Genomic DNA, 72,089 nt, shown 5'->3' on the forward strand with positions numbered 1-72,089 from the left:
TGTTTTTAATGAATAAAAATCTCCTGGAATGTTGCAAGTCTTTGGCTAGTTACCAGAGTTCTTAAAAAGTTGATTCTGACCACTTTTGCCTGTTTTCTCTTAGCTTTTATGGAGAAGAGAATATTCTGATATCTTTATCCCACCATTTTCATTTATGTTCTATGTATTCCTCTGTCAGTTCTAAAGCATAATAAAATAAATACTCATTAGTCTATTATGTAACTTAGAAACTATAAAATAACCAATTTTTTGAAGCTACTTTTGTTTCCCCTCCCAATTCTGTTTTCTTACCCTTCCTTAAAATCTTATATTTTATTTTTCCTTTCCTTCTGTTTAAAAAATTCATGTGTATGTCGGAGAACAACTAGCAATTTTATTCTCCCAAAGACATTTGACATTTTTTTTTAAGATTTATTTTTTATTTATTTCTCTCCCCTTCCCCAACCCCCTCCCCCAGTTGTCTGCTTTCTATGTCCATTCGCTGTGTGTTCTTCTGTGCCCGCTTGTATTCCTGTCAGCAGCACATGGAACCTTTGTCTCATTTTGTTGCGTCATCTTGCTGCATTAACTCTCCGTGTGTGCGGCACCATTCCTGGGCAGGCTGCAATTTTTTCGTGCTGGGGGCTCTCCTTATAGGACGCACTCCTTGCGCATGGGGCTCCCCTACGCAGGGACACCCCTGCGTGGCACGGCACTCCTTATGCACATCAGCACTGCACATTGGCCGGCTCATCACATGGGTCAGGAGGCCCTGGGTTTGAACCTTGGACCTCCCATGTGGTAGGCAGACGCCCTATCTGCTGGGCCAAATCTACTTCCCTTGACATTGTTTTTGATCATCATAACTGGAAAGGGGTATACTATTATCATCTATGGGTAGAGAAACAGGAGGCAGCTAAACACCCTACAATGCATGAATAGCACTCTACAACAAAGAATCTTTCAGTCTAAAGCATCAATGTTGTGTTTGAGAAACTGCTCTAAATTTATTAATTTTACTTGTTTGAAATGGGGAAAAAAAGTATGTTGTGATCTTGCAACTGTCTTCACTCAACATTTTTTCCACAATTTAAAGCTGTTGGGTGTATTCATTTTCACTTCTGAATAATCCATTATGTGATACTTATCTAATTTATGCAATAATTCCCATTTGGATTGACAGTTTGTTGCTATTACCGAGTAATGAGATTTTCAACCTTGTTTTACCTGTCCAGTATCATGTAGAGGAATTTCTAAAGTACTTACTGCAACTTTTGGTTGATAGTATATGAGACAATTGAACTTAGAAGATAATGCCAAAAACTTGTAAAGTGTGGCTGTGTCAATTTATACTTGGAATAGCATCATAAAGGAGTTCTTTTAGATCTTTGTCTTCACAACACTTGGCATTATCACATCTTGATTTTTAGCAGTTCAAAAGGGTATAAAATACATTTTAAAAAATTTTCTTAGAGAAATTGTAAGACTACAAAACAGTCATGCATAATATGCAGAATTCCCATACACCAACCCACCGCCAATACCTTGCAGTATTGTGGATCATTTGATATAAATTATGAAAGAACATCATCAAAATATTACTGCTGGTTTCGGGAAGATGGTGTCAGAGCAGGCAGGCAGGGCCCCACTGTCTCACAAAATCAATGGAGAAAAGGCTAAAATCTGACCAAAGGACCTGCTTAGGGAGTCATTAGATCAAGACAGTGCTACGCAACACCCAAGAGGATGAGGGACAGAGAGACAAAGAACCTGAAATAACAAATGTGAATTATCAAAACCCCATGCTGCTGGGAAGTGCTTCCATCCACTATGCCAAGACATTAAGCTGGGATAAAACTTTTGGCTTGCTGCAACCCACTAAGAGGGGAACAGACATCTTCTTCCCTGTCAGCTATTACAAGAAAAAGGGAGGGTGAGTCTGGGGCATTCCCTTCAGTGAATTCCCTTTGAACCTTAGCTCTGGTCAGACCAAAACACAGGAAGTAGAGATTGAGAGAAATGCCTTGGTGGAAAGGTGTGCAGACGAGCACCATCTGCTGGCTGGTCTGGAAATTGCATGGAGAAATATTGCTTTTGGTTCTCTCTGTACCCTAACTCCTGGGAGAAAATCTGTACCCTAATAGTGAGCCCCTGGCCCAATTTTGATAACTTAAGCTGGGAAATTTTAAAGACTTAGAATAAGTTGAACCAAATATCAAAAAAGAGATATGGGGAAAACAAAACAAAACAAAACAATAGGCCAGAGAGAGAAATTGGCCATAAGAGTTAATTCACCAAGATATTCAAATGCCTAGACATCAGCAAAAAATTGCAGGCCCTACTGGCCTACTAAGACACAGGACTAGATATCCCAGCCAATGGAACAAACCAAATATCCTGAAGAGATACAGGATTTAAGACAATCAATGATAATCATACAACTCACCCAAATCAATTCAAAGAATTGAAAGATAATATGACCAAAGAGATATAGGATATTAAGAAGACAGTGGGTGAGCATAAAGAACAATTTGAAAGCCTGCAAAGAAAAGTAGTAGATCTTATGTGAATTAAAGGCATGATGAATGACATGAAAAATACATTAGATACACATGCCTCTTCTGTCAATTTTACTGAACCTGTGGCTGGCACTGGGGTTGATCTATACCCAGGAGACTTGAATCTCTGGACTGACCATGTGCATACCGGGCCCTGAGCCTCAGCAGAGTTGCAACTCCTACAATCTGGTTCATTGGACTTACCCAGGTCAGCTAACAGGGAGGTAAAGATGGTCAACCACCACACCAGGGAACCAAGAGTACCTACAACTCCAAGAAGAATTGCATCCATCAACTATGTGGGTCTAAGTCCCCTCTTGACATAGAGGTGGAGTGGACATGACTATCCCAGGGTCCATAGGATGGAGGAATAAAATATGGATTAGAATGGACTTACTTTTATTCTTCTATAGAAATTTTGTGACTAGTAATGGAAGAAATTGTAGCATTGATCTGGAGAAAGTCACCCTGGTAGTTGCTGAGAGCAGGGAGAGGGAAGAAGAGATGTGATATGGGGCATTTTTGGGACTCGGAGTTGTCCTAAATGATATTGCAGGGACAGATGTTGGATACTATATATCCTGCCATAACCCACTGAATGTACTGGAGGAGAGTATAAACTACAATGTAAACTATAATCCACACAGCACAGCAGTGCTCCAAAATGTATTCACCAAATGCAATAAATGTGCTACAATGATGAAAGAGGTTCTTGATATGACACAAGTGGGTGACGTGGGGTGTGGGGTATGTGGGAACCTTTTATATTTTTTAATGTAACATTTTTTGTGATCTATGTATCTTCAAAAATACAATAAAAATAAATGCTAAAAAAATACATTAGAGGCATGTAAGAGCAGATTTGAACTGCTCAAGACAGAATTAGTGATTTCAAAGACAGAACATCTGAACAGGAAAAGGCAGGAGAACAGAAAAAGGAAAAGAGAAAAATGGAACAGGGTCTCAGGGAATTGAATGACAATGCAAAATGCATAAACATACTCATTATCAGTGTCCCAGAGTGAAAAAGAGAATGGAAAAGGGGCAGAAAGAACATGTGAGGAAATAATGACCAAAATCTTTGCATCCCTTATGAGAGACATCAATATCCAAGGACAACGCACCCCAAACAGAATAAATCCAAACAGATTTACCCTGAGACACTTACTATTCAAGATGAAAACTATCAGAGATAAAGAGGGGATTTTAAGAGCAGCAAGAGAAAAGCAAAGCATCACATACAAGGGAGCCTAGATAAGATTAAGTGTTGATCTCTCATCAGAAACCATGGAGGAGAGAATAAAGTGGTATGATATATTTAAGGTACTGAAAGAGAAAAATTGCCAACCAAGAATTCTGTATCTATAAAGCTGTTCTTCAAAAATGAGGGTGAGTTCAAATTCTTCACAAACAAAAACTGATAGAATATGTTGCCAAAATACAGAATTACAAGAGATACCAAAGGGAGTGCTGCAGTCTGAAAGGTGAAACAAGGGTGAGAGACTTGGAGAAGAGTATAGAAATGAAGATTATTAGGAAGTGTTATTTAAGGGTAAAAGACAACCTTCTGTTGGTATGACAACAGAAAGCCAAAGGACAAAATAGATGAAGTAAGTAATGCCTTTACACTAATAATATTGAATGTTAATGGCTTGAACTCCCCAATCAAAACATATGGACTAATAGAATGCATTAAAAAAATAAGAGCCATCTATATGTTGTCTACAAGAGACTCACCTCAAATGTATGGACAAAACCAGGTTAAAGTGAAAAGTTGGAAAAAGATATTCCATACAAATAATAACCAAAAAAGAGTTGGAGTAGCAATACTAATTTTGGACAAAAGAGATTTTAAATGCAAAAAAGCAGTGTGATGCAATAGGCCATTAGATATTAATAAAAGGGGAAATGGTGAAAGCACATCACAGTGTTTGTAACTTGCAGAGCAATTATATGGGTATAACAATGGTTAAAAGGGTAAGTCTAAGGTCATGTATCTTACTAAAAGGAAAGCTAAAACTGTAACATGGGACTGCATAACATAGTGAAATCTCATGTAAAATATGAATATGGATGATATTGCATATATGAGTGTTTTTACAAAATATAAATACAAATATACTAAAAAGAAGGAAAAATAGCAGCTTTGTATGGCAGGGGAAGCATAGAGAGATTGAGAAGTGGTGAGTTTTTGTTTGTTTTTTTTATTATTACTATTGGGATAATTAAAATGCTCTAAAATGATTGAAGTGATGAATGCACAACTATGTGATTATACCAAGTACCATTAAGTGTATACTTTGGATGGATTTATTCTTTATTAATATATATCAATAAAATTGATTTGTTTTATATAAAGCCAGAAATAGCCTGTGATTGTTGACAACTAATTCAACTTTTTTAAAAAACCTCCAGGCAGATCAAACAAAACATACCTGCAGAACTCCAAATTGCAGCCTCTTATCTGGTTTGATATGGGATGGAGTTATTTATCTTTTTGGAATCTCTATTTCTCTATCCATGAAATAGGGATAATACTAATAATATCTTTCTCATAGGATTGTTTGGGAGGTTAAATGTTTTAAACATGGTAAGCATTTGGATATCTGGCACATAGTATGCACTATTATGAGTATTCAAAATTATAGTCTTTACACCTTTGCCTAGTTCCATCTGAATGCAACATGATTGTAACAAAATATGTAGTACATAAGTCATAATGTTTGATTATACAATTTCAATAAAGAACCTAACCAGTCTTGCAAGAAAAAAAAATTACTGCTGACTGTGGTCCAAAACTTACATTTGGTATATTTTTTCCATAAACCACCCTATTATTAACACCATGTATTAGTATTGTACACTTCTCATAGTTCATGGGAGAATGCTCTCATATTTGTACTGTTAACCATAGTAGTCCATCATGTACCACATGGTTCACTGTGGTATATACAGTTCCATGCCTTGTATTCTCCATCCAAAGTGTAATATTCAGTGACTCTCAGTTTCCCCACAGAGTTGTGCTGTCAATGCCTGAGTCAATTTTAGAACATTTTCCCTACTCCAATAGAAAAAAATCTCATAGTCCTCTATTATTGACCCTTAGCATTGATATAGTACCTTCTTTGACTGATGCAAGACTATAATATTGCTATTAACTATAACCCATATGTTACATTAATTATATTTTCCCATGTATCACCATATTCTTAACACCTTATAATAGTAACATATTTGTTCTAGTTCATAGAACATTCTTGTATTTGTATTAACTAAAATCCTTATCCAACACTGAGTTCACTATGCTTTACAGTCCCTAGATTATTCTCTAGCTTTTTTCAGTTGACATTTATATCCCTAGATTGTCCCTTTCAGCCACAATCACATTTATAAATCAGAAGTGTTGGTTATACTCACTATAATATATTATCATCAACGCTATCCATTTCCACACATTTACAGTCAACCTAATTAAAAATTCTACATGTCTTGAGCATATTTTACTATGATCCTAATATTCATTTTCTTGATTAGTGGGTTAAGTGTCTTTTTTACATTTATTTGCCATTTATATTTATTTTTTTAATTATATTATCCTTCTGACTTTTTTATTTGTAGGGGATTGTAATATTCTAGATATGAAACCTTTTTTAATGTCAATACCTAATTCTTTGCATCTTGTCTTTCTACTTGTTCTGTGGTGTCTTTTGAGTACAAATATGTGAAGCACACTTCCCTTTTATTCTAGTTTTGTAAATTGTTTTGGTTTCTTCAGATCTTCCATATACTAAAGTCATGAATAAAGATTATGTTATATCTCCTTCTAAATGTTTTAAAGTTTTGCCTTTCACATTTATGTATCTTATTCCACCTAGAATTAATTAGGGTTGCATTTTAATTTGTTCTACATGGAAAATCAATTTCCCTCACATTTTTTTTTTAATTGCTCATGCTTTTCCCCAGTAATCTGCAACCTAACCATATTATACATAGGTGTTGGTCTATCTGGATGTTTCTGAAAATCTTTTGATTATGAAAATTTCAATTTTATAGTAAAGATGGAAGAATAGTACAATGAGTATCTGTAAACATACCATCTAGATTCAGCAGCTGTTGTTTTCTCTGCTTGCTTTATCTATCTAAATGCAGTATTTTTTGCTAAACCACTTGGAGGTAAATTGTAGACATCATGGCACTTGACTACCTCAGCATCCATCTCCGAAGAAAAGGGGTGTCTTTCAAATTTTTTTTCTCTTTAAAATTATCACATGGGCATTTTAGATCATTCTCAACAGAGTCTGTCAACATGGAATCATGTAAACGGGTATAGAGAAGGAATGGCTCCTTCACCAGTATGTCATTCTATATCTTCCAAATAAACCTCAGTTCTTTGGTTGGATTTGGTATGCATTATGAAGATAGCCGAGGTTATAGAAAGAAGAAGTGTTTGCTCTACATAATACAAGGTGATTTTTATTTGCTATTTTAGCTTTCAGTGTACAAGACAGCTAAAAGTTTGTGGTACAAGGCTGTCTCAACTCTTACATATGAATTTTTAAATGTAAAAAAGCTAGTGTAGCAGTTTGATATTATTATTTAAAAATAGATATTGGATTATGTTTGTAAACTGGTCTGTTCCTCTGGGTGTATTAGATTGTATTGACTTCAGAGGTTTCACTTTTACTTGATTAAATTATCATTAGGGCTTTGCCTGGAAAATGTCAGTAGGACGTTGAATCCCTGCCCCCTTGGTGGGTAGGGGATCACAGAGAAAACTACATGGCAGAGGAGGGAGTTGGAGTTTTGGATGCTGGAGCCCTGGGAAGTAAACACACAGGAGAAGAGCACAGAGGAATAGAGACTGCTCCTTAGACACGGAGGAGGCCCTAGGAAGAGAGAGAGCCTGATATTCGACAGCTGACTTTGTGGAGAAAAGAGAGCAGCTGAGCCTGGAAAGGAACAAGCCCCAGCAAAGAGACAAGACTTATCCCAGCCTACAGCTGATAATGGAAGAAAGTGAGACCATGGAGCCTTTAGAGGAAGAGGGAGGCTCAACCCTTGCAGCCATCTTGCTCCAACATATGACAACAGACTTTGGTGAGGAAGAAACTTATGCTTTATGGTCTGGTAACTAAGCTCTACCCCAAATAAATACCCTTTATAAAGGCCAACAGATTTCTGGTATTTTGCATCAGCACCCTTTTGGCTGACTCATACAGCTAGCAAAGTCAGTTCCTTTCAGAATTCAAAGCTGAAATCTGGCTATAAATCATAAAATTGACATGCATCTTAAAATATGAATTTTAGAATTGCTTTACTGAGGTTTAATCTAGCTTTGTTTAAAAATAAAATATCTCAACATATACTTTTAATATAAAACTATCTTTAAATGTGTCTCTATATATGCTGCCTTAAAGAACTATAAACATTTTGTTTATTTCCTTTAAAGCATTTGGCCCAAAATCTGTGTTGGGTACTAAGATGATAGAAGAATCAAGTCAAATTTAAATTATTGACTATAATCTCATTCCTATTTGTCTGCTCTTTCTCTTAACGTGAGAAATTTGGCTCCAATAGGTGACTCAGTAAAATTAATTCTAGATTCTTTCAGCTGTTCTGTTACACCTCCATCCCAAAGTTCTTAATCCCTGCTGTACTAAATTCAGTTTAAATGGCTTGTCAAATTGCTTTCATCTACATATAACAGAAAACCCTGACCAACAATACTTAAAAACAAAAAAACTGTGATAGGTCTAGAAATAAATGGTTCCAGGGGTTCTCAGTGGTCTGTATAAAGTAATAGAATTTATGGATTTGAATCATTGTCCTTTATATTAGTGGAATTTTGAAATAAAATCCTGCTTGGCTCCTACTCATTTATAAACAAATAATCTTCAAGGGCCAGAAATGTATATTACAGAATCAGAAAACCATTTTGGGAGTTTGCAATTTATACAGCAAAGAAAATTAAACCATATATATTACTCTTTTAATATTCTTTATATATTAAATACAACTTCTCACATCTTTCATGAAGACTGATTTTATCCCCCACCTGTTCACACTGGCTCGATGAACACCTCCACTTTTTGCCCCCTTCTTCATATATTTGATGGAAAGCCATTTGTATACAAAGTATTCTGGGAAATAAGGCTAATTGGACATTTCTCCCTCTACACGTCTTTTAAGGCATGCTCCTATTCACTGTAATTTTCAACATATTAATTTCTTTTCTTGCATTCCCTGGAAATTGTAATGTCTAACTTGGTGAATGTTCTGTGTATAGCTGATTTTCTCATTTACACTTTAGAATTGTGGCTTAATAAGTCATGTCCTTGGTGGATGCCAATATAACATCTCTTGCAATAGTAGTTAGGGCATATTGACAGTTAAAAAAATTAAAGCATAATTTTTATATACTAACAACTGTTAGTATTGATACCAATACTAATAAGACATCACAGATACATAGAGTAATGCATCTGTATAGAGTTCAGAAATATACCCAATTCATTTATGATCAATTGATCTTTGACCAAAGCATCAAGGAAATTCAAGAGGGGAAAGGAGTTCTTTTAAAAATTATTTTTAAATGGTATTAGAAAGATTGATATTTATATGGAATAAAACAAATTTTTAGTCTTGTCTCACTTTTTCTGCAAAAGCAATTTGAGATGGATCATAGAACTAAATGTAAAATCTAGAAACAAAGGAAACCACAGGAAAATATTTTTGTAACCTTGTGGTGGCCAAAGAATTCTTGGACCAAACACAAAGCACCAGTCATAAATGAAAAGCAGGATAAATTGGACCTTTTCAAAACTAAACTTATTGTTCTTCAAAAGACATCATTTAGAGAATAAATAGGCAAGGCATAGACTGGGCAGGATTATTCATAGTCCATATACTCTTAAGTACTCCCAAAGCTAAATAATAGGTTGTATAACTTAAAGTAAATAAATCACACTGTATATAATATAAAAGATTAAAAGGAAATTTATATCTAATAAAATATGTGTAAAATATGTATGTAAGTGTGTAGCTGATTAGGCACATCTATATAAGAAGACAAAATGGATGCTTGCAACCTTATAAAATAAATATTGTCACAGTGAATAGAGACAGCTACAAACGAAGTCCAATATGTGTATTAATTACATTGTTAATTAATCAGTGAATGGCATTGTTTGGTGGTGATAATTTCTGAGTAGAATAACTTGGTAAAGTTCTGAATAAAACAAACCAACAACAACAACAAAAAAAAAAATTAAGAAAAATACCCCTTACCCATTTATAAGACAGTTACAATATATTTAGTATTTTTAGGCAGCATGACCCCATTACCAGTTTCTGTTTAGTTTGCCAAAGGGCTGACAATGCAAAGTACCAGAAATGTATTGGCTTTCATAAAGGGGTAAAAAGCTTACGTTCCAAGGCCATGAAAAGTTCAACTCAAGGCACCATAAGAGGTGCTTTCTCTTTTTCACTCAAGTCAGGTTGCTACATGTTAAAGCAAGATGGCAGGCAATCTCCTTCTGGTCTCAGCCTTCCTCCCTGGGCTGCACCATCTCCCATACCTCATTTGAGGGCAACCAGGTATAGGGCTTATCTTTTATCACCCCTCTTCTCTCAGCCTTGGCTGCTCTGCTTTCCTTGTGATTTCAGCTGCAAGATATCAAATGGTTCATCTCTCCCCAGGGCCTCCACAACTTGAGACTCCCCTTTCTGTTACATGGCAGCATAAAAAATGACAGACTTCTCTTTTCCTATGTGTCTCAGATTGCTCATTGGACATAGTAAGAGGGCAGAGACTCAACCTGAGTCATGTCTCCCTGAGGTAATCCAACTGAGAAAAGGTCTCACACCCACAGGAGTGGACTAGTCCACAAGCATAATTTTTCTCTTTTTGGGATTCATAAAATAAATTTCAAACTGCCACACCTGCTGAGCACATTTTTTAAGATCATTTTTTAAAAAGTTTTGGTATAACTGCATTCTGGTCTTCTTCCTTGGTGATTTCTGGATTTTTATCCTTTTTCTTTGAATAGGCTATCATTTTCTGTTTGTTTGTTTTTCTTGTATTCTTTTGTTGCACACAGTACTTTTAATATTTTAAAAAATTTAACTCTGGAGTTTATTCCCTGAGATGTCTGTTTCTTGATTTTTTTGACCAGGCAATAAGACAGAGATTTTCTTGATCTTTGGCCCTCCTATCAGGATGTCTGCCCAGGTGATTGCAGTGTGCATGGTCCTTCCTGTCTTTTCTGGGGCTGTGTCTTGTCCTTGGCTTATGCTTATTAGTTGTTTTGGAGTTCCACTGTTTACAGGTGTTTGAATGCCCCCTCTATTTCCCAGAAGACAGACTTCCCTTTCCTGAGTGTTTAAAACAAGCAAGCCTTTGGCCCCAATTGTCTACCTCTATAGTTTCTTATACTCCTTTCATTGTCTCAAGCAGCTTTCACCTGAAGGGTGAAATACTGGGAGGGGCATGCTAGGAATTCTCCTGGTCAGTCTTTCCCAGCCAAAACAGGACCAGGGATCCACAAAGCGGGTGAAGACCAGCTCCAAATTGCCCTGGGGAGGGGTTCAGGAAGGGCACCAGGAGCTTCTTCCATGGCTCCACAAAGTTGATCTTTCTTGACCTGCCCAGTGAAGGTAGCCCTTCAACTAACTGTCCCCCACAGCCCCATGGGAGCACAGCACCTTTAAGTCTTCTCCACTGCCACCTTTGTCTTTGAAGGGTTGGAAAATGGCTGTCCTCAGAGCCAGGCCCCTAGTGATCTGAAGTCACTAATCAAAAGCCAAGACTAGCGGCTGGCTATGCCCACCCCTGGTCTTGGTGAAGAGGAATTTTATGTCCCTTTCTATCACCAGTGAACTAGCCAGGGACTGGATCCCATGGCATCCTGCTGTGAGATTGGCAGAGAGGGCAATTTACTGGTCATTACTGTAATTTACCAGCCTCCTCCTCCCACTCTTCTCTGGATGCTGTACCATGTCCTATTGGCCTCCAGTGTTTCAAAATAGTTTTTTCAGACTGTTGCTGCCTGTTCAATAGTTGTTCTGGTGAGAAGACTGAATTCTGGAGTCTACTATACCGCCATCTTTCCACAATCCCTCCGATTTTGAGCTATTTTCTACATATGGTATGTTGTAGGGGTCCAATTTCATTCTTTTGCATGTGGTTATCCAGCTGACACACTGGTCAAAAATCAGTTGGTTGTGAATGTGAAGACATTCAATTCTTGGACTCTTCATTCTATTCCATTGCTCTATATGTCTGTTTTTATGCTTGTTTGGTTATTTTCACTTTATAGTAAGTTTTAAAATTGGGAAGTATGAAACCTCTGACTTTGTTCTTCTATAAAATTGTTTTGGCCATTCATGGTCACTTGACTTTCCATAGGGATTCTAGGATAGGCTTGTCAATTTCTGCAAAAATGAAAGCTGGAATTTTGATAGGGTTAGCACTGAATCTGTAAAAAAAATTGTAATTATTTCCATCTTAACAATAAGTCATCTTCTGATCTTTGAACAGAGAGTGTCTTTCTCTTTATTTAGGTTTTCTTTAATTTCTTTCAACAATGTTACATAGTTTTCAGAGAATAATGTGTGCATCCTTATTCTATTGATGCATTGTATTTTCAAATTTTTATCCAACCTTGCATTTCTGTGATAAAGCCCACTTCGTCATAATGTATAATCCTATAATCCTTTTTATATATTGCTATATTCAGTTTACTAGTAATTTACAGAGTTCTTATATCTATATTCATAAGGGATATTGCTCTGTAGTTTTATTGTAATAATTTTGTCTGGATAAGATATAAGAATACTAGAACAATGCTAGCCTTATAGAATGAGTTGGTTATTTTGGGTGAGGATTTTTGAAAGATTGGTGTTAATTCTTCTTTAAATATTTGGTAGAATTAACCAGTTGAAGCCTGGTGAATTTCCCAAGCTTTTCTTTGTGGTATTTTTAAAAAATTATTAATTCAATCATTTTTCTTGCTATAGGTTTATTCTGATTTTAATTTCTTCCTTAGTCAATTTCAGTTGTTTGTTTTCTAGGAGCTTTTTTATTTTATCTAAAGTTCTAATTGATGATAATACAGTTTAGTTTTTCATAGCATCCCCTAACATTTTCTGTTGTCGCTAAGGTCAGTAGTAATGCTCCCTCTTTCATTCTTGACTTTATTATATGAGTCTTTTTTCTTTTTTTCTTGGTCAGTCTAGCTAACAGTTTGCCAATTTTATTGATCTTTTCAGAGAACCAACTTTTGGTTAATTGATCTTTTCTGTAGTTTTTCAATTCTCTATTTTACTACTTTCTGTCCTAGTTTTATTATTTCATTCCTTCTGCTTGGTTTTGATTTTAGTTTCTTCGTCTATTTCCGATGCCTTGAAATGGAAGATTGCTATATATAGATTTAAGATTTTCCTCCTTTTTAAATTTAGGTCTTCACAGCTATAAATTTCCTTCAAGAACTTCTTTTATTATGTGCTTAAAAGCTCGGGTATATTTTGTCTTCATTCATTTCAAATTCTTTTCAAATTTCCCTTGTAATTTCTTCTTTGACCCATCAGTTATTTAGGAGTGTGTTATTTAATTTCCACATACTTGGGACTTTCCTAAATTTATTCCTGTTATTGAATTCTAATTTTAACACATCGTGTGATTTAACACATTGTATGATTTTAATGCTATTAAATTATGGCTTGTTTTATGACCTACCATATATTCTAACATGGAAGATGTGCCATAAAGATAAATTCCTTGTCTTTAATATATATAATTATATTATTTTATGACCCTGTAGTATTTGGTGACAATTTTCTCTAAAACACCTTAGGTAAATTAGCAAAAACTTTAACCTGGATTGATTGCTGGTTCAGTTTAAGTTTGTCTAACTTCTGAGTTCTCAAACTTTATAGGAATAGAAGCAAGTTAGGCTAACTCACAAGATTTAAAAAGGACAATTAAATTAGTTTCCTCCTAAATTTCCTTCCTAAATTCAGAATAGGGGAAGACAAATTAGAATGATGGAGGGGTGGATGTAGGAAACAAGGCAGTTATCAGCACTGTGTTTTTTTTTCAGTTTACTAAATACACATCCTTAATCTGTATGTTCCAACTTGATGACAATCTTCCCATTTTAAAAGATCATCTATCTATAACCAATATTTCCACAAATCATTTTATTTCCTAAAAGGACTTTAACAAGCAAAGATAAACCTAATTTAAAATTTGGGCATTATTTCCTTGTTTTACAAGTTTTTTTTTAACTATTTTATTAAACAGCTTATTCTTTATAAGATCACAATGTCAATATTTTGAGATTTTAGTGTGGGAGGATGTAGACACTGAGCTATTAATTGATGTGTACTTCCTCACTTTTTACTCTCACTTTCCAGCTTTCTACCAAACTCTTCCCTTAAGTCAGAAAACTCATTACTGCCCTCAGGGAAGGGTTTTTACCTCAGAACTGCAGAGAAGACCTGAGTCAATTTTCAGCTTCTAGGGTTTAAAAGAGAAGGCTGAATCCAATCCCCTGGGCCTTGAATAGTGCTTGGCTCATAGTAAATTCTCAAAAATATTTGTTAATTGATGGAATGAGATACAAAACCTTGGGGTCTTTGAAATTAAGAGTTTGGGTCTTGGCATAGATGACAAGCATAGAACGTTATAAATTGCATATGAACAGTTATAATGATCTTCCCATTACCTGCCAGACTAGGAACTGGAGGAAGAGTTAAAGTTAGTGAAGAAATTAAACACTAATGTGTCTCAGAAAAGGCGCTCTTACTCTTCATTTGGGTAGGGTTTGGATTGTATGTAGACAACTGAAACCCAGATCAATTTAGGGATCATAACAGAAACTAGAGGGAATGTGTTCAGCAGTACATCTCATTTTCCTGTGGGAAGTCAGACACTTAATGCTTGCCCAAGCAGAAGTAGTGTGACAGGAAGAAAATGTGCATCTCAACTAAGCCACATGAATAGATGTCAACAATGAAGGACCAACTGCCTCCATCTCCACCATTCCCTTTGTCATATTTCTTATGACAAGGAAATAAAAGTCTAAATTGGTTGAGTTTAAATCTGAAATAACTTCCATGGTCATTTGCAGATAGGAGCAAAGATGGAAAATTTGTTCACTCTGCAGTGACTTTAGATAGTTTTTGTTTTTTTGTCACTGTTTGTTTTTTTTTGTTTTTGTTTTTTTTTTTTGCAGGATAAATACAGTAGCTTGTATGGCCTTACTGGAAGCAGACCTGAATATTTTAGTCTAAATAGCAAATATTGCTATTTTTTCCTGAAATACCTATATTTTGTCTCCTCTATTAAATAATTACATATACAGTTTAATTGGAATTTGAGTTTAAAAATGTACTTGCAAAATCATTTTAAATTTTTGCTGTCCATGGCTTAGACGAGCTGAATGAAAGTTAATGTCAACTTTTTAAAAAAGCCTTTGCATAATTATACCCTATGTGAGTGATCCATTTAGAAAATGTGTTTCAGCACCTATAACAATGTAATAATTAAAATTGGGCCTATATGTTCCAATTAGATACAAGATACTTGGCAATGCCTATATTCCCTGCATTTCCTTTTCCATATCTAAGTAAGATCACTCTGCTAAACTCCACAGGTAGAGTTGCCTTCAGCCTTTCTTTCCTTTTAGTTTTACTCATTTAAAAATGAATTTCAGGATAATGGACTAACATGTTTTCTTGAACTTGAGGCCCAAGCAACAATAATTATTCTTATACTCTTAGAAAACAAATAGGTTATATTTTATATTAACCACCCCTTCTTAGATGCAATATACATATACCAAATATAAGGGAAAATTGAGAAAAGCATCTTTACAGACAATGTCTATTAGGCTGTGCAGGCATTGTACCTAGAACCTTGTAATCCTTCAAGAGCATATGAAAATGTTTGAATCTCTACTCCCACCCCCAAATTGGCTATTTTTTTAAAAAGATTTATTTATTTCTCTCCCCTCCCTCCCCCAGTTGTCTGTTCTTGGCTTCTATTTTTAACTGTTTTTCTCTTAATAAAAAAATATAATATAAACCATTAATAGGCATCTACCCAAAAAAGCTTGTATTTTAGTAAACAAAATATGCCATGTAAGCTAATCTTTATTGGTTGTTTCAATGATAAAAATATCACTGATACTGCAGTAAGGACCTTTGTAGTAATCTTGAGTTAACTTTGAACTGTATACTGCAGGTTTTACAAGCTTTTAGGGTGGCACAGTGATGCAGAGAAAGACTACTAAAGGTTCTAGAACTTCTTAATCCTGCAGAGAAATGTGTCTTGCATGTAAGGTATTTACATATATTTTCCACAGAACTTCCAATTCATCAAATATTTATTGTATGCCAGGTCTGTGTCCTTGGCATTGAGATGAGAACTGGGGTCACTGTTCTGGGTTGAATAGTGTTCCCAAAAAAGGTATGCTTAAGTTCTAACCCTGCACCCTTACCCCTACTCTGCACCTGTGAATGTGAACTTATTTGGAAATTGGGTCATAGTAGATGTGATCAAATGAAGACGAGAAAATACTAAATTAGAGTGGACTCTAATCCAACAGACCTGTATTCTTATAAGATGTACAGAAGAGAGAGAGATGCAGAGAAATGACAATGTGGCAGAGACTGGAGTGATGTGCCTACAGATAAAAGCACACCAAGGATTGTAAGGGAACCAACGAGTGCTGGGAGAGATAAGAATAAGTGAATTCCTCATCTCCACTTCCAGGGGATCAGTTAAGGTTTGTCATAACACTTCTCATCCAGCTGGTACTACACCATTCAAGACTGGCAAAGTTTCTTGTTAGGTGAAGTTAAGTTATAGTCCCCCAAAGGTTGAGAGAACATCAAGCCATTATTTATTTTCTTTTGTTTCATTCAAAAAATATGAGGTCCCCATATACCTCCCACCTCTCCACCTCACTCCTCCTACATCAACAACCTCTTCCATTATTGTGGCACATTCGCTGCACCTGGTGAATACATTTTGGAGCACTGCTGCACCACATTGACAGTGGTCTACATTGTAGTCTATACTCTCCCTCAGTCCACCTAGTGGGCCATGGCAGGACACACAATGTCCAGCATCTGTCCCTGCAGCACTATCCAGGACAACTTCAAATCCTGAGAATGCCCCCACATCATATCTCTTCTTCCTTCTCCCTACCATCAGCAGTTATCATGGCCACTTTCTTCACATCAATACTACAATTTCTTTCCTTACTAATCACAACAATTCATCCAAAAACATTAACTTAAATCCTAATGGGAGAAAAAGAATTTTTCAAAAAGGCACTTTAAGAAATCCAAAGGAACATGACTATGCAATTAAAATTTTTTCATCCTTAGTGCCTTTAACCTGCCAAATGCTTGAGGCCCATTCATTTACCAGAGGTTCATATACAGAAAATATTTTTAAAATTACCTAAATTAAATGTACAGAGGAAGATTATATTTTTGGAGGAAGGTAATATAAACTTAATTTCTATTTGTTTATCCATACCATTACGAGAATAAAAATGTATTAATTTCAGAACTTCGGGGATTTTATTTAACCATTAAAGAAACTTAAATGTCCTCCAGTAGAATGTAGGTTAACAAAAAACAAGAAAAAAAGACTGAATACAAGCTATCTTAAGACATTACTCAACTTTTAATGTATCAATTTATTGCACATCAGTACAGAAAAATAGAAAGTATATTTTAAAAGAAATTTATTGTAAAAAAAACATGTAAATTTTGCTTGCCATGGTTTGCACATAATTTACTATAACATTTAAATTTGAGTTATAAAAATCTATGTTTCAAATAAAATATGGCAAATAATAAAAACATGATTTACATTATGAAGTTGATTATTTTATTCTGAACATACTTGAATATAATGAAAACTTAAATTTGCAGTATATATACTGACAGAAATTGTTATAAATTATGTTAGACAACACACTCATCCCTGTTACATATGTATATATGGCACTTTTTGTAAAAAAGTGTCTTATACATAGTCCTATTTTTAAATCTGTATTTTTAAGATACAAAATATAAATGGAGGTATATTTGCGCCATTTGGCAACAACATGTTGAGTAGTATTACGATGACTGCATTTATTTCACCATATAAATGAATATATTTCTGAATAGCTAAGATGCTGATGTGCATATATGGAAATATCAATAGAGTGCTTTTCATTTTCTACCCTATCAATTTAAAAAATAGATGCCTGTGCTCTGTCATTTCCAATTTTACCTGAGTGATATGAAAATACCTAAATTTAAGTGGATAATCCAAAAGCATTTATGACTAATTTTTCCTTTCACAGTTTTTTTTTTCATGATTGTGAAACAATAGAAAAAAGGGAGAGGACGCAGGTTAGAGGATTTCAGTATCTCAATCATGACAAATGAAAAAGTGACTACTGTTAATTCCTTAAAAGTTTACCTTACTAACTCAATGTCAAGGAAGGAGGGGAACTCACTCATATCAACTATACTTAAGCTGTCAGAGTTTGCAAGATAATTTATATTAAATGTAATATGGCCTTCATTCTTTAATTCCATCAAACAAAACTATTCCCACCTCAGACCAAATCTCACAAATATTTCTCACATTATGACTATATAAGCATAAGATGGTATGAATTCTCAAAAGTATTAAAATATAATTACTCCAGTTCCACAGCTGGAACTTATGTAATTAGCAAGTGTTTAGAGCCTATCATAAAATAAGTTTAAGCTGCTCTGTAACAAGAATTAAAACAGCATTTAATAAAAATATCAATTTACGGGCCAAGTAGTTACAAGAAGGTAGGTATAACATTAACTGCGCCACTGACTGTTAGAAATGCTTTACACACAAACGTTTTGTTTTGCACCAAGTTTCCTTTTCACCCAACTCATTAGTTTATTATTTATTATATCTAAATTTAACTGTGCCATATTTCCCTTTCTTGTTGATTTTATCCTATTAGTTTGCCTTTGCCTGTCACCAATGATTTCTTCCCATATTTTGTAGTACTCTTATTAGGTAACTTACTACTTTGTTTTCAATAATTCCCTTATAAAGAATGAACTTTGGATTTTATTCTAAATGAATTGTATCTTGCTGTATTTACAATCATCTTGTTTTTCAAATTTACAGTATCAATAATTTAAAATTCATTTATAAACGTCTTTGCTCCTGCATAAGTGAATCAGAAATTAATAAGCAAGATGGACACACTTCCACTACTACTAAGAGACAGGTCCAATATGAAGGTCCAATATTCATGTCTTCGTGAATATTCACACTTTGTTAAGACCAGTTGGTTTGGGCCATGAAATTAGAAATGTTTTGAAAACAATGATGCCGTGGCCTTCATGGAACCTGATACTGAGTTTGTTTTTCATCCTCTTCCCAACTAACTAAGGGAACAGTCTTGAATACAGAAACTAATAAAGCTATAATACAACTCAAGACACAACCTCTTTCCTTTGCTGCAGAAATAAAGGTGTATTAGCCTGAGGAAAAAACGGAAGGAAGAGGATGGTACATAAGTATTCTGCAACTTTTAAGTCCTCACATTAAAAAATAACCAGAAAGATGGTTTATAAACCTCGAGTTATCAAAAAAAAAAAAAAAAAAAGGCAGCATGAAAACAAAACACCGATGAAGAAAAAGCTTTTATACTTCATCAGCACATATTTACAACTAATGTGGACAAACTCAACAGTAGAGTAGATTAAATGATCACAGGAAAACAAAGTATTTTGTAAAATTATAAAGAATGACACAAATATAAGATATGCCATGTAAGCTTACATTTAAATATACTACATTTTGTTGTATTTTTCTTTTTAATACATTTCTATTTAAGATAGTCATTTTACATTAACAGTGACTTGACAAGATGAAAAGTAACCTTTAATTGGGGTAAATTTATCATACAAAATACACCTTCCATGATATGCTTTACCAATCTTTTTTTTAAAATATCAAGATTTTGCATAATTAATCATTTATAGAAAAACATTATTCTTTAGAAATCACAGCTACATCTGATTTTTTCTAAACACCGATATGAAGTGAATGGACAGTGTTATTTGGCAAAAGTACTTCTAGCCCTATTTCCATGGAAAGAGTTTTAAATTAAGGTCAAGCTTATTGACTCATTATTTCTCTGCTCTAGCTGCTTGCAGAAAGCCAATAAATATAGCTAAAATATTCAAAATATTATGTTGTAAAGCTGACATGACAATTTACAAAGCTCAATTACATCTAAATTTTGTGGACTGCTTAAAACAACCTAGCACAATTATACTTCATAACTTATTTATTTATTAAGGTAAATCCTGCAAGTTTTAAGGGGCCAATTTGTTTTCAAGTAAGATTTTTTCTTACTCTTCTATATAGCTAAATACTAATTTCCACTTACAGTCATTTAATTGCTAAATGTGGTAATAGATTTTGTGTTGAAAGCTCTAGAATTTATTCCCACATTCCTACATGTAAAATAAATAAATAAGACTTCTTAAAACAATTTGTTTTTGATGTAGGAGTTCTATTTCAAAGTGAGGGAAATATTAAACCAAATAACATTCTTCTTTTTTAAAACCTTTATTTCCAGTAAGATTAATAAATTATATATTGGCTTTGGTAGGTTAGATATACCTAGACAGAAATTAAAAATCAAATGTGGGAATTTTTGGAAAAATAGTATGTACAGTTTATAATAAGATTTCCTAATTTAATTATTAAATAAGTTCTAATCTTCATTATGGTAGCTATTAGTGGTTCAACTCTAGAGTTACAAAATTGACATAAGCTAAAATTCTCTTTGCCACCAAAATTACAAATATTAAAAAGTTCAAATATGCACATCAAAGCTGCAGTAAGATTCTAAGTTTCTATTTTTACATGCTATGATCCAGACTGTACCTAACAAAAACACGGTACATTTATATTGGAAAATGGGGTCCCATTTATTTGTAAGAAAAAGCTGGATCTCAGCATTCACCAGAGCAAAATTCAATGGCAACCTGCACATAGGCCTCAATTACATTTCTTGCCAGAAACAAAATAGAATTTACATAAAAATAGATATAACCCAGGTAACCATATACATCAGTATATGACCAGTGCTATTTACATTAAAAATGTTGCATTGCATAATTCAAGGAATAAAATACCATCATGCATTTCATATTAACTTTTAAAGTGAAAAATGCAGTTGCAGAACTCAGTTTGCTTACCATGATTGTCCCAATATTTACTAAAGTAATCATACCCAAAGGCTTCTTGTTTACATATCTCTTTCTATAATCAGCCACTACTCTATGAGTAACACAGATTATACCACTTTAGCAATGAGAAACATTGGGTAGTCTCTATTATACTGGGATATTAAACCTAAAGATATGGATACATAAGTCCATTAAAACCTTTGATGAAAATGCACGAAATAATCTCAAAAATTATAGTTTTTCAAGTATAAAAAACTATTTGGATCATCAAAAAGAAGCATTAAAATCCTTTCAAAATTTAATGTCACTCTTTAGACATGTACAGACATAACACAATTCTAGAAAGGAACATTCGTTATCACTCTGCACAAATTAAAATACAGTGCATTATTCAAAAAAAGAAACCATTATATAATTGTTACATTAGATGAAGTTTTTACCATTTCTTCAGGGGAATGACTCTTTATTACTTCTTTGATGAACTGTTCAAGTGCAGTGAAATAGCCTTGGCACTGCCATGTATCATTATGAGTTCCATCTGGAAAAATGGCTAATCTCTTAGTCCGTGATGGGGAAAATTCATAAAGTTGTTTCATCATTACTGGTGGAATTAATTGGTCAGAAAGTCCAGAGATGAAAAGAGAAGGCATTCTGCACTGAGAAATTTTTCTGTAGGACAAAAATTTATTTTTGTAGCACCACAAAGGAAGGTAACGCATTGGAAAGAATGAAAATAAAGTGCTGGCCATATGTGGTATGCTTAAAAATGTGTTCTCCACCATAATGGCTGAAATCCTATGTGAATTTTCAGAAGCCAAATGAATAGCCACTGCTCCTCCCAAGGAACGGCCAAAAAGAAAAATTTTTGTTTTATCAAGGTCAGGTCTAGTCATCACATAATCTAGCACGGCTTCAGAATCTAAGTAGAGTCCTTCTTCACTTGCTTCTCCTTCGCTTTTTCCATAGCCTCGATAATCGACAAGCAGAAGATTAACTTTGAGGTTAACCAGCATAAGCAATGCATTTGGTAATCTGTGACCTATATTGCCTGCATTCCCATGAAAATAAATTATAGTTGGGGAATAGGGTGAATTGTCTCCAGTATATCTTATCAAAATAAGATTTAGACAAACTCCATCTTTGGTTCTGATGAAAATGTTTTCATGTGGAATACCGGTGGGCATGGGAACATAAAGGCGTGAAGATGATGGCTGCTCTGGAAAATAAAGTAATACATCCTGGAATTTATATAGAATACCTGCTATTGATATAAATATTAACAAAAGTAAGATAATGCCTCCATACAGATGAAAAGTCACTATTAAAGGTAAAAGAGAAATACGGCAGAGAGCCCAAGACCATGAAACTAAGGCTATTAGCCACCTTTCAATAAAGTTCCATAGCATCCATGACTTTTCCATTGTAGCTCTCCGTGAACTATTATTCCATAGGTATCCTAAAAACAGAAAGAGAGGCCATCAATAATTCAACACATATATATTTTTAAAGTAAGACCCATGATATAATAAATTGTTCTCAACAGTCTCCATTCTAGTGCATCCCTTCACTGCCACTTTTATGAAACACAGATACTCAGTGAATTATATTCATTCATTTTATAAAATACTTATTTACTGCCAGGTACTTTCGTGCACATGATCTCATTAATTTGACAGAAAAATAAGTTGATGTATATTCTCAATTTTTTTTATGTAAGAGGAAATGGATTCTCAGGGACACAAATGGATTGATCAAGGTGCCAGTTCTTCAGGTTTAACAGAGCTGAGATAGAAATATACAGGATTCCAAAGTTCACAGTCCATGTATTGCTAAGCTATACATTTCTAGGGCAAGTTTTATTTTAAAAAGTAGTTAACAATAACAAAAAGTAGTTAACAGATTCTAACCTACCAAGAGGAATCCAATATAATTTGCCAGTCTTCCTTTTCATATTATAGAAAATGTTCTCCACCCGGAGGTTTTTACACATAAACTTAAATAATTTAAATTAACCATTAAATTTTAATATTTTTAATTTAATTTTTAATTTTTATTAAAAATTGTAAGGATTTGACTTTCACATCTGATTTTTAAAAATCAGATTTGTTAGTGTCATATAATATTCAATACCTTTTAAATAATCTGTTTTGAAGTTTCATACCATGCGATCAAACACAAATAGCTGTGATGTATTGATAAGGCAATAAATACTTAAAGGATAAAAAAGATTCACACAGAAATTTTATATGAGAATAGACAAATAAAACAAAATGATTTATTGGGAAAAACCTTTTTTAATTACTAAAAAATGTAACTGATATTAAAAAAAACAAAAAAAAGCTATCAAAAGCCAATTTCTTTGTTGTTTATTTTAAAAAATGAATCCTATCAAAAAAATTTGCATGTCTTAAAAAGGCAAGAGCTGAGATGTTACAAGTGTTCTCAAGTAGTATGCAACTACTTCTTAAATTTTTTTAAAAAACTAAGTTTAAATTCTCTTTTGCTCATTAAAAATACAACCGTAAGGAAAAGAAATTCTTATTCGTAGTCAAGATTTAGAAAATAACTGTTGACTGATTTAAAAAATTTTACTGTATGCCATAAGCTAATAAATATGGCATTTTAGTATTTATCAAATCAGATTTAAAAACTGAAAAATATTTATAAAATCAAGTTAAATTGGGTTGGTCTTAAAGACAATGAATTTAATGGGTAAATCTGAGTTTTCACTTTTATAAACATATAAACAGACTTTAGTATTTTAACTATTGTTCAAATGACTCTATTTGAACAAAACCAGCATTTTTTTTTCTTAGTTTCCCAGAAACCAACACTACCAACCAGTAATAGCAAGTTTTATTACAGTGAGCATGATATGTAATTGAAAGAAACTTACATAAGGTAAAAACAAAGATCCAAGTTTAAAAACCTGAACACTGTACATGTTAAGCCTGCCTAAAAATTAGACTATAAAGTGTTATTCAGTCTACTACACTGACATGTTTCAGGTCAATAATCAATGACTTTTATAATTTTGTCAACTTCTTAAATTAGATAAGGCTAATTTATATTCTTTTGTGGTGGATAAATCTCAACAATGTATCTGGTCACTTAAACTTCCTATCTAATAAAGTTTTATTTTAAGCACAAGTGTTATCTGAATTATTTTGGTTTGTAACCTTGAGTTGTACTGGGAAAATTTGAAAAAGACACTAGCATTAACTATATATCAAAATAAAATTATTGCTGTGTGATGATTAGGATTACATAGTTTTGGATTATCTAAAAAAACATTTTATAACCATAGAACTGAAATATTTGGTAAATAACATTTCATTTAAGATCTTTTTAGGGGAAAAATATCAAAATTTTACTGTTCTTGTCATAGTCAAATCACTTATGACAAATAGGGGTTTCAAGGAAATTAATAGCAACACAGAATATACCAAGCATCAAAAAGGAAAAAAACTAGACATTTGATGAGGGCATTCCTATTCGTAGATATCCTATATTTAGATATAGGCAAAGCATAAAGATAATCCAGTGTTAATGGACTCAGCCTTAAAATCAAAGTTCTTATAAAGAATTACTATAACACCAGTAAAAATATAAAGCTGCTAATATATGATGGATAAAGCATATTTTGAAATTCACACCTCATACTTACATCTGTATAAATTAATTCTATATAGCTAAAATTTTCAATTTGAACCTTGAAAAATCTTTTTAGAAGCATCTTAAATTTCTAGTTTCAGCATATAATACTGAATTTAAATCTATAAGGCCAGCAACTGTGTTTCTATTTTTCACTGGAGTACCCCTAGTGGCTGGTATAGCACTTTGCATATACTGAAGACTCAAATATTTTTTGAATGGATAATCCAATAATGTATCTGAATTACTAGATTTCTTAAGAATAAGTGTATTCTGAGTAATGGGCATGCATATTTAGGAGTTAACATCATAGAAATGGCTTGAGTCAATTACCATTTAGAAATAACAATCCATGAAATTTTCCAGAAAAGATATCTGCAATCACCATAAGTTACTCTGTGATAAACAAATGTAGTTACATTTGTAAGACTGTACAAGTCAGAATAAAAACAAATTCATTTCAAAGAATATCAAACAGAAGTTAATTTTAAGAATAGGTTAGGAAAACTGCTCTGGGGTGTACATGCATGTTTATCTTCCTTTTTTAACAAGATCTGGCATATTGGTGGTTTAAAAAGTGTGTTCACCAAGTGCAGTGAAAGTCTCATGATGATGGAGGAGGTTGTTGTTATGGGTGGAGGGGTGGGGTGGGGGGACCTCATGTTTTTTGAATGTAATATTAAAAAAATAAAGACAAAAAAAAAAAAAGAGAGAGAGATCTCATCTCACAGAATTGGGTTATTTTCACCAAACCCAACTTGCCAATTATCTCTGCTTTCTAGTCTGTATCACATCTCCACTGCAAAATTGCTTGTAAAGGAACTGGACAAGTGAACTTATTATTAGAAAGGATTTTTAATTTACTAAACTTGTTGAAACTATGAGCAAAGCACAATTACTATGAACCATTTGCTGAGATGTATATTATAGACCCAGATGTTATGAGTCAATGTAAGTAAACACTGCCTCAAACAAGGCTCACTACACAGATCCTATAGCCAGCATTACACAAGTTTTCCATTTTTTTGCCAATAAAACTCTTTGTTTTTGTGTGTAAAGGGTTAACCAAACCATTTCTTCTTCTCCCAGGAAAAGATGGCCTCTGGCTAAACTTCTAGCACTGCTTCCCTTGAAACCCGAGGAAGATGGTCTATCACCTATGTGTCTAAAAAACATTGTAGTGAAAATGACCCCTCTATTGGTGAATCTAGATTGAGAAGACCATGAGCAGTGCTATATATGCCCAGTAGGGAATAGAAATAGGAGCTTCTATTTATAAGATATGATTTCTAACTAGCATGTCCTAGAAGCTCTGCACATAAAATAAAAGATACTGTTTCTTGTGCAGCATTAAGTATCCAAACCAGGGTGGTTTCCACTTCCACCACTGTGTCATATTTCTATCACACATGATATATACCTGAGATATAACTTGGGGAACAATACACGTGATGTTGACATTAAGTTTTCTAGCCCTTATCTTTCAACAAAGTTGAGAGGTTGGAGCCAGGTATAGTCTATTGAGTTTTTTTTTAAAGGAGATACCAGGGATTAAACCCAGGACCTGACTTATACAAAGCAGGCGTTCAACCACTGATACACCAGCTCCTCTATTGGGTCCTGAGAATGAGAATGTCCAGCTAAACCTAAGACCACTGATGCTGGTCAGGCAGAATAAGCGAGGTAATTAGTTATCCCTTTAAGTACATTCTATGCAGTAAAACATTTTTGAAATGTGTCATCAGAAGATATGTCAGGTTCTTTCACATGCTGGAATGAGTTTACTGATATAATCTTAGCATAAATAATGAAGAGAAATGTTGAGTATAAAAGTTGCAAAACCTTTAATCAATTTCTGATACTAACTGCAAATATTGCAGTAACTCAATCCTTTTCAACCCAGACTCTAACTACAGGAGACTCCCTATGTTACGGGCCTCTACAAGGTTTAGGAACTAGTCACAAATTCGGGGCACCAGGCCACCCGCAATTCTGTCCACCTGGCTACAATTCAGGTGTTCTTATCATCCATCCCCTTGGGTTTGATAATTTGCTAGAATTCACAAAACTCACAGAAAGTGCTATATTTAGACTATATAGCTTTACTATAGTAAAAGAAAAAAGAGAACAACACAGTCTGGGAGGGTCTAAAATGTGAGCTTTTGTGTACTCTCTCCATGGAGTGAACATGAGTCATACTGCTGGCATAGCCATGTTTCTTATCAATCATGAAAGCTCAGCTCAGGCTTCAAGTAACCCAAGTTTATGTGGGGTTTCATTACATTGGAATCAAATGTCCATGTGGCTGAAGTCCACCTCCTCCCCTCCTCCCAGATGTCAGGGAGGTTGGTCTGACATCTCAGCCCCAACCCCCTAAATCAAATTGGTCTTTAAGGTGTGGCCAGACCCCTACCCTAAGATTATGGGTGTGGCTGGCCCACCACCCAGTCATCTAGTTAGCATCAGGTGTGGTCTTGGGGGTCACCAAGAATAAAAAAAGACTCTAGTCATATGAAAGTCTAAGGATGGAGAAGAACTGGGTGCAAAGACCAGCCAATTTTTTATTATGCTACAATGAGTGTAATATACTCAGAAATGAAATAAAAGTTTATAATAATTAGAAGAGCTGCTTGATGGGAAAGAACATTAGACCTGTACAGAAACTTAGTCAACCAATAACCTATCATCTTCTGTCTCCTCTACATTATTATTACATGTGTATTTTTAACCTGATGCTTACATCTTTAAAAAATGAACCCTTGTGTATAATTTCACTATTATAAATTAAATATAATGCACAAACTTCATGGAGTTAATAGCTAGAATATAAGTCACCAGAGAATAAAATGTGCTTAGAGAACGGAAAGCTGAGCTTTAATCTGTGCAGAATTGGTTTAAAAAAAAAACAAAAAACTGTAAATGTTTGGAAACAAAAAGGAATGGTGAAAGCAAATCACAGGATCTGTAATTAGTAGCACTAACACAGGTATGATTGTGGTTTGTTGCTTGATTTTTTTCCTTTTTTCTTTTTTGAGTGATGAAAATGACCTATTAATGATTGATGAATGCACAACTCTGATTAGACCAAATGCCTTTTATTGTACACTTTAAATTGTCTCATTTATGAACAACAAAAAATAATAGGGATGGTTGAAGGAAAAATACACCAAATATAAGATATGGACTATAGTTAGTAATACTTTGAAGATGCTCTTTCCTAATTAGTAACAAATGTTACACAATGCAAGGCACTGATAGTGGGGTGACATATGGAAGCCCTGTATGATGATGTATTTGTTTTGTAAGTTCAAAACTTTTGTTATACAGCTATTGTGTATGTTCATGTATGAATGATATACTTAAATAAACATGTTTTTAATGAAAATTAAAAGAACCCTTGACCTATTCCCACTTCTCAATTCTGTCTCTGCCATGTTATCCATGTATGTACTCACAATCTATGTATACTCTTCATCTCCAATCTTGACCTGCCTATTCTTCCAGTACCCAATGATTCCCTGATATCTCCAACTTATTCAGAACTACACTCATACTCCTCCTACCTAGTTACTGCACGCTTTAAGTTAATTAAATACAAAAGTATTATGGGTAAAATACAATTTTAAAACACAGGTTTGATTCTGGGACTCAACATATAAAATATACACTATAAAAGTTAATTATGTTATAATATAAAAACAGACATGTTATCACAACATGTTTATAGGTTTGCATTTGAATGAAAAAATTAACCTTAGAAATATTTTGTGCTATACTTCTAAATGAAGAAATTGGAAGTTTCATACTGATATTAGTAAGCCTATCTCCAGAAATCCATTGAAATCATTACTGATCTTTATTACAACAAACATACAAATTAGATGTAATTATGGTTAGGTTTTCCCTTTTAAATAATGGTTTTAAAGTTATTAGTGACCTTTTGGTATGCCATATAGGAACATTTCTGATCATATGATCATATGCAACTTTCATACTTGATGATGATTATCCTAAGAATTTTATGGTCTTCATTAATTTTTTTTTTCACTTTCAGTGCTCCTTATACTTCCTGTTTTTAACTATTAATCCATTATCAGTATGCAATAAGCAATTTAAGACTAAGGATGCGAACAACAGAAAATCAAAAGCTATCAGTACCACTGCATTAGCCAGCAATATTAGCTAAGTGATAAGTTAACTCAGTGAGTTACAGGTATGTCCATCTGATCTCCATTAATCATCTCATATGCTAACTCATATATGTACCTGGAAGATCTCAAATGGTCCCATTTTTAAGGAAAAAATAAGTAACTATTTTAAAAAGTGTTTAAAAAATAGAAATCAATATTGATATTCTGGCAGCCTTTAAGAATATGAGTTTCTAGAATACTACCCCTAAATGCTCATGGGTTTCCCAAACCTAGCTTGGCTAATGAAACAGTTCCACAGCTGGTTTCCTAGCCTCTTCCCAAAGATATGGTAGTAAAATTCCGATACATCCAACCATAATATTTAAATATTAAAGACAATGCACAAATAAGTACTGCCAACTGTTAGGGAATCATAGTGCTCAGGCACTGTGGCTATATAAAAAAAAGGAAATCCACAGTTCTTGCTCTCAAGTAGCTCCTGATCTAATCAGTACAGACATGGACATATGTAACTGCACAATTCTAACACTAAGTTCATTTAAGAGGGGAAAAAAAAATTAAAGATCATTAATTGCCAAAAAGAAAAATAAAAAACAAAGCCTTAACTACATGTTCTTCATAACATAATTTTAGTAATCTCTGGATTCATCATGCTTATTACTCACAGAAACCCGGTGGAAATTTATGCAAACTTTTTAAAAAACAGGACAAAGCACAACTCCAGGGTTAATTATTCTCCCTTACTTTCCATCAAAAAAGTATGCCATTTATTTTTATTTTTATTCATTTAGCACAATTATTCACAGGAACTGGACATATTTAAGCCTAAGCTAAATAAATACTTGACAAGGATACTGAAGGGGAAATTACAACAGTTGAAACTGGATGAATTTTAAAGTCTCTATTAAACCTGAGCTTGTTCTATGACAGTGATTCTCAAAATGTAGCCTCAGATTCCAGGGGATTTTTCAAAGGGTCTGTAAAATTAATATTATGGTCATACTAATACTAAGACATGCAAAAACAATTAAAAGTAAAATTATTTGTGCCTTCAGCAAGAATCAAAGCAGTGGTATCAAACCATAGGAGTCATATTCTTTATCGCCTTCAACAAAGGTATTGAAAACAAAAGCCAGTTTAAGAATGTCCCTGAAGCAGTAAAAATTCTTACTTTAATTAAATCTCATTAAACATTAAATACAAATATTTTTAATATTTTGTGTGACAAAATGGGAAGCAGATCTGCAGTGTACTGAAATATGTTTGTGAGCTGAACTAGCCAGTTTTTTCAGGTGACACCATTTTTACTTAAGAGGGGAACTGACAAACTGTATTCAGATTTAGGTGTTTGACAGACATAGTTTTGGAAGATGAATGAAGTGAAGTTACCTCTTCAGATAGTTTCTCAATTCTATAGACTTTTCTGACAACATCATAGGGATGGTGATATTAACTTTTTTGATTTCTGATAATCTATGATATGTATCAACATTTGGAAGAGTCTGTATAATTCACTAAACCTATTATTTTCCAAATGACCAATCAATAATGTCACAAAATCAGGGATGAGTAAAAGATTCATTGAAACTACAAGATAAAACAATGCATTTTAATGTAATCTGATGAAAAGTTCTTTGATATTGGTTTCAGATTCCACAACGTAACTAACCTTTAAGAAACTACCACCCGTCAAGTGTTGGGGTACTATCAAAGAACATCCACAATCATCTGAAAACAACAAAATACTACTCTCTTTCAAGCTACAAATTTGTGTGAGGACTGATTTTCTTCATATATAAAATATATCATGAGACTGAATTCAGTAACAAGTATAATTTGCCTTTTTCTATTATGCAGACATTTAAAGCTATTTACACAAAAATATGAAATACCACTTATTTTTTTGCAAAAACAGCTGTTTCACATAAAAATGTTATTTGCTAAAAATTTAAGATTATTGCTATTTAAAAATGAATTAAATATTTAAATATTTTCCAAGCTATAATTTCTAATACAATAAATAACTATAGATATAATCCACATATACAAAAACTCAAAGATTTTTTTAAAGTATAAATGGGGTTTTGAGACCAAAGTGTGATAAACACCATCCTAGTCTGTCTAAACATGTAAACTTATTGCCTTTCTTCCCAGAAACTGGCATATTTCAAAATAAGAATCGTATATTACATTCACTTAAATCCTTTGTGCATTATAATAAATGTAGGTTACTAGAGGGCCTGTTATATACTGGAAGAGAAATATTGTTAAAAACATCTAGGGAAGCGGATGGGCTCAAACAATTGAGCTCCCGCCTACCACATGGGAGATCCATGGTTCTGTTCCTGTTATCTCCTAAAGAAGACAGCAAGCTGGCATGATGGGCAGGCACAGAAAGGTGACACAAGATGATGCAACAAGAGACAAGAGAAAAAAAACAATGAGAGACACAACAAAGTAAGAAGCAGAGGTTCCTGGTGCCTCTTAAAGACAAGCTGATGTGACAGGCAGGCACAGCAAGATGACGCAACAAAAGACACAAGAAGAAAAACATGATAACAGAAACAACAAAGCAGGATACAGAGGTGGCTCAAGTGACTGGGCACCTCCCTCCCACATAGGAGATCCCAGTTCAGTTCCCGGTGCCTCCTAATGAAACAAAGAACACAAACAGACACAATAAGTACAAACAACAAGGAGGTGGGGAGAAATGAATAAATAAAAATAAATCTTAAAAAAAAAAACACCTAACATTCTTCAGGTTCTGAGAGATCATAAATATAAGACTGATGGCAAGGTTTAGAGAGATGACAATTCAACTTGGGCTAGGGCTTGGATCATGAAGCTCCTGAGCGAGGCCAATTTACCCAGTTACTGCTGCTTTGCACATTCTCAAGTCACTAGAGTCAACTGAGGTTTGTAAAGTATTTTTATTCATCATACATTTTCATTCTCTTAACCAGGCCATTACCATCATAGTAAGATATTTTTAAAGGTAAACAAAGTTGTAGAAAATGACTGGCTAATTGTTTTAGCTTTACACAGACAAAGAGACAAAGTATGTTCTAGGAGTATGTAATTAAGGGGAGGGGGGAGATAAAGCAGGAAAATAAATTCATATGGAACTGTCTTAATGAGCATCTATAAACTTAGTAACTTTTTTTCTTTGCTTTGCTAATGGAACACAGGGTTTATCCTCTCCAAAAAAGTACTGATGGCAAACAGCATATTAAAGATTAAATCTAAGTCTGGAATAACAATCACCTTTAAACTTTTCTCCCTGTCAAATAGTATTACTCTCCCACTGAAGGTGAAGATCTACTCAGCTTTCTTTATTCAGTAATATCTTATCCAAAACTTAAAAAAAAAAAAAAATTTAAATATATCAAGCATTAAACAGGGAGTGGACAGTTTATTATTGCCCCCAAAACAAGCAAGCAAATCAGACAAAACTATCATTCCTTCAATTACAGATAAAATTATACTTCAATGAAGGTGAGAACTGCCCCACAAAATAAACACTTACTTGTTCCAATTAATTTTTAATTTAAAAAGTTTACACTGATTGCATAGTGTATACTGATTTACTGATTCTGTCAATAGTAAAAGGTCTTTGACAACTACTAGAGATGCTTTTACCTACACATGAACTAAACATGAATTAACCAAAAACAATTTGGCTAAGGCTAAACAATTATAAACACAATTTTAAAACAAAAGTCCTAAGTCATAAATGGACTATTATTTTTAAAGGTCCTGATGTATACCCTAGGTTAATCATTTTAGGAACAGCTTGTTTAAAAGTAAACACTGCTCATCATAAAAAAAAGCATACTTACTAGTGATAGAACAACGTGTGGGTTCAAGCAAATACCATGAAAAGTGGAAAGCAATTCATGTGTTATTACTAATATCTACATCATAGGCAAAGAACAAGTATCCCATGGTACTCATTAACTACTCTGGGGGAATTCACAGCTTCCAAGTATTTCTCAAATCACCTCTCAAGTACCATAGATTTCACATTCAGCATTCTTGCATCAACACCTCTCCTTTTCTGCTAAATATTGGAAAGTTAAGAAACCATGCCAGCTGCACTGCTGAAATGGAAACACAAATAGCACTATCACTGTGCTAGACACACCACAGAATGAATTATCAATTTCCCTAATGGTTACCCACATGTCATCAATAAGAAAAAGCATGTATTAATAGCCCTATTGGGGCAGATGAATTTCAGTAACTGCCTATGGAGATGGTGGATAGTGACTGAGTAGTTCAGAGAGCCTTTTAAACTAGGATTTAAACTCATTTGAACAAATATCTAAAACAAATACTAGGCAGCAACACAGCATTTTTGTACTTTCGCCCTTGAAGCATTATAAACTTAGCAAATACAGTCAATTCTGACAGAACCAAGATTATTGTTATTGTGTAAGCCAATCATAATTTGTTTTGAAAATATATAAATGTGTGAGAAGGAAAATAGAGGGGGAAAAAAAGGATACACAAGGCTAAAAATATAAACAGTGATGTTAGAATGAAGACTCTTGAAATTCAAGAAGTTTCCAAATTAGGAAGGGGGAAGATTCCAAAACTTCGTAAACTAGATGGATGAAATTTATAATTTATTTTGTTATATAGAGTTAATGTTACAGAAATAGTTAGATTCCTAGGCTAACTCATAAATACACATAGTTCATGCCCTGAAAATAATACATCTTTGCATGGGATTCTAGTAGAATGTAGTGCTATAGGATAAGAACTCTGTTAAAAGGTAATGGAAAATTAATAATGTATTACAAAGTCTGCCATTTGAAGAAAAATTAAGCTTAATTAAAAGAATTAGACCTTTTTTTAGAGTCCACTCTAAAAAGAGCCTTAGACGTTTCTTAGACTTTAAGGGCCTTAGACTTGCTTGAGGTGAATGAATAGGATTTATATTTTAGAATTTGAGTAATAATTAAATGAGTTCTAAATTAATGAAAACAAATAAAGAGAAATAGATTCTCTCAAGGTAAATGAGAAGAGGGGAACATCAAGGAAAAATGTTAGATGAGTTTCCTGGACCTACCACTAAGTCTTATTGTTGGTCCAGGACAACATGGTTAGTATACTCTTATTTTCAGACAGCATAAAGGCCTGAAGTGTGCCTAAGAAGGGAAACAGGAGCTGGTGGTTTTCTATGGAGACATTTTCTGCCTTGGTCTGTTTGTCAACAACCACGAAGTTTTTGCGAGTTCACTTTGCTTCTCGAAATATATATTTCCTCATATATAAAACAAGGTTGAAAAATATAATTGGAAAAATTACTGAGATCAAATGTATACAGACCTCAATGCACTCTGTGCATAATGTATTAATAAATGCAGCTACTTCTACCAGGCAACACTGAAAATATTTTATTACCTTCTACAGCAGAAAAAGTAAGTTCATCTAGAAGGTCTGCTGGACTTGGATTAAATAATGAATAAGATTCAATGGACTCTACCACGAATATCCAAAAACAGGAAATAATAAAGTAAATGCCTTATTTTTTTAGTTAAAACCCAAGTAGCAGCGCCTCCATTAAGCTTTCCCTGGCACCTACTTCCAAGCATGCACACTCTGTACTCCGTACAAACTTTTGTAGTGGCACTTACTATATTTTAGTGTAATTTATCTGCTTACATGTATGTCTCTCTTCTAAATTGTGAGTTCCTTGATGCCAGTGACTTCATCTTATTCAACTCTGTATTTTCAATATATACGAGTGCCTGGCACAAATTAACAATAAATTAAGCAGTTTAGGTCTCAGGGAAATTATGACATATCACTAAATTAGATGGAAATCACAAATTCTTATTTAGTGTAATAAATTAATATTTTAGTAAAAGGTATCGATTTAAACCTGAACACAAGTAAGTATTACATCCATGCCAAAAGAAACCAGAAGAGGATCAATAAAAATCAAACATTAAAGTCTAAAATATAAATCAATATAGTCTTGTATCTTTCTATTCAGTTAGCAAACATGAAAAAACTGTGTTAAAATGAAGGACTTATTTTTTATTATGATATATTAGACAGTAATACCAGTGGGTTACTAAAATGGAATTTGACAAAAATCTACAAGAAAACTGACTTCAATTTTATGGGCTGCTCTCTTGCTATTGCTAAAATGACAATAACAACAGCAAAACACCCAAACTTCCTATCATAATATTCGCAGGTCTAAACCTGTTACTTGCACGAATAGATCAGGATTATTCCATTCCTCAAACCTAGTAGCTTGGATTTACTATTTTACTTTTCATCTGTGTGTGGGAGGATGGAGGCAGGGAGGGATGATTTCTAAGTACTGGGTTGCATGCATTACTATAAATAAAATTGATATGTAGTTCTAAAACACGGTCTAGGTTCCCATTACAAGACACCAGATGAGCCATAGGAAGTAAGTACACCTTAGTTTCCAACTTGGATATTTTCTGCTTGCGAGATTACGGAATTAACACTTTCTGGGTTGACAGACACCGGCTGCTGCGCTCCGGAAGACGTGGAGCATCCGGAACCAGGGTTCTCGTCAAAGACTCCTACGGTTGAGCCCAAAGCACCAGACACTTTGCTCCTTTCCACACCTGAAAGTGGAAGCTTGTGTTTACTTGTATTTCGGGTCCCGAGGGCTCCATCACCCCGGCCTTTCTGGGGGGATTTCGCCGCTCACCAAGAAGGGGCAGGCAGGCGGTCGGCTGTGCTCGCCCTCGGCTTGGACACCTGTGAAGACGCCTGCGACTTCCCCCGCGTCCTTTCTCTAGGGAACAGATTCCAGCTGGCCGGCTGGCCCCGCTGCCAGTCCCCGCAGGCTCCCGGGTTCCCCCGGACTCCCACTTACTTAGACTTGCTCGCAGGCTGCGCAGTCGGCCAGGACCACTAAACCGGGTACCGCGCAGCAGCTTCCTTCTGCGCCTCTTCCGTCGCTCTTCATCCTCCTCCTCCTGCCCAGGAGCAGCCGCCGTGGCCACAGTCTACTCTGGAGCTCCGGCGGCACCGCTCTCGGCTCCTCCACTTCCGGCCTACGCTCGGGTGTCTCCCGCAAATACCCCCGCCGGGTCCCACATAACCTGTTCTCGATCTTCCTTCCCAGACTGGGAAACCAGCCTCCCTCTCAGGCATGCGCAGAAATTGCAGCTAAGAGGCGTCCCCAAGCCATCCGCGACGGTGGCTCAGACGGAAAAGATACCTCGGCGCCTACAGCCGCGAGAAGGTGAGGGCGTTGGGCGAGAGAGGAAGTCTCTCCCGGCTGTTGTTTGCCAGTGTACCACGCAGAGTTGGCCCTTGCGCCAAGTGTTCACAATGGCCGTGCTTAAATCTCCTCCACATGCTCTTTGTGGCCTCACGGACTTCTCAGAGAGGATTTGGGGAGCAGAGGAGAAGCGTAACCAGGGGCAGGTCTGACCTAGTCAGTCGGTGACCTTGGAGAGGCCACTAGGACTCTCTGCGACGCAATTTTTACAGGAGAAATTGTGTCTGCCTGATAGGATTTTAGGGGAATCAGAACGAGTTACAGTAGTTAAAGCACTTTCGTAACTAATTTCATCTTTTTATCGCCTATCCCAGCCCTTTCCTACTTCTATTAGGTTGAACCATCAGGGGCAAATGTAGGTTTATGGGACCTGACCCATACACAATTTGGAGGTCCCTTTTAAAGAAAGAGAATTTAAAAATTCTTTTACAAATTTTACAAAACACAAGACCATGTAAACAAATTGCTAGGGCCTCTCCCAGGGCCTTGGAAGTGGCCATACATGTGGGGCCCTAAATCTTGATCTTCATTAGCTTCACTATCAATCCCCCTACACTCCAAATTGTACTGAATTATTTGTTCAGGAAATCGGCCACTCTCCGTTGGTCAGTCCCTATTCTATGAATCCCGTTACATAAAGGATATTTCATGACTATTTTGTTTCGGTTTTAACATGCATCTTACTACGAGATTGGGAACTCCATGAAGCCAAAGAGAGGCTCTTGATCAATTTCCCAGTTTTGATCACTTAATAAGTGCTAGGTACTAAGGTAGAAGATTTAAATAAATGATCATAGCAACACTAGAAGATACTAAAATTCCCTGATTCTATTTGAACTAAATATTAAACTAAAATGACATCAGTGGGAGGCTGCTTTTGAATCAATTTAGAATTTGTCTGGTTTCTCATAAAATAAGATGGGCAAGTGGAAGATCCTCTAACTTACATCATTGGTGTTGCTCAAAAGTTGAATAGCAGGTAAAGAAATTACCCACTGTAGTGGCTTGAAGTTCTTTTATGAATCCCAAAAAGAGAAAGATTATGTTTTTGAACTAATCCATTCCTGTGGGTAGGATCCATGTTTGATTGGACTACATCAGTGAGGCATGACTCAGGTAGGGTCTCTACCCTCTTACTTGAGCTGAAATAAATGGAGATACAGAAAGAGAGACACATAGACAAAGGAAGGTACTATATTGATAGTGCCATGTGTGACAGAGGACTGCAAGAAAACAGAGGAGCTCTGAGGGTTGAGAGAGGTCCCAGAGTCTGGAACCAAAAGAGCACAGAGGCATGGAAAGGGGCCCCTAAGAAGGTTCATGGAGCAGCTCAAGGCTGAAGAGAGGAGCCATATGCCTGATAGCTCACAGCTGAACTTGGGAAGAATGCAAAACAGTTGAGATTTAGAGAGGAGCCCTGGTATGAGACACGACCTATGCCTGTTTGAGCTCCCACACAGCTGAGCTCCAGGAGACAGTAGATTCTGGAGGGAAGGCAGAGACCTCAACAGAGATCAGTGGCCATCTTTGCCTCATGGTGGGACCCTAGAATCAATAGTAGCCGACGCTGGGGAGAAAGCATCTCTGATGGTACCTCAATTTGGACACTTAGCCTTGGAACTGTAAGCTTTAACCTCAAATAAATCCCCTTTATAAAAGCCAACCATTTCTGGTTCTTTGCATTATCAACTCTGTGGCAAACTAAAACACCCACCAAGCAGTATCATGTGACTTTACAACTCCACAGATGATAGCTGAGAAATATTCACTAATTTAGGTGGCTTATACAAGGATATTGAATGCTGTTGGGCAAAATATAAGGAGCTCTAATTTATAGCTCTACTACGAATTAGCACTATAAATCTAAATAGTCTTGTAAAATGAGTTTTTTGTACATTAGACAATACCTAAGTGCTCATAACAGCTCTGAATGTTTAATCAGAGCTCACTGCAGCAAAATTTCATTTTCATCTAAAACAATATTTTACACCAAAGTGAAATCATTCTAAAAGTTGTTTTTCCCCACCTTCTTTGTGTCATTTCTCAACTCTCCATGGTGAAAGAGGGCAGACACCATAAAAAAATATTGTTTGAAATCAATATAGGGACTGGTTTTGTTGTTTGCTTTTCATCCCTCAATCCTGAGTACCTAGCACAATTACTGCATGGTAGGAGGATCTCCATAAAGGTTTTCTGAATAACTTTTTAATCCTGGAACAGATACTAGAAGAATTTGTAGGTGACTTAGGGGTATACAGTTGTTTATTTTTGTATTATGGTTAGAGACAAGAACTCAGATCATAGTTAAATAACAGATTAAATAATTTTGTGAAAATATATTTTTAACTCTAAATGATGAAACAGCAGACGTTTGAGGAGGATGCCATCTTCTTTTCTGGGCAGTTTCAAAACCAATCAGCGAAAAAAGCGTTGTTATCACTGTTTCTACAAATAGAAAACAAGAACTCTGGAAGCGCAAAGGAAGCACAGGGCTCACACTAGGAGTGTGAATGCTAAGTCCACGTAACAAAGTGCACAAAGTGATCAAAGTCTCGCTCAACGACGAAATCAGTCATCTAGGTCAACCGCTGTGTACACAACACCTGCTACTGAAATTTAGAGGAAGTTGTGGTCACTACTGTAATCTGTCTTCCCGACTCCTCCTACTTTAAGTTCCCTCGGAGCGGCCTAAGACCCCAAGAGTCCCGACGCGCTCCAGAAGCCGGGCCTGAGCTTCAGGGCGCTTGCGCAAAATACCCATTACGTCACAGGCTCCCTCCCCCAACCCTGTCGCGGTTGCGTCTGCGCGGAAAACAGCTGGCGAAACCGGCCCATTTTGACGTTAAATTCCGGTGTGGTGGTGTTGGGTTCGGCACCACTTTATATGCGGAAGTTCGTTCAGCGACTCTGGACAGAAGTGGCCTTGTATTCAACGCAACAAACAAGAGGTGAAGTTTGGGCAGGTGGAGGCTGGGGCAAGGATGATTAATGCAGGAGATGGCCATCCCTCTAGCCTCTCTTTTCTTAGTTCAGTAAATGTTTTTTGGCAGCGTGCTTGGCAGTGATGAGCTTGGGAGACGGACATGTGAAGGCATAAGCCTTGCTTAGAAATTATATATATATATTTCCCTATTTCTGCGCGGGATGCTAAAAATCCTTTAGGTCATCCGCCTCGCCCGACTTTGCAGTGTGGGACAGAAATCACCAGTTTATTAGTGCGTTGGCAGCTTCAGAGGACAGTGACCGCACCATTGGGTCTTGGGGGCGAGGGGATTACAGTTTCTCCCATTTTCGATTGTTAAAAATTGCGTGAGGTGTGTTAGTTGCTTAAGTTTTGATTTTGACAATCCAACCAGAAACCATGATCCCATTTTACAAAAAAGGACCCTCTGTCTAAGAGAGGTGACATAATTTGCCTAAGGCGAGGTATTCATACGGAATCCAGAGGACTGGGACGGGGGCGTGCGGGGGGAGGCAAAGGAGGGATATGGATCCTTCAGTAGTGTGAATTTGCAGGAGCATATTGGTAGAATTGGAGAGAAACTGTAGGCTTGGAGGGAATTACTTTTCTTACACTGTCGTTCATTAACTTCTTGGATTCCAGAGCTCCTCTGTCTTTTTCTTACCGTTAATTTCTTTTTGCTGAGATTCCCCTGAAACGTCACAAAGTGCTGTGGAAGGTAGGTTACTGTAAACTCTTTGTCTCTTAGGAGAACATCTCATCAAGGGTTGCGCAAATGAAACTTTAATTGTACTGGTTACTTTCCAGTAAAATAACACTGAAGCTATCTTCCATATTCACTGAATAAAAACTCGCTAGTTTGTTGAGTCAGTTCAGGACAATGTAGGCAACAGATGAATGAATAATAAATCACTATTATGTACTCATTATTTGAATTTATTTTCTTGAAAAATTTGCTTATCATTGTCAAAAGCTGAAGTGTCCTATTCCCCCTCCACATCTTATCTTCTCGTTATTTTGAAATATACATATTTTAAATTTTGCTTGAATCAGCCAACTAATATTTATCAGGACTTACTAAATACTAGTTACTGTGTTAAGCACCTTATATAGACTACCTGCTTTCATCCTTATCCTGAATTTCTAGGAAATTATTAGCTCCATTTTATACTTAGCAAAATCAAAGTTTAGAGAAATTAAGTGATTGCCCTATATTAAATGTTAGTCTGCATTTGAACCCAGATCTGTTGCACTTCAGAAAATATCAGCTAAAAACTACAAAAGCCAAAAAATAAAATTAGAAAGCATATAAAACACAACCAAAATCCTAATCTGTGACTTTCTATGCAATTGTAATGAGGAAAAATATTGTCCATTTATTTTGTACTCATTTTAGAATATTTATTTTTTAATTTTATTTTTTATTGAAGTATATTTTTCATACATGAACACGCATAAACAATAAGTATATTAAAGATTGCAAACTTAAAAATAACATATATAACATCACACAGAAGTCTCATACATCACCCCACCACCAATTCTTTGCATTGTTGTGAAACATTTGTTACAAACTATGCAAGAGCATCATCAAAATATTACTAAAAACTATAGTCCTTATCTTATATTTGGTGTGTTTTTCCCCCAAGCTATACTATTTTTTTTAAATACATTTTTGTTACAGATATTGTGAACTTGCAAAACAATCACACAGATGTATAAATTTCCCATACAGCTCCACACCCTGGTGGAATATTTGTTACAGATTATGAGACAATATCATCAGACTGTTACCACTAATCAGGACCACAATACATTTAGCACACTTTTTCCATACACGTCCATTATCAACACAGTACAGCTTTGGCATTGATGCAAGAATATTATAGTATTGTTGTTAACCACAGTCTATAGATCATACCAATTGTAGTGTTCCCATGCTTCATATTCCCATCACCCTGCAATAGTGATGTACATCTGCTCTAGCTCACAGAAGGACTGTCTTGCGTTTGTACCCTTAATCACAGTTCTCAACCACCTCTGGGTTCACTGTGTTATAGTCCCTAGAATATTCTTTAGCTTTCTTTCTATTGACATTTACTTCCCCAGACTACCTTTTTCAGCCAAAATCTCATTTATAAACCAGTTGCTACTCACTAAAATGTGTTACAATCAGCTCTATCCCTCGCCATACTTTTACAGTAAAGTTAATTAAAACTTCTACATAGATTAAGCATCCATAGTTCTTCTCAACTTCCTCTTATCTCCTAATAACCTATACTCTAGGTTTAATTCCATGTGTTTATTATTTGTATTTAGTTCATATTAATGAAACCATGCAAAATTTGTCCTTTTGTGTCTGACTTACTTCACTTAGTATAATGTCTTCAAGACTCATCGATGTTATCACATATGTTCCAATTTCATTTCTTCTTACTGCAGCATAATATTCCATCGTATGTACATACCACATTTTTTTTATCCATTCATTGATGGATGGACACTTGGGTTGTTTACATCTTTTGGCAATTGTGAACAATGCCACAATGAACATTGGTGTGCAGATGTAATGCCACAATGAACATTGGTGTGCAGATGTCTGTTCGTGTCATAGTTCTTCTGGATATATTCCTAGTAGAGGAATTGCTGGATCATATGGCAGTTCTATATTTAGCTTCCTGAGGATCTGCCAAAATGTCTTCCACAGAGGCTGGACCATTTTATGCTTCCACCAACAGTGAAGTAGTGTTCCTATTTCTCCATATCTTCTCCAGCACTTGCTGTTGTCTGTTTTTTTAATAGTGGCCATTCTGTGTGGTGTTAGATGATATTTCATTGTTTTAATTTGCATTTCCCTAATAGCTAGTGATATGGAACATTTTTTCATGTGCTTTTTAGCCATTTGTATTTCCTCTTTGGAGAAATGTTTATTTAAATCTTTTACCCATTTTTTAATTGGATTGCTTGCTCTTTTATTGTTGAGTTGTATGATCTCTTTATATAGAATGGAAATCAAATCCTTATTGGGTAAGTGGGTTTCCAAATATTTTCTCCCATCAACTGGGCTGCCTTTTCACCTTCTTGATGAAGTCCTTTGAATCACAGAAATATTTAAGTTTGAGGAGGTCCCATTTATCCATCTTTTCTTTTGTTGCTTAGGCTATTGGTGTTAAAGTTTAAGAATTCACCACCTACCACCATGTCTTGAAGATGTTTCCCTACATTTTCTTCAAGGAACTTTATTGTACTTCCTTTTATATTTAGGTCTTTGATCCATTTTAAGTTAATTTTTGTGTAAGGTGTGAGAATAGAGATCTTCTTTCTTTCGTTTGGCTATGGATATCCAGTTCTCCCAACACCATTTGTTGAATAACCTGTTCTGCCCCAACTGGGAAGGCTTGACAGGCTTGTCAAAAATCACTTGGCCCTAAATGTGAGGATCTGTTTCTGAATCATCAATTCAGTTCCATTGGTCTATGTGTCTATCTTTATGCCAATACCATGCTGTTTTTACCACTGTAACTAGGTAATATGTTTTAGAGTCTGGAAGTGAGAGTCCTCCAACATCACTTTTCTTTTTTGAGATGTTTCTGGCCATTGAGGTCCTCTTACCCTTCCAGATAAATGTGAAAGTTGTGTTTTCCATTTGCTTAAAAAATGCTGGTGGAATTTTAATTGGGATTGCATTGAATCAGTATATCAATCTGGGTAGAACTGACATCTTAATGATATTTAGTCTTTCGATCCTTGAGCATGGAATGTTCTTCCAACTATTTAGATCTTTTTTGATTTCTTTAGCAATGCATTATGGCTTTCTGAATACAAGTGCTTTGCATCATTGGTTAAGTTTATTCCTAAATATTTGATTCTTTTAGTTGCTATTGTAAATGGAATTCTTTTCCTGACTTTCTTCTCAGATTGTACATTGTTATTGTACAGAAATACCACTGATTTTTGCATATCGATCTTGTATCCTGACACTCTACTGAATCATTTATTATCTCTTGCAGTTTTGTTATAGATTTTTCAGGACTTTCTAGTTATACAATCATATCATCTACGAATAGTGAAATTTTTAATTCTTCCTTTCCAATTTGGATACCTTTTATTTCTTTTTCTTGCCTGATTGCTCTACCTAGAACCTCTAGCACTATATTGAACAACAATGGTGACAGTGGCCATCCTTGTCTTGTCCCTGATCTCAACGGGAAAGCTTTTAGTCTTTCACCATTGAGTACAATTTTAGCTGTGGATTTTTTGTATATTGCCTTTATTATGTTGAGAAAGTTTCCTTCAATGCCTATTTTTTGTAGTATATTTATCAAGAAAGGATATTGTATTTTGTCAAATGCCTTTTCTACATCAATTGATAAGATCATGTGATTTTTCTTCTTTGATTTATTAATGTGTTGTATTGTGCTGATTGATTTTCTTGTGTTGAACCAGTTTTGCATGCCTGGTATAAAACCCACTTGAACATGATGGATAATTCTTTTAATGTATTGTTGGATTCGATTAGCAAGTATTTTATTGAGGTTTTTGCATCTGTATTCATTAGAGAAATGGGTCTGTAATTTTCTTTTTTTGTAATAGCTTTATCTGGCTTTGGTATTAGGGTGATATTGGTTTCGTAGAATGAGTTTGGTAGTGTTCCTTGTTCAGTTTTTTGGAAGAGCTTGAGAAGCATTGATATTAAATCTTCTTTCAATGCTTTGTAGAACTTACCTATGAAACTGTCCGGTCCTGGGCTTTTCATTTTGGGGAGCTGTTTGATGACTGTTTGAGTCTTTTTACTTGTGATTGCTTTGTTGAGGTCTTCTGTTTCTCCTAGTGTTGGTGTAGGTTGTTTGTATATTCCTAGGAATTTTTCCATTTCATCTACATTGTCTAGTTTTTTTAGCATAAAGTTGTTCATAGTATCCTCTTATGATCTCTCTTATTTCTGTAGGGTCAGTAGTAAGGTTCCCCTTTTATATCATTTATTTGCATCTTCTCTCTTTTTTTCTTAGTCAGCCTAGCTAGGGTTTGTCAATTTTGTTAATCTTCTCAAAGAATCACCTTTTGGCTTTGTTAATTTTCTCTATTTTTTGTTGTTGTTGTTGTTCTCAATTTCATTTATTTCTGCTCTCATCTTTGTTATTTTATTCCTTCTACTTACTTTGGGATTAGCTTGCTGTTCTTTTTTCTAGTTCCTCCAGCTGTGTAGTTAGGTCATTGATTTTAGCTTTTCATTTTTAATGTCTGCATTGAGGGCTATAAATTTTCCTGTCAACACTGTCTTCGCAGCATCCCATAGGTTCTGATATATTGTATTCTTGTCATTCATCTCGAGATATTATTGGTTTCTCTTGAAATTTTTTCTTTGACCCACTGATTATTTAAGAATGTGTTGTTTAATCTCCATATATATATGAATTTTCCCTTTATTTGCTGCTTATTGATTCCAACTTTATTCCATTATGATCAGAGAAAATGCTTTGTATAATTTTGATTTTGTAGAATTTATTGAGCTCTGCTTTGTGTCCCAACATATGGTCTATCCTGGAGAAAGATCCATGAACACTTGAAAAGAATGTATATCCTGCTGTTTGGGAGTGCAGTTTTCTTTATATGTCTGTTAGGTTTAGTCCATTTATCATATTATTCAAGCTCTGTTTCTTTATTGATCTTCTGCCCAGATGTTCTGTCCAGTGCTGAGAGTGGTGTATTGAAGTCTCCAACTGTTATTGTAGAGATGTCTATTTTTCCCTTCAGTTTTGCCAGTGTTTGCCTCATGTATCTTGGGGCATCCTGGTCAGGTGCATATATATTTATGATAGTTCTTCCTGGTGAATCATCCCTTTTATTAATATGTAATGTCCTTCCTTTTGTCTCTTATAACAGTTTTGCTTTTAAAGTCTATATCATCTGATATAGGTATGCTACCCCAACTTTTTTTTTGCTTACAGCATGCATGGAATATCTTTTTCCAGCCTTTCACTTTCAGTTTATTGGTATCCTTAGGTCTAAGGTGAGTCTTTTGCAGACAACATGTAGATGGGTTATATTTTCTTATCCATTCTGCCATTCTGTGTCTTTTGATTGGGGAGTTCAATCCATTATCATTCAATGTTATTACTGTAAAGGCAATTCTTATTTCATTCATTTTGATCTTTGTGTTTTATCTCTCATTTTATATTTGACACTTTTAGTTACTGTTACTGATACAGTTGTCATTTCTAGACTGTCTTCCAGGCCTCTCTCTCCTGTCTTTTCTTTTCAGGCTGTAACACTCCTTTTATATTTCCTGCAAAGCTGGTTTTTTTGTTATAAACTCTCTCAGTTTCTGTTTATCTGTGACTATTCTAATCTCACCCTCATTTTTAAAAGATAATCTTGCTGGGTATCAAATTCATGGCTGGCAGTTTTTCTCCTGCAGTATATATCACTGCCTTCTTGCCTCCATGGTTTCTGATGAGAAATTGGCACTTAACCTTATTAGGTATCCCTTCTATGTTATGCATTGCTTTTCTCTTGCTGCTCTCAGAATTCTCTCTGTCTCTGGCATTTTACATTCTGATTAGTATGTGTCTTGGAGTTGGTCTATTTGGATTTATTTGGATGGGAGTATGTTGTGCTCATTGGACATGGAAATCTGTGTCCTTCAATATTCCTTTTGCCCTTTTCCCTTCTTTTCTTCTTCTGGGACACCCATGATACATATGTTTGCATGTCTCTTGCTGTCATTTAGTTCCCTGAGACCCTGTTCAATTTTTTCCATTCTTTTCTTCATCTGTTCTTTATTTACTTTCAGAGGCCATGTCTTTGAGATCACTGATCCTTCTGCTTCCTCAAATCTGCTGTTATATGCCTCCAGTATATTTTTAATTTCATTTATTGCACCTTTCATTCCCATAATGTCTGCTATTTTTCTTTTTATGCTTTCAAATTCTTCTTTGTGATCATCCAATGTCTTCTTAATATCCTTAATCTCTTTAGCCATCTCATTGAATTTATTAAGGAGATTTGTTTGAACATCTAAGATTAGTTGATTTATCTCCTTTATGTCATCTCCAGGCTTATCTTATTCCTTTAATTGGCCATCTCTTCGTGTTTCTTGGTATGGATTGTAATTTTTTCTTGGCATTTCTGCATCTGTTTTACTAGATGTATTTATTCTGGGTGCAGTTTCTCCCTTTAGTTTAGGGATTTCTTATCTTTTCTCCCTTCCTGGTTGTATAGTAGGAGCCAAGGATGTAGCTGGTGCTGTAAGCTATGGAGGCTCAAGCTGCCCGCGTTGCCCCAGGAAGTGATGAAACTTCTCCCACCTTTCTCCTCTGTCAGGGTAGGGACAGAACTGCAGCCGTGTATAATAATCCAAGCTGAGCACAACAAGACTGTCTGTAGTCACCTGGAAACACTGATGAAGCTTCACACCCATTCCTCCCCTACCTTAGGCAGGGATGGAACTATAGTTTTGGTCAGCAATCTATACTGTGTGGGTCCAAAATAACCACAGTTACTCAGGTAAACTGATGTAGCACCAGACTTTCTCCCTGCCAGTGGTGGGAATGGACCCTCTGGAGTGCCCAACAATCTAATCTCTGTGGGCCAAATATGCCTGCAGTTGCCCTGAGAGGCTGAGGGAGTACTATCCCTTCTGCCCTTTAGTGGGTGGGAACAGAACCACAAATGCTCATCAGTTCAGTCCTGTAGGCTGAAAGTACCCACCATTACCCAGAGAGGCTGAGGAAACAACAGCCCCCTTCTGTCCTCTTAAGTCATGGGGTTGGATCCACAGGCACCTGACAGTTCAGTTCCTGTTGGCTGAAAGTACCCAATGTTGTCCAGAGAGGCTATGGAGACACCAGATCCCTCCTATCCTCTTGAGGGTGGGGGTGGATTCATAGACATCCAGTAGTTCAGTTCATGCAGGCCACAGGAGTGCCATTGCCCAAAAAGGCTGTGGAAAGACCAGCCCCCTTCTTTCTTATTGGCGGGTAAGGGTGGGTCTACAAGTACCCACCAGACTAGGATGTGTGGGCCAAAAAGCAGCTGCAGTTACCCAGAGAGACTGGGCAATCATAGTCCATCTCTTGTCCTATTGGGGATGGAGGTAGAGCCGCAGGTGCCCAACAGTTAGGCTTGTGCAGCCCAAAACTGTCTGAGGTTGCCCTGAGAGGTTGAGGCAACACCAGCTCCCTCCTTTCCTATGGGAGGACAGAGGTGGAAATGGGCTCAAAGGCACTCAACAAACCTGTTTGTTTGGGTACAGCCCCAGGTGTCTGACTATTCAGCCTGTGCCAGCAGAGAACACTCACAGTTGCCTGGAGGACCTAGTGCAGGTCCTGCAAGCTACCTCTCTGCTGGAGGTAGGGCTGGAGCCTAGGCTAGGCTGAAGCCCGTCCCTAACTTCACTGGATTTCAGTCAGCCAGGCTTCCTCTCATGCTGGGGGGCAGGGTCAAAATGGTGGCTACTGGACTCTTTCCCTGTTGGATACACTCAGGTCCTAGCTGTCTCTAAGATTATACTTTAGCCAGCCAAGCTCACTAATTAGTAGCTGCGGTCAGTGGACATCTGTCTCTTCCTCCACTGTTTATGGGAGATGGAGCTTCCGGCTCCAGCCACAGAATAGCTCCTGAGGCAGCTTGTGCCCCTGAAGTAGGATGGGTACCAGCCTCTGTGGCATGGCTTGCAGCTTCCCAGAGAGGTGGTGTAGGTGCCTCCAGCTTCTTCCATGCTGGAGGTGGGACTGGGGATTAGGCTAGACCTGCAATCCAACCCTGGGTGGAAAGAAGCCGGTCCTTACCAAGCACTTTGATTTTCAGTCAGCGCCTCTTTCCCTCATGCCTGGGGCAGAGTCAAAATGGCTACCACTGGCTTCCCTCTGACCTGGACAGGCTCAAAGTTTAGTTGTTCCTAGGATTCTACTTCAGCCTGCTGAATCCACTAATCAGTAGCTGAAGTTGGTGCCACTCTGTGTTTTCCTCCTGTTTTTGCTGGGGGAAATGGAACTTTCCAACTCCAACCATAGAATAGCTCCTAACATAGCTTGCATGCCACAGGTACCAACCTCCATGTAGAGTGCTCTACTCATGATTCCTCTGTGCAGATAGGTAGTCTCCTCCTTCCACACTGTCAAGGATGTTGCAGAATACTCCTCTGGTCTCCTGGGTCCTCCAAACAGGCGCTTTAGGTAGCTCTGGGTGACTACCAATGGCCCTGTTTCACGAGCTGACTCCAGGAGCTCGTTACTCTGCCACCACTAGAATATATATATATTTTTAGGAGGAACTGGTCGGGATTGAACCCAGGACCTTGTACATGGCGCTCAACCACTGAGCTACACCTGTTCTCCAATGATATTTGTTTTGTTTTTTTCATTTATTTGTTTTTTTTTGTTTTCAGGAGGTACTGAGAATTGAGCCCAGTACCTCAGACATGGGAAGCAGGTGCTCAACCACTTAAGCTACATTCGCTCCCTAGAATCATTTTTTATCTACATATTAGTTTTAGGATATGTGTGTTTCCACACCATTATCTAAAGGTCCACACTATTATAATATACTTTTCTAAGTCTTTGCCTGGGACTTGCTGAGGGAAACTTTGGCTTTGAGACCATATAAAGTCTACAGATAGATCAGATAGATACACTAATACTTGAACAAAGAAATATTTCTTAATATACTTCATTTTATATATTATAATATACATATAAAAGATAATGTAATAAACCACAACAAAACTGCTCGAGGGAATGTTTTTAAAGATAGGACACTGTACATACATAACCAGGTGTTGTGGTTTCATGCAAACCAGACACAGTGAGAGGAAGCAGTTATAATGTTCAAAGATAAAAATTGAAAGATGATGGATATTCTTGTGGGTTTATCTCTTAGTCTATCTAACTTATAAGTAGAAGTTTTGGATTGCCTTTGTCAGGAGTTAAACTGAGAATTGAAGCTTTTGTAATGTTGTAAACCGTTGCCTGTATAGTCAGTAATTGCTTAATTTTTTAGCCAAATTGAATGCCACCACCAGCCACATTGAGAAGTATGTTTCTGTATGTGTGCATATGTGTGTGTTTGTGAGTCATAGTGCTTGGCCTTCCCTAGCAGGCTTTTCCAGGAACTTGGCTTGTGTGTTCATCATTTCATCCAGCAAACAGGGGAACAGGTACTAGAGTCCCTAACTACTACATAATTGCCTTCCTCTAGAACTGACAATTTAGTTAATGTGCTATCACAATCGATAATTCCATTTCTTTTTCTAGATACAAGATACTATAGTCTTATGCTAATTGTGGGTGTGTGGTTTGGGTTTCCATTTTGTTTGCTGGAGTGAGTGGAGTGAGTGGGGAATCTCATGGTCTCTGGAATCTATAACAAAGCCCCACCCAACCCCCTATGGCAAAGATTCTCTGACTCCTACTGCCTGGGTAACATGGTGTCTGAACCAGGTGATGTCTGAAACCTCAGGCTAAAGCATGGTTTATTCTTGGAGCACAAATTTCACTTGAAGTCTTTTTTTGAAAAAGTTAATTTTAATATACATAATTTAAATCGTATTAAAATAACTCTGATATATTATAGAATCCAGTAAAACTTGAATGAATATTTAAAACTTTAAAGAAATTTCACACTTGTAGTGACCACTTTAGGAAGTATTCTAGATCCTGGTCTGGTAAGATACATATCATTTCCTCTCTAACTTTCGAAGTCATTTCAATAAACTGTTATCTTGGCATTTTACTTGTTTATTTTTATTAAAGAATGTCAAATTTATTGTAGTTCCCATTATGTTCCTTTTTTTTTCCCCAGATTGCCCTTTATTATAAAGTGGAAATATATTTGCCCAGAACATAGCACCTGGTTCATATTTACTTTATGCTTGCTGGGAGAAATACAAGGCATTAGGAATATTAACAACAAAAAAATTGTACTCATGATTTAAATTTATAAAGCTGTGAGTGAGGACCTACTATACAATAGAGCTAAAGAAGAAAGATAGGTAAAGTGAGTATTTTATGGAGAGGGTGTCTTGAGTTGCGATTTAAATGCTGGGATGATTTAACATAGTTATCAAAGAAGCAAATGTGGATATAAGATTTATTTGCCAGAAAAGGGTTTTTCCTACAAAGTAACAACAAAAGGATACCTATTTTTGTGTGAAGGATCCAATCTATGCTGAGGAGTTCAAAATTCCTGCAAAGCCAAATTTTAATTCAATGAGTAAGAGAATGCTAGATAAAATGTCCATTTTAAGAAGTTTGTTTTTGGTAGTGTGTGGTAGACTGACAAAGAAAGAGTAGCTGTATCGGCAAGGACCTTATCTCAGTAGCCCAGAAAATAGATCTTTTTTTTGTTTTTTCTGTCATCATTATTAGCTATATTCATTTACATTATGTGCTAAATAATTAAGCAATGGAATAATTAATGAAAGTTGGGATTCAGGAAGAAATATAATTGAAAGGATTAATTTCAGGAGTGTTAATATAAGATAAAGGTCTAGTGATACTTTTGATAATTACTAATTAGAATTGAAGTAAATAATTGATTATTCTTAAATATAGGGGTTGAAGAGATAGCATCATTTATCATATTGATCTATTTCCATTTAGCAAACATTAGTGAGCATCTGTTATAAACACTGTGTATAAAGTCTTATATTAAATATTTAGTTGAATTTTATTTTATACTTAAAGTTATTCTCTTTGCTTTATTAGTTAAACCAGAGGAACTCTTGGAGCTTTTATGGCTGCCTCACAAACTTCACAAACCGTTGCATCACATGTTCCTTTTGCAGACTTATGCTCAACTTTAGAACGAATTCAGAAAAGTAAAGGACGTGCAGAAAAAATCAGATACTTCAGTGAATTTTTGGATTCTTGGAGAAAATTTCATGATGCCCTTCATAAGAACCAAAATGATGTCACAGACTCTTTTTATCCAGCAATGAGACTCATTCTTCCTCAGCTAGAAAGAGAGAGAATGGCCTATGGAATCAAAGAAACTATGCTTGCTAAACTTTATATTGAATTGCTGAATTTACCGAGAGAAGGGAAAGATGCCCTTAAACTTTTAAATTACAGAACACCTACTGGAACTCATGGTGATGCCGGAGACTTTGCAATGATTGCATACTTCGTGTTGAAGCCACGATGTTTACAGAAAGGAAGCTTAAACATACAACAAGTAAATGACATTTTAGACTCAGTTGCCAGCAATAATTCTGCCAGAAGAAAGGACCTAGTAAAGAAGAGTCTTCTTCAGCTTATAACTCAGAGTTCAGCACTTGAACAAAAGTGGCTCATACGAATGATTGTAAAGGACTTAAAGCTTGGTTTTAGTCAGCAAACCATATTTTCTATTTTTCATAGTGATGCTGCTGAGTTATATAATGTCACTACAGATATGGAGAAAGTCTGTAGGCAACTACATGATCCTTTAGTAGGTCTCAGTGATATTTCGATCACTTTATTTTCTGCCTTTAAACCAATGCTAGCTGCCACAGCAAATATTCAGCGCATTGAGAAGGACATGAAACACCAGAGCTTCTACATCGAAACCAAACTAGATGGTGAGCGTATGCAAATGCACAAAGATGGGGATGTATATAAGTTCTTCTCCCGAAATGGATATGACTTCTATACTGATCATTTTGGTGCATCTCCGTGTAAGGGTTCTTTAACACCATTCATTCATAATGCATTCAAAACAGATATACAAATCTGTATCCTTGATGGGGAGATGATGGCCTACAACCCTACTACCCAAACCTTTATGCAAAAAGGGAATAAGTTTGATATTAAAAGAATGGTAGAAGATTCTGATCTGCAAACTTGTTACTGTGTTTTCGACATCTTAATGGTCAATAACAAAAAGCTAGGTCATGAGACCCTGAGAAAGAGGTATGAAATTCTTAGTAGTATTTTTACACCAATACCAGGTAGAATAGAAATAGTGCAGAAAACACAGGCTCATACTAAGAACGAAGTAATTGATGCTTTGAATGAAGCCATAGATAAAAGAGAAGAAGGAATTATGATAAAATATCCTTTATCCATTTACAAGCCAGACAAACGAGGTGAAGGATGGTTAAAAATTAAACCAGAATATGTAAATGGACTAATGGATGAACTGGACATCTTAATTGTTGGAGGCTATTGGGGTAAAGGTTCACGGGGTGGAATGATGTCCCACTTTTTATGTGCAGTGGCAGAGAAGCCCCTTCCTGGTGAAAAACCTTCTGTGTTTCATACTCTGTGTCGTGTTGGCTCAGGTTACACCATGAAAGAACTGTATGATCTGGGTTTGAAACTGGCCAAACATTGGAAGCCTTTTCACAAAAAAGCTCCACCAGCTAGCCTTTTATGTGGAACAGAGAAGCCAGAAGTGTATATTGAACCTTGTAATTCTGTCATTGTTCAGATTAAGGCAGCAGAGATTGTCCCTAGTAATATGTATAAAACTGACTGCACATTGCGTTTTCCACGAATTGAAAAGATAAGAGAAGACAAAGAATGGTATGAATGCATGACTCTAGATGACTTAGAACATTTTAGGGGGAAAGCATCTGGAAAACTTGCCTCTAAACACCTTTGTATAGATGATGATGACAAACCACAAGAAAAAAAGCGGAAAGTTGTCCCGAAGGTTAAGAAAGTTATTGGAATTATTGAGCACTTAAAAGCACCCAATCTTTCTAACATAAACAAGGTTTCTAATACATTTGAAGATGTGGAGTTTTGTGTTATGAGTGGAACAGACAGCCATCCAAAGCCTGACCTGGAGAACAGAATTGCAGAACTTGGTGGTTATATAGTACAAAATCCGGGCCCAGACACGTACTGCATAATTGCAGGGTCTGAGAACATCAGAGTGAAAAACATAATTTCTTCAAATAAACATGATGTTGTAAAGCCTGACTGGCTTTTAGAGTGTTTTAAGACCCAAAGCTGTGTGCCATGGCAGCCTCGTTTTATGATCCATATGTGTCCATCAACAAAACAACATTTTGCTCGTGAATATGATTGCTATGGTGATAGTTATTTTGTTGATACAGATTTGAACCAACTGAAGGAAGTGTTCTCAAGAATTAAAAATGTTAATGAACAGACTCTTGAAGAAATGCCTTCTGTGATTGCGGATTTAGAATTTCGATATTCCTGGGACAACTCTCCTCTTAGTATGTTTCGGCACTACACCATTTATTTGGACCTGTATGCTGTTATTAATGACCTGAGTACCAAAATTGAAGGAACAACGTTAGCTGTTAAAGGCTTGGAGCTTCGATTTCATGGAGCAAAAGTACTTTCTTATTTAGCTGAGGGGGTATCTCATGTAATCATTGGGGAGGATCATAGTCGTGTTGCAGATTTGAAAGCTTTTCGGAGAACTCTTAAGAGAAAATTTAAAATCCTACATGAAGGCTGGGTAACTCATTCAGTAGACAAGTGTGAATTACAGGAGGAAAATCAATATTTGATTTAAAGCTAGCTTTCCTAGTGAGCAAATCTTCTGATTCATCTGCCAGACTCATTCATTGCAGTATTTGGTAATCATAAAATATTAAACTACACTTAATTTGTCTCTTAACATCTATCCTACACAGCATTATTAGATATAGAAAAGCTATAATTTTAAGTTTTGAGAGTGAAAAGACACTAAATGGCCCAAAGCTCAGGAAGAAATACTTTTGGCAGTATAGTATTTGGTACTTTTTAGAACCAAGATGAAATCAACTATGTTTAAAGAGGTGTTTATATCATATGTCTCTAGAAATCTAGAATTTTGACTCAAGTATGAATACATTTAGAAGGTTTCAGAGTCATTAAAAGTCTTTACCTTTCAAACAGGATTTTCTGGAATTAAAATTTTAATAATAGTTTTTATCTAATAAAGCATTTTAAGTAAAAAGAGAATTGTTACAGTTGGACTTAGAAACATGTTTCTTTTAATGTGAAGACTAAAATTCCTTTTACATGTGAAATGTTGTATATGACTTTTTAAGGTTAAATAAAGCTAAGCTCATTAATGAAATCTTGTTAGTGATGTCATTAGCCAAATTAAGGGAAGTAGAATGAGGTTTAATATCTAAAAACTAAAGTTGGATTAGTCTGATGAAAAAAGACTTCCAATTTTGAAAGTACCTAGCCAATGTTTAATTTTTTTTCTGACATAGAACACGTTTTAGAAAATATTTTTTTATGTGAAATTGTACTCCATTATAAATTGTATTCATAAAGAGTGATTTTCCTAGATATATCTAGTGAGCTGGTATTAAAATGACTTGCACGTTGTATTTTTATTAGAAGTAAATTACTTTGACTTTCTAAAATGACTTTTATCCTTAAGTTATTTAAAGTCTGTGTGTCTAGTGTATATGCTGCTTGGTTTCATATACCAAATTTCAGAATAAAGTCTATACATTTTGAAAAATACATTTTTCATAACAGTATTGGAATTTGGTAACTAAGGTACTATGTGTAGATTATTTGTAAGTAAATAGAAACTTATCTGAGCAATAGAACATGTGTGATTTTGCTATACTTATTAATGTAAATAATATATTTAACATGCTATTAAAATAATTCCTCATGACATATTTTTCAATATTTCATAATAACTATCTTATTTCAGCCACATAAATGTTGTTATATCAATAAAATTTTTGATTAAACCATTCCTTTTTAAGGTCCTTGGTATTTCATATTACTGTGTGAGCCTTATTAACATTTTAAAACGTGTATATTTTTATTTTGTCTTGAGAACAATTTGAAAATACAGACTATAGTAAAAAAGTAACATTAACTATTTTAGGTTATAAATGGTAAGGAAGATGCAAAATTTATACAGTGAACAAGTAATTATAAATCAAAATACTGTATTTAATCAGTATTTTTTACTTAATTATGGATATATTTACTGATTACTGACATATTTTCAATTGCACAATATTCCATTTGATATGCTGTAATGTATTTAGCTAGCACACATTATTGTTTGACTTAGGTTATTTTGCTATGTCACTCACTATTTTTCTTTTCCTATTAAACACTGTGATAAATATTTTTCATGGTCTTTATTTTATTTTTATTTTTTTTTAAGATTTATTTATTTCTCTCCCCTTCCCTCCTCGTTGTCTGCTCTCTGTGTCCATTCACTGTATGTTCTTCTGCGTCCACTTGCATTGTCAGGCGGCACTGGGAAACTGCATCTCTTTTTTGTTACGTCGTCTTGCTGTGTCAGCTCTCTGTACAGTGCCACTTCTGGGTGGGCTGCGCTTTTTTCACGTGGGGCTTCTCTCCTCGTGGGGTGCACTCCTTGCGTGTGGGGCACCCCTACGCAGGGGCACACCTGCATGGCACGGCACTCGTTGTGTGTGGGAGCACTGCATGTGTGCCAGCTTACCACATGGGTCAGGAGGCCCTGGGTATCAAACTCTGGACCCTCCATATGGTAGGCAGATGCTCTATCAGTTGAGCCACATCTGCTTCCCTCATAGTCTTTATATACTGGTGCTATTTGTTTCTTGGGGTACATTCCTAGAGGTGGGATTGCTAGCTCAAAGTTACATATTTTTCAGTAGTATTAGATATGAGTCACAAAAATTCTGGCAAAAAACTTTTCTTGATTCTTTTCATCTCCATCTATACATGTTGGAGAATTCTTTTGCTCAGTGCTGGACATGCTCTCAGATTTTATTCACTCTGCAGATGTTCTCATTTTGTCCCATGGCTTTAAATATACTGACAACTTCTAAATTTCTTTACCTCTGATTTCTTTGAAGTTTCTTTTGAACTCCTATATGTATAACTAACTATCTGAACTCCATATATCTCACTATATAGTTCATTAGACTTCATCTCTGCATGAAGTTTAATGGGCCTCTCAAGCTTAATATGTCAAACCATAACTATTCTTTTTTTAAAAATTAATATAGAAAAATGGAAACATGCAAAAGAGACTAGCATAATGAACCTGAATGTGCACATCACCCATTTTCAACAGTTGTTTCATAATTATACACACTTAGAGATTATTTTGAAGTAAATTCTAGATTACATAATTTCGTGTAAAAATGTCTCATAAATAGAACTCTTGATTTTTCAAACATTTTTGTTCCCTCCCAGTGTTTCCCCCCTTCACTAAATGGTACATCTATTCATCCAGCTATTCATGTTGAAAACTGGAGCTATCCTTGATTCCACTTGTTCTCATAGCTTTTATTTTATTTTTTTAAAGATTATTTCTCTCCCCTCCCCCCTCCCACCCCAGTTGTCTGTTCTCTGTGTCTATTTGCTGCGTCATCTTCTTTGTCCACTTCTGTTGTTGTCAGCGGCACGGGAATCTGTGTTTCTTTTTGGTGGGTCATCTTGTGTCAGCTCTTTGTGTGGGTGGTGCCATTCTTAGGCTGCACTCTTTCGTGCTGGGTGGCTCTCCTTATGGGGTGCACTCCTTGCACATGGGGCTCCCCTATTCGGGGACACCCCTGCGTGGCACGGCACTCCTTGCATGCATCAGCACTGTGCATGGGCCAGCTCCACACGGGTCAAGGAGGCCCGGGGTTTGAACCGTGGACCTCCCATGTGGTAGACGGATGCACTAACCACTGGGACAAGTCCGCTTCCCTTGTAGCTTTTAAATCAGAGCAAATATTTAGAAAGAGCTTCAAAATAAATTCAGAGTATGATCTCACCATTCTCACCAATAACCATAGTCTAAGCCCCTATTACTCACTGTACTACTGATGTGGGCTATGGGTGGCAGGCTCTTTGTCTCTTCAGAGATAACCTAAACTATCTGACTTGTGGGTGTGGGATGATGAAAGGTTGCAGTCCTGCCCTTGGTGAGCAGGAGACAGTTTAACAATGCAAGGTCTATAAACTTTAAGTATTCAGGGGAAATGCAAAGCATATATGCTAAAAGCTTATCGAATCCTGAGGTCCATGCTAAAAGCTTACTAAGATGTGGAAATATATGCTAATTCAAGCCTATTGAGAACTGAAACAAAAGGACCCTTTGGCCTTTCCTCTCTGTATAAAAGGGACTAAAAAATCTTGTTCGGGGCTCGGGATTCAAACAGAAATTTCCCGAGTCCGGTCGGCCATCAATAAACCATTTTCCCTTCTCAAAATCATTCCTGAGTCCTGGCCTCTCTATACTCAAGTAATTGAACTCTCAAATTCTACAACACTACTATTGGTTTTTTGTTGCTTTTTTTTTTAAGGAGGTACCAGGGATTGAACCCAGGACCTCGTACATGGGAAGGACACACTCAACTACTGAGCTATGTTTACTCCTTCAGCAGCAGCATACCAGGGAGCTGAGGTGGACCAAGAAATTGAGTACCTCTCTCCCTCTCTGGAAGGTCCCAGAATCTGTTCCAAGTGCCACCTAGAGGGAAAACTAGCAGACACAGAAGATAAAGCAGATGGACACAGAAAGCAGACGAAAGCCCCAAAACAACGGGGGATAGAGAGTGGGAAAAAAATCTTTAAAAAAAAAAGATGCAGTTCAGATCATGTTACTTTGTCAAAGCTGTTGAATTCCTATCACACTTAAATTCCTAAATCTTTAACATGGCTCTGCGTCACCTAGCTTCTCTTAGCTCTGTGACTTCATTTCCTACCATTTACTCTACTTATTACAGTAGCCACGCTGGCCTGTTTTCCTTTGAACTTCATTCAAGTCTCATATTTTGCCACACCCATACTCCCAGTACTCACTCTACTTTTACCCTGCTTTACTTTTTTCAAGACACTATATTTCATCTCTTTATTTCCCCTCATTAGAATAAAAGCTTCATGAATGACACTTTGCCCATTTTGTTCACTATCTTAGTCAATCTCTCAATAAATATTTATGAAATTGATCTTCTGAAACAGATTGCAAAATATACTTTGTTCTTACTCATCAAGGCCATGCTTTTTTGTTTTGTTTTTGCCAGAAAGAAGGCCAAGAGGTTTATTATCTAAAGACCTCATCCTTGTCTGCAACCCTGATGATTTAGAACTGTCCTGAAAGAGTTTATTCATTTTATCAGGTTGATAGTATTTTCTTTGAAAATGAGGTGGCTAGAGGAGTTGCTCATGTACTTTGCCTGGGATAGGAATGTAGAAGATTTGCTTGGAATGTTCACTATTGGAGAAATGAATTTAGTCTGGTTTTAAAATGTCTAATATGGAATTCTTTCAGCATTAGAGCTATTATGTAAACAACAGCTACAAGTCACTTTCAACCAGCATGTATTAAACCTTAGTATCTTTGATAATCACTTGGGTAAACAAAGATGAATAAGGCAGTTTCTGCCCTCAAGGAACTCACAGTGTATTGAAAGATAATTATAATTAGGATATGAAAGATAAGTGTTTTCCTAGTGGAATAAATACTACTAAGGAATCATAGTTAAAGGAATGATTAATGGTATTGAAAAGCCATATAGTATAGTGAAAAGAGTAGAAGCTGGAGAATCAAGTCATCCTGGACTCAATTCCAGTTTTGCCACCCTTATTTGTATTATTTTGAGCAAATCACAGTCTCTGAACCTCAGTTTCTAAACTTTCAAATGGAAACATTTATCTCACCAGATGTTTCAAGGTCTAAAGGACAGCACCCCACATTTTGTAAGGGACCTATATTCCCTCCCTAATTTTATCTTTTACTCTCACCTGGAGGTACATGAGATCTCTGGGGGCTTATACGTGCATTCTGGAAAGATAAGTGCAATTTCATCAGGCATAGTGGTATGGAAGGCTTTTCTTTATTGAAAGAATATCATAAAGGTATGGGTGGTATGAAAGTGTTTGGGGGGTATTTGCAAAATTAATTGTGAGGGAAAGATATAGGTAAATAGGTTAGATATGGATTGCAACTGGTGTTCAAGATAAGTGTTTTGGAGAGTTTCAAATTTTATTTTGCTTTTTTTTAATTAGAGCAATTATAGGTTTATAGACATATCAGGCAGAAAGTACAGAGTTTCCATATAACCTCCCTCCCATACACACACAGTTTTCTCTTAACATTTTGTGATAGTGTGGTACGTGGTACATTTGTTTCAATTGAACAAATATTTTAATAATTATTAACTGTAGTGCATAATTTACATTGTGTTGTACAGTTGTGTTGTACAGTTCTATGTGTTGTACAGTTCTATGGATTTTTAAAAAATTATTCTGGCAACATATACAACATAAAATTTCCCATTTTAACCACTTTGAAGAATACAGTACAGTAGCACTGGAGATTTTTAAGCAAAACATTTTAGTCTCCTTTCTTTTTTTTTTTTTAAGATTTATTTATTTATTTAATTTCCCCCCCTCCCCTGGTTGTCTGTTCTTGGTGTCTTTTTGCTGCGTCTTGTTTCTTTGTCTGCTTCTGTTGTCGTCAGCGGCCCGGGAAGTGTGGGCAGCGCCATTCCTGGGCAGGCTGCTCTTTCTTTTCACGCTGGGCGGCTCTCCTCACGGGCGCACTCCTTGCCCGTGGGGCTCCCCCACGCGGGGGACACCCTTGCGTGGCAGGGCACTCCTTGCGCTCATCAGCGCTGCACATGGCCAGCTCCACACGGGTCAAGGAGGCCTGGGGTTTGAACCGCGGACCTCCCATATGGTAGACGGACGCCCTAACCACTGGGCCAAAGTCCGTTTCCCTTAGTCTCCTTTCTAAGACTCATTTTTTAGTTCCTTTCTTGCCTTTTATTTAATCATTCACAAATATTGAGTGATTTTTGTACACAGGCACTGTTTCAGTTCCTGGAGAAACAGCAGTAACTAAATAGGCAAAAAATCCTGCTTTCATGACCATTTTCTGGAGAGGAGGGGAAGGAGAATAATCAGTGACTCCTCTGGCTTGCTGAGTCTCCGCCTTTAGAGGCTGTTTCTTTTACCAGTTAAACAAACCTATATTCTCTGGCTGATGTTTCTTTTCACAAAAGTTTTTTTTTTTTATTCTGTTAACATACATAACCTAAAGTTTCCCACCGTAGCCACCTTCACGTATACAATTCAGTGGTGTTAAATACATTTGCAGTGTTGTGCTACCATCACTAGCATCCATTACCAAAACTTTTCCATCACCCCAAACGGAAACTTTGTACCAATTAAGCATTAACTCCCCATTCCCCACCCCTTACCCTTGCTCCTGATAATCTGTATTCTAAATTTATGACTCTAGTTTGCATATTTTAATTATTTTCAAATAATACAGCAAGCATTTTTAGACGTCTAAATTTCTAGTTCCATTTCCTTGCTTTTAAAGCTTAAATTTTTACACATAACTTTCTAAATTATATGACTTCTTTTGCTAAGTTCCATAAATGTTAAAAACTTGGAGATATTAACAAGAGCACAGGCATAAATTTTAACAAGAGCAAAAGATCATCTTTTGAAGGCGTGTACATGGAACATTGAAGGAAGAAGGGAATATCCATCTAGTAAACCAGATTAACCAAATCAACCTTGATTCTTTAGTGACAAATATGGAGAAAATGCCTTTGAAGGAGGACATAATTCGTCTGATATTTAAAATATTTGGGGGCAAAGAAAATACATGAACATCTTCCTAAATAATTTCTTAGAGTTCCATAACCTTGATACAAACATCTAATAAAAACAATAGAATTTGTAGTAACTAGAACTTTTATGAATTGCTACTGGGAGTATAAATTGGTGCCATTTTGGAAAATTAGCACTTTTTAAGCAAAGTTATACATTTACTCTGTGACTCAGCAAATCTAGTTCTAGGTATCTACCCTAGAGAAATTAAAAGTTATGTCCAAAAGGTGTGTATAAAAATGTTCAAAGAAGCTTTATTCACAGTAGCCACAAACTGGAAACATTTGTCCATTAGTAGGAGAATGGAGAAATAAAATGCAGTATATTCAAACAATGGGACACTATTTGATAATATCACAACAAAACACTAGAAAAACAACTGATATACACAATAACATGTATGGATAATCACAACTGAGTGAAAGAAATCAGGCGCCAATGAGTACATAATGTACAATTCATTTATGTAAAGTTCAAAAATAGGCAATGATTCCTATCAGAACAGGATTGCCTTTGGGGAGGGGTATTGACCAGAAAGGAGCAAAGGGAGCTCTCTGGAGTGATAGAAATATTTTATATTTTGATTGGGGCATTTATATAGATATATACATTTATCAAAGCTTTTGTACTCTGCTTTTACAATTTGTATATTTTACTGAATGTAAGTTGTAGTTTCAATAAATAAAAATAAAACTATTGATTACACAGTTACATAGAGATGAAATATCCCAACAATACATATTTTTTAAAATGAACGTTGCAGGGAGAAGAGAAATAAGATATTTTCAAGATGTGTTTCATTTTCAGGAATGATCCACTTTTAAAGATATATTGGCATATAGCTATAATTTTAGATTAAAGGGAAAATAGTATATTAAATTCAATAATATCTCTCTTAAAGAAATAAAAACAAAATTAAGTAATATAAAATAGGAAACTTCCTAATCATGAAAATGTTTCAAAAAAGCCAATAGCCCAAATAATATTTATTATGATTTTTGGATGATGGTGATAATGGCAGCATAGTTTTGAATCTTTACAAATTACCATGTAACCTGATAGAGTAGCTAGGTAGCAACCAAAAACCCATGAACAATATGTACAATATTTTCATGGTATTGTCATTAAACCAAAAATACAAATGGTGACCTACAAGACTCATATGATATTTGTAGAGAAAGCATAGGAACTCTATGGGCCTCTGAGGGGCCTGAGAAAAAGAGAATGCCCATATATAGTCAACCCCCTGGAAAACACAGTGGGCCATACTAAGAATAACAACTGCAGCTGGGAGAAGTTTTGTCAACTCCAATATCAGGTATGGCCAAGGTAAATCTAAAGGGCCTGGAGCAGTCCATCCCCTGTGAGAATTCTCAAAACTGAGCCACCATTGCTCCTTTCCAGGACAGGGCTCTATACTAAAGATAAACAGCTAGGAGTAAAATAAAAAATGTACAGGATATGGACAATAGAGACCAAAGAAATAGGTGAGATGAAAGTGGGGGTGGAAATAGTAAAAAATTTTAGAGAGCAACTCACTATATTTTGAAAAGCAGCAGAAGTATGAGTTCTATGAAATTACAAAAACTACTGTTACCTATATTTTCCCCAAATAGTTCAGGGAAACCAATCTCAACTAAATATGAGCAACCAAAAATTATTGAGACTTAAACATACAATGGTAAAATGTGAAAGAAAGAATTTCTTTTATACCTGCATCTAATCTTGCCACACTGGTAAGGGAAATGAAGATCAAAGGAACTGTTTAGAACAACAAATTAAACTCTATATCCAGTGAATACAATGGACACAGATTTGAGAGGAACAGAAAAAAGAAGATATGCAAAAGGTATTGGTTAAGAAAGCAAGAAGAATTAAAGGGAAGAAAAACTGAATAGAAGTGGAAAAACGAAAAAAGAAAAATCACAGCACAGTGGAAATTATGTGGATTTAATATCCAACAGTTACTGCTGATTAAAAGGTATACTCTTTCAAGAAATAAAAATAAATTTAATTCAGTGAATAATTCAAGCTTTCAAATTCTTATAAAATATGTATCATTACATTGCCTAATTGTCATGCTTTATTTACTTTAAAAATGATTGAAGAAAGAAAAAAGAGAAAAGGAAAAAAATTAACTGAGGTACATCCTTTTCTTTATTATGCTATGATGACTTCTATGGTTGTTAGAGCAAGATTTTGGGGGTTCTGAAGCTAAGAATCACAAGAGAAACCTAAGAATCAAGGCACTATTTTTTCTCTCCATTTCTTTATGTAAATTACTTCCTTTCTGCCAGAAATTTGACACTGTTGATGGCTGTAGAGGGTGTCATGGTGAGTTACGTAATCCAGCTGTAAGTGACACAGGCAATTTATAATGTGTTTAGTTTTAAGGTTGAGCATCATTTTTCAACTGATGAATTGGGGACCTTGAGAGTCTACAAAAATATTCCCATCTAAAGTTAGTAATTCATTTAATATCTTTTGCTTTTTACATGAATTGATAAATAAGATAATTAACGTTTCCTTTAAAATGCAGTAATTTGAAAGCCTCTGAGTGAAAATTAAGTGAACACTTGCAATAGTTGAGCCTGCTATGTGGCCTTACGACTCATTTACTGAGCCATATGATAACTCACCTGAAAACCCATGCTAACATGGAGGTTTGGGTCATTATTCAGCTTTAAATTCTTATCCTTAGTCACATATAATTTATTTTTTCTCATTATAGATCTTTAGGTAAAGAAAGCATAATAAGGTATATTAATTAAAATTAAACAAGTTAATGAAGAACATTCAAGTAATAATGTTACAAATACATATCAAGATAAACTCACCAGATTAATAAATTGTATTCAACTGATTAAAAACAATATATTTTACATTGTTTTCCTGGAAAACTCTGGTCATTATATATATAAGCATTCAAGTCTGAATCTTTAGGAGAATGATCATTGGGAGAATAAAAGTTATAAACAATAGTATAAACAAAAGAAAAAGGACTGATTTGGATGACTGGAGACAAAATGGATTTCAGTTGTGCATATACTGATATCGAGAACACATGTGGTAGGGAATGGAAGTAATTTGATGGAAAAAGAATTGACAATGGATAATTCCAGAAAGATGATCTATGAATAATATTTGAATGTGATTATATAAATATTTTCAAGAGAGATTTCAGTGGAATCAGAACTAGATTGTTAGGGGGTTAAATAGTGCAAGGCTGAAATGAAATGAAGTGAAATGAAATGAAATGAGATGAGATGAAATGAGATGAGATGAGATGAGATGAAATGACGGAATGAAATGAAATGAAATGGAGTTAGTCATCTTAGACTACTATACCTTTTGAAAAAACATGTTAATAAAGATGCCAAGCAGACTGATAATGGCAAAACGCAAAGCATGTGTGTTTGTTTTTAAGATGAAAAGTTTCCATCTGTGTTGTACAGGCTACTCTATTAGAGTCATACAAGGGGAAATGAAGTGGGAAATTTGCTATTGAGTTAAAGGATTCAAAACAATGATGACAGCCATACCTTGATGGTTCACATAACTAATATTTTATAAAATTATTATAAGTATGACTTTTTAAATACTTTTTCTACTTCTATTGTAAAATGACCTTTTACACACAAAATATCTGCATATCAGCAGTGCTTAATGGCCCATTTCAAAACAAAAAGTAAAAGCAAAGTTTAAAGCTTTAGGTCAGCATTCCTCAAACTTTTTGACTCATTAACCTCTTTAAAACAATTATAATCTCATGAATTCTTCTTGGACATGTAATGTGAATGAGTTGTAGTGAATAGATTACAAACAAAAGTGTCACAATATAATTTTAAAATAATTTATAGAAAATGTTTCATTAAATTATTAATATTTATAAGAAAGTTTTTTCTCAAGATGGGCAGAGTTCTTCTAGAATCTTGCCAGTCCCTATCAAGAGGTTGAGACCATTTCCCCTCCACTTGAAACTGGGTGGGTTTTTGTGACTGTCTCTACCAAAAGAATATGGTGACAGTAATGTTTTATGATTTCTTAGGCTACAACATAAAAATGTTACATACTTAAAATTTGTTCTCTTTCTTAGAGTCTAACCAAGAGGTCATGTAAGGTGTGCAAAAATATGACCCAGCTGAGTTCCCAGTCAAGAACCAATATTAATCATCAGGTGTGTTGGTGAAGATATATACATATAGCTCCAGCCTCCAGGAAGTGAATCACCCAAGATTTTGTGTATTTCAAGCTGAATCCCCAGGCATAATGAACCAAAATAAGATATTCCTGCTGTGTCTAGTATAAAAACACTCTATTGGATGCCTAGATATTTCACTGATGTGGAAGGCTCCTGAATTTATTTCCCATACTCTGACACACAAATACCAATAAGTCTAGAATAGTTAACTACTTCATGCTCACTGGGTCCAATCAGCATGATGTCTTCAAATATAATGGACAAGTGTGATGTCTTCTGGAAGGAAAAGGTGATCAGGTTCCCTGTGGACTAGATGATGATACAGGGCAAGAGAGTTGATACACCCCTGAGGTAGGACAATAAAGGTGTATTACTAGTCTTATCAGTTGAAAGCAAATGTTTCTGGTGGTCTTTACTAACAGGTATTGAAAAAAAAGTATTTGCCAGATCAATGGCTGCTGGGGAAGTGTTGATTTGCATAAGCAATGATATCACATCTAGAACAGCTGCAGCAAAGGCAGTTGCCACCTGGTTAAGTTTATGATAGTCCACTATCATCTCCAAGAAAACCTATTTTCTGCACAGGCCAAGTAGGGAGTTGAATGGGAATGTTGTGGAACCACCATCCCTGCATCCTTCAAGACCTTGATGGTGCCACTAATCTCTGCACTTCCTCTAGAAATGCAGTATTACATTTGATTTACAATTTTGCTGGGTAGAGGCAGTTCTAGAGGCTTTCAAATGTTGATGGTGCTGCCTGGTTTCCTACTGCTTAAAATAAAGGATTTAGACAAAATCTGTTTTTGTCTGTTAAACAAAAAGGAACTATGACTTCATGATTGAGTAAATTCTCAACCTCTCCAAAACAGCAAAAGCTATTAAAATTAAGAAATTGTTTCCAACAGTGTGGCATAGAGAAAAAGCTGACAGTGTGCTTATGCAATCTTTTGCTCTAAACTCAGAAATGCCTAAAGATCAGAGTATTCCTTCTTACAAAGGGCCTTTCAAGAGTTTAAGGGTATGCCTCAGAGACCCTCTCAAACAGTAGGGCCTGTGAGAAGGTTAAGAGTGTTGTCCCTGAGCTATCTCAGTGGGAGGCCAAAGTAGAAAAGGGCTTTTCTTGTAAATATTTGTTGGCATGGCTTTTGTCTAATGGAGTGAAACCCACTGAAATCCTCAGGAGACCCACAAGGTTCTTGAGAAAATTATTTCAGCAGGAACACTGCCAGCTTGGACTGAAAGGGACAGAATGAGTATAAACTGAAAGGAAATTACTGGCCTGCCAAAATTCTAGTGGTAAGAAGCAGGCTCATAGAATTACATGAGCTACCTTTCATGAAAAAGGAAGGATGACTCCAAGTGCAGAACCAAGAGTTCAAAGGACAGAATGAGTAGTCACAAAATTATTCCCAAGCTTTGAAAGCTAATAAAAGCTAAGAAAACATTTTCTTGACTGTATTTCAGAACATTTATGCATCAGAGACTCCTTTTCCATCCATTTCCCCCTTTAGAAGAGAAATGTATATAGCTGTTATCCTATGTCTTTTCCACAATTATTTATTGGGTATATTGAAAGTCAATAATATCTCTTCAGTGTAACAAGTCCATAAATGAGAACTGTACTTAACAGTTCATAGCAATTGCCTCATATTTATGTAGACTTGATTTAGATGATAACTGTGTGTTAGGTTGAAGTATGTACCCCAAGAGACACATGTTCTTAATTTTAATTCATGTCCCTGTGGGTGTAAACTCATTTTCAAATGAGACCTTTTGAAAATTTCATATTTAGTTAAGGTGTGACCCAAATGATGGTGGCAAGTCTTAATCCAGATTACTGGAAGCCATATAAAAAGAGCTTTCCAGGAGATTTCCAGGTGGAATTCCATGGCCATGTGTTTCACAGTCATGTTTTTCTGCCTGTTTTTTTAGATTTGTCTTCCCATTCCCTAAACTAGCCTGCTTCAACTCCCTTCTCAGAGGGTTTACACTTTTATTCTTAAGGGGGTGCTGAAGGCAAATGGTCATTCTTCTGTAATTACTTACTGCTGGTTAGGGGCAGTAGGCCCTACCTGACAAAGTATAAAACCCTCTTGCTACTCTATCGCAATTGGGGGAAGGTGAATCTGGTACTGTGGGTGGAGCTGGATGAAATCCCCACAAGGCTAACAAGGTGTTGATTCTGGAAGAAATTAACTTAATTAGAATTTTGAAGATATATGGTCCCACTAAAAGGATAGTAAACCACAAGAGTAGGAAAGCCAGATGTCTCCAATGGCTGCATCCTCCTGAAGTTGGTGGGCTTCACCTTGCAGGTTTTGAATGCTGTTTAGCACTATTTCAGAGTGATTTACATAGAGACAGCATTCTCCCTGTGCTACTGTTAGCATATTAAGTGCCCTGAGATTTTGCAGCACCACAGCAGCAAGAAAGTCTGTTTGCTGTCTTAGAGCTTCTAAGGCATAGCTAGTTTCTTCTGTGCTGTTAGTTAGCTCTAAGGAGAGATTATAGTAGACCAACAGGGTTTGATATAAATTGCTAACCCCAGTTCCCATGGTGATGGTTACATTTAAGACAGCTAAGAGGGGAGTGAGAAGAGGCATTGCCCTTTTAGTTATTGTATAGGGAGAAAATATAGGAAATGAAAACAGACAAGGTTTCTAAAGGGATGTCTGGCTTGCCGTCCCCCTAGCAATAGGCATTTAGGCTAGAGTTAGAGGGAATAGCTGGCTTTGACTCTACTTAGCTTTGTCTCTTGAAGAGGTATTTCAGGCCATCCAATGACTGGCACTTGCATGTCATGTCAAGTTCTTCTGGTGAGCTGACAGTTCCTTGGGCAGCTGGCTTCAATCGAGATAAGTGCACCCAGCTGGCAAGTCCTTTAATTTTAACAACTGCGGGAGTGATTGAAATCACAGAGTAAAGTCCTTTCCGTTTTGGCTCTAATTGAGAATGAGGCCCGTTCTCCTGACAGGTTTTGATCAGAACCTGGTCTCCAGGTTTAACATTATAACTCATGGCTGGGGCTAAGAAAGATTTTGTTCCCAGGCTCCTGGATGACTTGTTGAGTTTTACCAGGGTTGATAAAATATTTTGTCAGTTCCTGGGTATCCTGATCTAGGACCAGGTCCTGGGTGAGGAAAGGTTACCTATAGTCTGTTGGAAAGGGCTGAAGTGGGTCTTTTGGAGCTAATCACAGCCTTAGCAAAGCCAGATTCATGACCCAAGGTGATATATCTTCCGGCAAAGTTTGGCTAGAATGTTTTTCAGGGTATTATGGATGAATTTGTATTACAAAGCTATTGACTGCTTTTAAGTCTTGAACTAGCTGGTAGGTGCTGTTGGGCTTTTGTACAGGAAAAATGGATGTGTTGTAAGGAGAATGGCAGGGGATTGGTATGCCATTCTCCAAGAACTTTTTAACAGCTTCCTCCTTGAGAGGGTACTGTTTTCTATGAGGGTAGGGCTGGTCGGTATTATGAGCAATGGAAACTGGGGGAACTCAGAGCTCCCTTCTGGTTTCCCAAACTATAGTATTTATTTTACTATTGATTTCCTGGGGAGTAGCTGTTGACGAGACACTTAGTTTCTTATCTAGAGTTATGACTAAACACAAAGTCCCACAGTCTTCCCTTGAGCACTGGGCTACAGACACTTAAAAGTGTTATTTATTCCTACCAGCTAGATGCATGCCTTCAGAGTAGGAAATAAATCTCATCCCAGTAAGGGGATGGGGCATTCAGGGACAATTCAAAATTGATGGCCTATGATTAGGCCATAGAATGGAGAGACTCACTAAAGGATCTAATTTTAGATTTATCATCAACACCCTCTACCAGACAGGTTTGGGTGGAAGGAGGTTTGGAATGACTGGTCAGAACTGAATAGGTGACTCCCATATAAAATAAAAAATCAACCTTTTTACGTGTAACATCAAAGGTCACCCAGGGCTCGTTCAGTTCCATGTTCCATGGAGTAGTCTAAGGAGTCATTTTTTGTCCCAGTCTCCTCAGTCCTCCCTGAAAGCTGTTGCCCTAAGGGCCCTGGGCTGTACTCTGACCCCACTTTGGAATTTGGTCCACTCTTGAGAAGAATGGCCTGGTTTTCCTACATTGGGAGCAGGGACCAGGGGGCTTCTTAAGGGGTTGCAATGGTTTAGGGCAGTCTTTCTTCCAGTGGCCAACCTCTCTACAGTTGAAGCAGGATCTTGATGTTTTAGAGCCAAGCTCTAAACTTGATTATTAAAATCTCTCTGCTGAAGTTACCCTCTGGTGAGCATTCACATGGGACACAAAAATGTTCATGTTTTTTGCCCACTCAGAAAGGTCAACCCACATACCTCTTCCCCAGGCCTCTTTGTCACCAATTTTCCAATAATGTTCCTTCCAAGTCCTGACCATCAAGCCAAACCATTGGCATCAGCCCATGAATCAATGTACAAACACACCTCTGGATATTTCTTCTTCTGAGCAAAATGAACAACCAGGTGCTCTGCTCGAAGTTCTGCCCACTGGGAGGATTTGCCCTCACCACTCTCCTTCAGGGATGCCCCAGAAAGGGGCTGCAGTGCTGCAGCTGTCCACCTTTGGGTGGTACCTGCATATCGTGCAGAACCATCTGTAAACCAGGCTCAAGTTTTTTCTTCCTCAGTCAACTGATTGTAGGGTACTCCCCAAGAGGCCAAAGCTGTGGGCTGGGAAAGCCCAGTGCTTGCTTGACCAAACAACTGGGCACAATTACCTGACTGAGTTGATACAAAAGCCTAACCATCACACAATCCAAGCAAGACTATCATAGGCCCAGAATCTTCAGGAATGAAAGTTTGGGTCACCCCACCAGGCAAAGAAACACAGCCAACTAAAGTGCATGTTGAGGGTAATGGAACCATGGAATGAGTAGTGGAAAAAGGTAATGATAAATATGAACTTTGGCCACGTGACCAGTTACAGAAGCAAGGACTATAATGGTCATGAATCTTTCTTCCTTATTTCATTATGATGATGATTATACATGTACACAAAACAAATTTCTTTGTCTTCTTCCCCAAACTTTCCCCTTATCATATAACAAGTTGTATCCATTTCATGTCATATTTGAGGATGTCAAACCCAGGACCTCCTGACCCATGTGGTGAGCTGGCCTGATGTGTGCAAGGAGTGCTGATGTGTGCAAGGAGTGCCATGCCATGCAGGGGTGTCCCCCGTGTAGGAAGCCCCATGTGCAAGGAGTACACCATGCAAGGAAAGCTGCCCCATACAAAAAAAGTGCAGCCTGCCCAGGAGTGGCATCACACACACACAGAGCTGACACAGTAAAATGATGCAACAAAAAGACACACAAATTCCCAGTGCCACTGACAAGAATGTAAGTGGACACAGAAGAACATACAGCAAATGGACACAGAGAGCAGACAACTGGGGTGGGGGGAGGGAAAGGGAGATAAATAAATAAATAAATGAATAAATGAATAAATAAATCTTTTAAAAAATACAGATTGGGGGTTGCCATTTTCCATTAACTTTAATCATAGGACATGGCAGTACTAGGAGATGCCCTAGAGGATTCCTGGCAAACTCTTCTTTACCCCCATCACATAGATGCAGTTCCATTTCCCTTTGATAGTCAGTATCAATCACCCCAGCCAGTACAGTAATTCCCATCTGTTGATTCAGAGGTAACTGGAGCCCAAAGTGGCCAGGTGGCAGTTTTTAACTTCCAGTTCAATGGAAACATTGCTGTGTTCTGTGATGAGAGCACTCCTCCTTTTGGGACAAAACCTGTAGACCAGCAGAGGTTGAGGTTGCAGAGACAGGAAGCAAAACACCTCCTTTTGGGACAAAACCTGTAGACCAGCAGAGTTTGAGGTTGCAGAGACAGGAAGCAAAACATTTCCTAGTGGGTCACTAGGGATAATAGTGAGTGGGGTCACTCCCATTTCCACCCTTTGATTCCTGGACCCATGGATCCTGGTTATGGGAGAAATAGCATCAGAAATTGGATGCCAATTTAAGGCATACACAGCTTCCTGGTGAACATTGCCCCAGCCCTGCAAGGTATTGCCACCCAATTGGCACAATAATTGAGTCTTCAAAAGACCATTCCACTGTTCTATCAATCCAGCTGCTTCAGCATGATAGGGAACATGGTAAGGCCAGTGAATTCCATGGGCATGTGCCCATTCCCATACTTCATTTGCTGTGAAATGGGTTCCTTGACTGGAAGCAATGCTGTGTGGAATGCCATGGCAGTAGATAAGACATTTGGCGAGTCCACAGATGTTAGTTTTGGAAGAAGCATTACATGGACGAAATGCAAACCCATATTCAGAGTATGTGTCTATTCCAGTAAAAACAAATCACTCACTGCCTCTTCCATGGTGGAAGTGGTCCAATGTAGTCAACCTGCCACCAGGTAGCAGGATGGTCACCTTGAGGAATGTTGCCATACTGGGGCTGAATGTGTGTCTCTACTGCAGGCAGAATGGGCAATCAGCAGTGGCTGTAGCCAAGTCAGCCTTGCTAAGGGGAAGTCCATGTTGCTGAACCCATGCATAACCTCTATCCCTACCTCCCTGGACACTTTGCTCATGAACCCACTGGGCAATGACAGGAGTGGCTAGGGAAAGAGGTTGAGCATTATTCACAGAGTGGGTCATCTTATCCACTTGTTTATTAAAATCTTCCTCTGCTGAATTTACCCTCTGGTGAGCATTCCCATGGGACACAAAAATGTTCATGGTTTTTGCCCACTCAGAAATATCTGTCCACATGCCTCTCCCCAGATGTCTTCATCACCGATTTTCCAATCATGTTCCTTCCAAGTCCTGACCATCAAGCCAAACCATTGGCATCAGCCCATGAATCAGTGTACAAACACACCTCTTGCTATTTCTTCTTCTGAGCAAAATGAACAACCAGGTGCTCTGCTCAAAGTTCTGCCCACTGGTGAGATTTGCCCTCACCACTCTCCTTCAGGGATGCCCCAGAAAGCAGCTGCAGTGCTGCAGCTGTCCACTTTTGGGTGGTACCCACATATGGTGGAGAACCATCTGTAAACGAGGCCTGAGTTTTCTCTTCTTTTGTCAACTGATTGTAAGGTACTCCCCAAGAGGCCAAAGCTGTGGGCTGGGAAAGAGAAGGTAACATGGCAGGGGTGGTGACCATGGACATTTGGGCTACTTTCTCATGTAACATACTCATGCTTTCAGGACCCACTCAAGCCCTGTCTTGTGTTTGCCACTTCCACTTTATGATGAAGTGCTACTATGCATGCCCAACTTTATGGTTTCATGGGTCAGACAATACCCAGCTCATGATAGGCAGCTCAGGTCTCATGGTAACTTGATGGCCCATGGTAAGTTTTCAGTCTCTACTAAGGTCCAGTAGCAGGCCAAAAGCTATTTCTCAAAAGGGGAGTAGTAGTCTGCAGAGGATGGCAGGGCTTTGCTCCAAAATCCTAAGGGTCTGCATTGTGATTCTCCTATAGGAGCCTGCCAAAGG

General features: G+C 36.4%; 2 protein-coding genes across 5 annotated transcripts; one reads left to right on the forward strand and one right to left on the reverse strand.

Annotated features, from left to right (window-relative positions):
- Nucleotides 1–17,219: 17,219 nt before the first annotated feature.
- Nucleotides 17,220–35,612, reverse strand: ABHD13 (abhydrolase domain containing 13). 2 transcript variants are annotated; one of them, XM_004471199.5, is made up of 2 exons: nucleotides 35,484–35,612; nucleotides 17,220–22,263 (listed from the first exon to the last, which is right to left on the reverse strand). In XM_004471199.5, the coding sequence occupies exon 2, from the start codon at nucleotides 22,226–22,228 to the stop codon at nucleotides 21,215–21,217; it is 1,014 nt and encodes a 337-aa protein (XP_004471256.1). In that variant the 5' UTR covers nucleotides 22,229–22,263; nucleotides 35,484–35,612; the 3' UTR covers nucleotides 17,220–21,214. The 2 variants fall into 2 exon arrangements, with proteins under 2 accessions (XP_004471256.1, XP_023448260.1); XM_023592492.3 differs by lacking the exon at nucleotides 35,484–35,612 and adding an exon at nucleotides 35,056–35,145.
- On the forward strand, nucleotides 35,507–54,906 carry LIG4 (DNA ligase 4). 3 transcript variants are annotated; one of them, XM_071208208.1, is made up of 3 exons: nucleotides 38,684–38,842; nucleotides 39,499–39,574; nucleotides 50,562–54,906. In XM_071208208.1, exon 3 carries the CDS (start codon nucleotides 50,590–50,592, stop codon nucleotides 53,326–53,328), a length of 2,739 nt encoding a protein of 912 aa, XP_071064309.1. In that variant the 5' UTR covers nucleotides 38,684–38,842; nucleotides 39,499–39,574; nucleotides 50,562–50,589; the 3' UTR covers nucleotides 53,329–54,906. The 3 variants fall into 3 exon arrangements, with proteins under 3 accessions (XP_058132427.1, XP_004471260.1, XP_071064309.1); XM_058276444.1 differs by lacking the exons at nucleotides 38,684–38,842; nucleotides 39,499–39,574 and adding an exon at nucleotides 35,507–35,855; XM_004471203.4 differs by lacking the exon at nucleotides 39,499–39,574 and having other exon boundaries at nucleotides 38,565–38,842.
- The last annotated feature ends 17,183 nt before the right edge of the window (nucleotides 54,907–72,089 follow it).

Source organism: Dasypus novemcinctus, chromosome 15, assembly GCF_030445035.2.
Source record: "Dasypus novemcinctus isolate mDasNov1 chromosome 15, mDasNov1.1.hap2, whole genome shotgun sequence".
NCBI lineage: Eukaryota > Metazoa > Chordata > Mammalia > Cingulata > Dasypodidae > Dasypus > Dasypus novemcinctus.

What these genes read in the sequence shown, in the direction of transcription:
- ABHD13 (XM_004471199.5), bottom strand. Translation starts at nt 22,228, where the DNA reads ATGGAAAAGTCATGGATGCTATGGAACTTTATTGAAAGGTGGCTAATA.
- LIG4 (XM_058276444.1), top strand. Translation starts at nt 50,590, where the DNA reads ATGGCTGCCTCACAAACTTCACAAACCGTTGCATCACATGTTCCTTTT.